Here is a 72089-nt window from a genome sequence, read left to right on the forward strand (position 1 = left end):
GCTACCCGTATGTTTTAACTTAAAGACCATTTTACAATCTCCTGAAATGTTTATTTTAATAACATACAGACAGATTAACAATAGGACATCGCTTTGTATAGATTACTACTGATTTACTTGGTGGTAGGGCTTTGTGGAGGGTACCACGCACTCATCAGAAATTCTACCGCTAAACAGCAATACTTAATTGTCGTGTTTGGAGGATGGGTGAGCCAATGTTATACTATAAGCATAAGGAAAATAGCATCTTAGTTCCCAAGGTTGGTGGCGCATTGGCGATGTAAGGAATGGTTAATATTTCTTACAGCGCCAATGTCTATGGGCGTTGGTGAACACTTGCCATTAGGTGACCAATCAGCTCGTCCGTCACCCTTATCATAAAAAAGACATTAACAATTTAATAGCCAGTTATGTATGTACATCACTTACATCATTACCTCGCGATCTAACTTATCGTTCGGTACTCAAAGTTCTGACTTTTGAAATCATTTGTTAATCAGGGTATTTGCAGATGTGAATATCGATAACAAAAATGTTGGCATTTCAAAAATAGAACTCATATTACAAATAAAATAATGACGTATATATAATGACGAAATTTTTTGACAGTTACAATATTCAAATTTAGAATAATTTAATGGATATTGAAGAGATGAAAGCGTACAACAGTACAAGAGCATATTGACAAGGCCGTTGAAAATCCATCGAGCAACAATTACAAAACTTTTTACAGAATATTTCCTAAAAATATATTTTTTTAATTTCATTGTACCCCCTCCTTATAGTGTTAACCAAATGTGGACCGTTTTTCATCGATATTTATCACGATAAGTTAGTGTTGCTACAAACGATATTTGCGAGTCAAAACATCGATAGCCGTCCCGAGACGCGGGATGGCGGGAACCCGAAATGAAAACATACGTTTAATTATTTCGTACCGACTGATATCAGGTTATAGAAGACGAATTGTTAAATAAATATATATTTTATTAAATGTATTATTCACAAATTTAGTCTAACTTATTTATTTATACTAAGTAAACCATTTTCAATCTGATTAAATTTTAATTATATTTATTTATTTAATAATAGTTATTAGTCACGTGGACAATAACAAGTCATATTAAAAATTGTGGCTTTAAAAATTAAGCCAAATATAGAAATTACATTTTCATATATTTCATAAATATTTGGATCAGAAGCACTTAAATAAAGAGACATAATTATAAAAAAAAAAAAAAACATTTGCCCTCAGTATTCTAGATATAATCGAATTAATTTTCCTTGCAAAAATAAACTATTTTTTTTAACGACAATAGTTCGTTAATTTTAATTAAACTAACGATTGAGATTAAAAAATACAAGGAAATCTAACTAGGATAAGATAAATGTGATCTAATACATTAGTTAAGGCCTAGGTCTCAATACTAGTATTAAATATAGCTTCCATTTGCATAAACCGTTCACACTCCATGGCAGGTTAAGCTAGCGTAAAGGTCAGGTAACCCCTTTAATAGCATTTGAATAATCATCTTGATTTTTACAGTTGCGTTAAATCTAAACTAACTGTGAATTGTTGACAGGCCTTTGTTGAGAATGAGAATAATAATTTCCTTTATATATACTTTATAACATAACAGCTGAACCTGTGGCTTTATGCGCGCGAAATTTATATTTTAAAACTTTACTTTACAGATTTTAATAACTCGAGGGGTGAATTAAAAAAAATAGCCTACGTCCTTCCCCAAGACTCAAACTATCTCAAATAAAACTTCATCTTAATTTGTTCAGCGGTTTAAGCGTAAAGAGGTAACAGACAGAGTTATTTTCACCTTTATATTAGGTATTCAGTATATGTAGATTCCTATATATGTGGTACAAGTTAATCTTATCATACTAGCCGCCCGCGTTTGTTCGGGTGCGATTTATTAATAAATAAATGAAAAATGTGTTAAGCAAGATATATTGATATTGATTGATTGTCTTGCTGTCAGTCAGTAAGTGTATTAATATAACAACCTTTATTTATTTATTTAAACAAGTATGTCATAAATGAGAAATATGAATCATATAAAATCAAAACTTAAAATCACATTAAAAATATTCTTTATTCAAGTAGTCCTCAAAAAGCAGTTTTGAATCGTCATGATACAGTGCTGAATTGAATATAGCTACCACTGGTACGGAAACTAGATTCTACCGAAAAGAAACGGTAAGAAACTCAGTACTCAGTATCCACTATTCTAATTACATAGTATGGCAGTAAAGTAAAATTATTTCTTTATATACTCTGCATAGAAATCAATAAATACTAACTCCTTGGTTAGATTTTATAAAATTGGTTTGTATCATTTGGTATAATTTGTTCGCAACTTATATATTTAAATGTTGGTAATGTTATCTGCCAAGGTCATTTTATTGTTACAGCCAGATCACGCCGTTTCACAACTATTTTTTTGATTGTATGTAATTTGGAAGGTATGACTTCTAAAGTATCTCTTCGAATGAATTTCTTAAATATTTACTGAATAAGGATTAATAAATAATTAGAGTAAATCGCTTACCATATTATACAAGGATATTTTTTAGTAATTCATAAAACGCGGTCATGATTTGTACAGAAACTATTTTTAATTCTATTTGGATATTGTTAAGACCTTAACATAAATAATTCTTAAAGTAACGCTGTCTGTCTATCTGTTGCTCTTCACGACCAAACCACCGAACCGAAATTAATAAAATTTTGTATGAAGCAAGCTTGAACTTTTTATACCAAACACTTGACGACTAACCCCTAAAACGCAAGCGAGGCCGCGAGCGACAACTGGTGTAAGATAAATACGAAATAAGTTAAAAGAAGCTACCACATAAATAAGATAAAAGCCTAGTTTTAATTTCCAATGTTTTGGTAATTAAATTTATTATTTTGAAGGTGGAAGATGCGACTTTGAAGTAAATAGACATTCAAAAAATATATAACTCAGATTATTCAAATTAATTAGATGGGAACTAAATATGAACGAGTAATTTAAAATTTAATTTAATAATTCTAAACTAACCTAACCAATATAATAATCGCTCATTTCTTATTAATCCGCGTCTACGTCATCTCTCTAAAAATAATAATCGTCACACCATTATTTATAGCTGCTTACAGTTAATTTAAGTACCATCATTCAATTAAAATAATCCAGTCTTGAAACTTTTCCAATACAATTGTTGCCGAAATAATTAATTGCTATCTAGTTATTTTTTAGATGCAAACAATTTTAAGTTATTAGCCACCTGAAAAATAATAAGCATTATTAAAAATGAAACCAGACATAGTAATTTCATTCTCAGTATATGTGACAGAAGTAAATATTTGGATCTGAAACAGATAACTATATTAAAAAAAAAAAAACGATATCCTATTTTCAAGCCAATGAAGTTCCCTTGCAAAAAAAAAACGCCGCGATCGATTTCAAAATACGATACCGTATATTCCAACCCATTATGGAGTCTCGGTGTGACTCGTTTCGTCTGATTTAACGACTCGAGAATTTGTAGCAGTGCGTTATTTTGATTGAATGCGCATATTTCGTGATTTTAGATAAAATGGAACATTTATGCCCTTTGTTATTTCTTGAATATATATTCGTTCGTATACGACTATTTTCATTTATATGTCGTCGATTACGAATATTTAGTAATTCAGTTGATTTTGTTGTATCTGTGGGGTGTGAACACCGTGACGTATTGAGTCACGTGGTCGGAATCGTTTGAAGGGACAACTGTCACATTTTTAATCCTTTCGAGAGCTCAAATGGTTAAATCCTGGAATTCTTTTTGGATTTCATCAAAATCGGTTAAAGGTAAGTATTATTCGGCGTTACAACCTGTAATTCCGAGGCGACCTTGGTTTTCACTTCACAGGCACGCTGACCGTTGGGTCACATCCACTATCTGTCGGTTACGCCTCGGCCATTCTTGCACACCTACCCACCTAGTAAAGATAAGAGTTCGAGATCACTCGCTGTGTGAATGTGGCCTAGACGAAGGTTCCGCTACCCACATCCTGTTCCTTTGTCCTAAACTTCTTCATCCCATTTACGACGTTCTCCCTCCTAAAGTTCCTCGTCCAATAAATGTTGAATGATTGTTGACGTTTGTGTTTAGTCCATTTTGTTCTTTTTTGTGTAAATATATTAAATGTAATAAAATTAAGTTGTGAATAGTCCAATTGAGTGATATAATTTATTATATATAGTTTAGAATACTAACAATTATTTGTAATTTATCCTATTATTAACCCTTAATGTTTGTGTTGTTCTAGGTTACGGATTAACAAGGAAATTACTACTACTATACTTGGCTTTAAAATTTAATTGAGTTTGTTATCTCAACCATACCGATCAATCTCATTCGTGTCTTCTCCATCCTACGTGACATTGGCGAAATAATCTGTGCCCTGTCGGCACAACTAAAAGCCATTAAATTAAGAATTGAATTGAATTGAATTAATCCTTTCGAGAGCGATGAGTCGGAAGCTAAATTTTATTATAGAGAGCGATACAGTTCGGGCCTTCCAAACGGGACCGCTGGTTCACGCAACTCGGATAGTTATAATATACCTACTTTATAATTCGCGATTGCTGTTTACCTACATAAAGTACAAGAATTGTCATATTGTATCGTTGTGGTTAATTGGCTGAGACCTACGCCATGAACCCTGTACCAGAAGCTCATACCGATGACGGACGTGCCGCTGATCTATCGCAGTCGCCAACATATATATAAATACTTTATTGACCAAGAGGCTACGTAAGATAGACTAGTTGAAACAGAGCAGGTTTAACAAAATCAGCAATGGATAGGTCACATCGTTGGAAGAGGATGAAAGTCAGTTAAAAGAAATGCAGGAAACTCGCGAACTGATTTAGACAGATCAAAACGCCATGTCCACTGTAGTCATAATCTTTGAAAGCATTGAATTCAGATTTTAGTAAAACATTTTTTTTATATCCTAACTATGCTACGTCCACGCTTAGTATTTATAAAAATTGTTTTGAGTCATAATTTAATTGTAAAAGTATTATTGTTATCATTGGTCAACGACTTACATATTTAAATTTGGCCAATTTTATCTAAGGTCGACATTTTGTTGTTACAGCCAGATCTGCTGGTTTCTTATACGTTTGGTCAGACCGCCATGTCTGACCAAACATTGTAGTCATCATCTTTGAAAGCAGATGGATTGAATTCAGGTTTTAATAAAACATCATCTGAAAATAAATACTTGAGACCCGCTTTGAGTATTTGGTAGAGCATATACCATTAAACGCATACCGTTGCCGCAGATGAGCGGAACTCTCCTTTCTCCTTTACCCCTTAAAGACAGGATAATGTTTGAAAATTATTTTACCACTCTGCTCAAATGTGGTTGCTGGATATGGCAGAATTTCATTCGATACAAACAACAAATTAAAAAAATTGCATCCGTAGTTCCACGGATTTGAATCTTCGGTTAAGACTCACTGACTATTACATCAATGCGATACTCTAAAAATTCACTTCGTGTGTCGCTTCTGAAATAATAACAATCGACTTATGATGATACGTCATTTTGATACGTGTATCCTATAAATTGTATAATTATTATAGTCACTGTCGCATATCACGCTCGTGTTTCAGTGAGTTCGGAAATTCTGACAGAATAGTTCACCAGTTCGAAAGCTATTCGATTGTTTGATAATACTTGTGGAAATTATTCGTAAGTCCAGGAGTATGAAAATATTATTGCAATACTGTATTATATTAGTATATATGTATATATTATTAGTATTTAGTATACTAGCAGACCCAACCAGGCGTTGCTCTGGTTACGTTAAACGTTAATTATATTGTATGATATACTGTTTAGCTAAAACCTTCTCTGGAACATGTTGAATACAGTGGTACAAATTCAATGTCAAATATTTTAGCGTTTTTTTACGTAATGCGTCTTAGGTACTATGTCGGTCAAGACGTTATAGTAAATCCATATTAAAATCTACTTCATTAAAGTAGGCTTTTACTTAAAAGGTTACTTACTTTTGAACTTGCGGTTGTAGTTACTACCAGTTCGAAATTTGAAATTAGCCAACTGACTAAAATCCCACGTACTTTCAGTTTATTAGTTAAGGTAGGCCAGACTACGTAAGTTGGGGTTGACTATCATGAGATGTAGTGGACACGAATCCCTAATCCGGTCGCAGAAATCTAAAATCTTTAGAAGATTCCCTCTGCGTAACAAAAGGCCTAACTATTAAGGACTCAATGTATATTTTAATATAAATATTCTTTACAAATAATAACGACCAAAATATAAATCAAAATATACTTTATTTAAGTGGGCTTTTACAAACACTTTTGAATCGTCATTTTACAGAACTATATTGAGTAAAGCTATCAACGGTTCGGGAGGATATTCTACCGAGTAGAACCGGCAAGAAACTCAGTGCTTATTCTTATCCAACATTTGTGATACATTTTGTTAGTTAAATACAATTATATATATAATATATCATATATATTAGGTCAACGCTTTTTTGTCATCTTTATAATCGTGTGTTCAATAATATGTTTTTTAACAAATGATTTGAATTTATGAATCGGCAAAGTTATAAATATTTGCGGAATGCGGAGACTTCCTCTTCATTCGTCATAGCTGCCAACCTCAAACATAAATACATAAAATATCAAAGAAATTGCTGAAAAGACTGTTGTGTCGCAATTATTTAAATACGAAGACCAAAAAAAACAATATTTTCACGCTCGTCTAAAAGGACGGCTATCAGACATAACCAGGAAGATGTTAGACGAAGGACCAATTGCTTTACGAACGGCACCAGAACCAGGAAACTTACCAACCACTTAAACGAGATAGTTGGCATTGAGTCCTCGTACATAATAACTTATGTTTATGTTTATGTACATAATAACAATAAATATATAAAAATCTCTTACAAAATCATTTTTTTAATATATGTATAAGAATGATTCTATAGCTACGTTTAGGCTGTATAAACAACACCAATGCCTTTCTAAAAATAAAAATTAAACTCGTAATATTAATTGCCAATCAAAATACAAACCTAATTGGGAACGTTATATCCTTAACCGTGCTTAATAAAAACATTATGAACCCAAATTAAACTCATAGCCTCTATTTATCACCATTATTAAATCACTACCAATTACATGAGAAACATAACTGTTATCAATCGAAAAACTTACTTATTTTTTTCACAATACAGTCTAATTTCGTTTAAAGGCATTTAACTGCGAAATTCAGTCGCAAAATATAACCAACAATCTATTTTAGACTCTATTATTAGCTATTTACAGTTGAAACTCCAGTGCGTTCGTCTGATCTAATTTCCCAGCGTCAAACGGGTAGGAAAGTGGGGTATATCTGTCCTTGTCTGACACATTAATTTATATATAGCTCGTTCTCGCTCTATCCGAAGGCTCTATTGATTTTCCCGCAGATAAGAGACGCTGAAATTTACATAGCACAATTTGCTATGATGTTATCTGAAGGAACGTTTTGATGTTTATTTTATGTTATATGTTATTAATTCTCATTAAACAAGCGAGCAATATATGTAATAGATAAATAATTCGAATTATAATAAAATGTTGTAATGATAATTTGTAAAATTAATTCTTATTTATAGTATGTAACTTTTTTTAAAACAAACTTTTTTATGTATACAAAATAATATATATATTTTTTTTTACACTATGTGTTGGAGGACGAGCAAATGGGCCACCTGATGGTAAGCTCCTTATCCTTGGCGGTAAAATATATGTAGACGGGTGATGGTAAGTAAAATATACGATGAGTAGGTGGTACCAAAAGAGACGGGCATGCACAAAGCCCTATAACCTACCACCTACAGTATACTCTACTGCAAATGCATCTATCATTGTTGAAGCAATCGCAATTATGATATGTACAATATATATATACTTGTCACAGCCCTATCACATTTCAGGCCTAGTCGATGATAGTCAAGTCAAAAGATCTCATAGAAATCTTTTTAAGGGAGAGGGAGATCCCCAGAACACCGGAACACTGCTTGCACCAAAGTTCTTGTGCTGAAGACATGGCTGGATAAAAATTCATATAGTAATTGCCAGTAAAAGCAACTTGTTACCTATAAAAAAATATACTTATATTACCATATATACTTAAATACAAAATATACTTATATACTATATTTTACTGGCAATGTAAGATACAAAATATTTCTTAAAACGTCTGTGACCACCAAACCACGACATCAAATATGTCATGTCCTAAAACTCTGAAGAATATCAAAATCAGATTTTCATCTTTAAAAATTACTAGGTTTCTAAATAATGACCAGGAATTTTATTAATTCGCAAATTGTAATTTGACTAAGAACTAATTCAGTTATTCTATTGGTTAGGTTAGAACACAAATATATAACTAATTTATCTTTAATATTCAGTATAATTACAATTTAAAATGTTTATTGAACGTTTTAGAAATGTACTTTCGTAAAACCATTAGTTTGCAGACTAAGATGTTAGTTTTACATACGTTTTTATTAAACTACAGAGCATCAATTATTATTCGAACCGCTCAAACCGGAACAAGTATTACTGTTGTTTGGCGGGAAAATAAATGTTAGATTAGCCGGAATATATCTAAATATATTATAGATATATATTCCAGTCTGTATTTATTAAAAAATAACTCAGAAATTACAATTCTATGACATTACATATTAATTAAAAACATTATATAATCTATGCTTTAGTTATATATTATCTGTGTAATACTAAAGATAAATCTACCAAGCATCTGGCTGGTAATGACAAAGTTAAAGTTTAATTGCAGGGGCGCCCCACAGACCCCACCCTATCATTGCACGCACACCATGAAAGCGGGAACGTGATTGGTCGGTTTATTGCGCACGTGTTAAACGATTTTAGCCATGCAGATGGGTTTGTACAGGCTGTTGTTTTTTCGTTTCGTTCGTTTATTTTGTATAGAATATTTGAAATGGCTTCGAATACAAAATTAAATTAAACTTTTTGTATTTAAAATTTGTTCAGCTTAATTTGTATTTACATAACTAATATTGGCAATGCTGTGACGTGAAGATATTAGTGAAATGCTCTTATTAATACTAAATAAGAATATGTTTTTATTAAAGTAAAGAGGTACAATGGCTCACTCACTCTTCAATCCGGAGCGCAACAATTCTAAATAGTTTAGTTGTACAATATTTTATGAGCGAATGACCCAGATAGGCTTGCACTAAACCCTAACACCAAATGTCGTTTTTAAAATATAATCACCAAGCTTAATAAAATAAAACAATATTATTACGGTGTAATATTTAAATAAATATCACATTAAAATTTATATTTACTTAAACGAAAAAAGTCAATATTTGGATTCTATATCATAATACGTACCTAATTATATTTCAAACACCATGTATAGTGTTCGCAATATTCGCGTAGTAATGGCTCGTTTACTGATCTAGGCACGTTCTCTGCGACAGGGGATTTGAATTCGATGCCGCGTGACACTCTATCGAAGTTAAATTTCATATAATTTCATAATTAGAGTTGTATTAACCAAAGACATTTCACTTATAATATAATTTACATAAGTGTGTGTATGTTTGAGTGTGGTAAACTAATTTAAACGAAGAACGAGTTCTTTATTTAACACACTTAACAGGAACATGACAGTTGTCATCCGCGGCATTGCTTTGGGGGTTGGTCGTCTGGTTTTAGGGCTAAAAAAGTAGCCTATGTCCTTCTTTGAGGTTCAGTTTGCTACGCACTAAATTTCATCAAATTCGATTCAGTGGGTTGGCCATAAAACAGCAACAGACGGACAAAGAACAGAACAGAACAAAACTTTCGTATTTGAAATAATGATAAAGATAAGAACTATGACTTGAATAGATTTCTTTCAAAACAACCAAATAGGTAAAACTACGTGTAATTTAGAAAAATGTCCATGGGCGGTGGTAGTCACTTTCAATCAGGTGAGCCTCCTGCTAGTTTGCCACCTATGACATAAAAAAAAATACTCAGGTTCTGAGTTCAAACATCCACGTCAGGTCGATACAAAAGTAATTGGGTTTTTCTGTCAAAACATTTTCAGTAACAGTCCGGAGTTAGACAGTTGGAAGTATACACTCCCGAGTCTCGGTGCGCACGTAAAGCCGTTGGTCCTGAGCTTCAACTCTTTCCGGTCATGTCGGAGTTGCTGTCCCATCGGATTATGAGAGGGAATCAAACTAGTAGTAACTTGGCGGTAGGGCTTTCTGCAAGCCCGTTTGGGCAGGTACCATCCACTCATCAGATATTCTACCGCCAAACAGCAATACTTAGTATTGTTATGTTCCGGTTTGAAGATTGAGTGAGCCAGTGTACAGGCACTAGAGACATAACGTCTTAGTTCCCAAGGTTTGTGCCGCATTGGTGTAATGCAGGGAATGGTTACTATTTCTTACAGCGTCAGCGCTTTAGCTGTACCCGATCAGGACGAGACTAGGGTTTGAATACAATTTCATAAAAAGTGATGACGTTTCATGATGTAATTCCAACGAATAGCGTAACCATCGCCATTCTCAATCAAAAGTTGTTGTAGTACTCTAGTGTGTGAGCTTAGGCGCCGGACCATCGGCTTTACTTGCATTCAGAAGCACGAGGGTTTTAACACTTTCAAACTTAGGGTGACCATCAAGTGACGAGTTGAAGTGATCACATGATCATGTGTAATCACCTGGCTACATCACATGATCACATGATCACTGTAATCTTCTGGCTACATAGCCATAGCCAGATGGCTACATAGCCAGAAGATTACAGTTAAGGTAATCAAACCTTTCGTCTCCAAACTGTATTTTCGTATAATATCTTCAACAAACAGTATTTCTGTTGTATTTGGTTATATAAAAGGATCTCGTTTACAATTTATTGTAACGAACAATTTTGCCGAGACCCGATAAATCTAAGGGATACATTTCGTGTAAGTTTAATTCACTTTGATCTGGAAATTTCTTTGAATATCAAATAGATATGTTTATATGGTGGTAGGGCTTCGTTCAAATTTCCATCCATTTGTAGGTACCACCCGTTTATCAGATATTCTACCATCAAGCAAAACTTTGGTGTTGGTCATTATGGGGATGGATTAGATATAACAGTGCTAATGTCTATGAGCGACTGTTACCACTTACCATCAAGTGGCCCATTTGCCAGTGTACGTACTATTTTAAATATAAGTAAATTTAAATAGCGTCTAAATAGCCCAGTAGATAAAAGAAATATATCTTAATCAAATATCAAGCACCACTTAGCATTCATATGCTTATGTATATATTAATACGTGTTCATAATTATGTATTTATTTATATTGATATAATCTTTGCTTATAAACATTATGACAATTTGATATTTATGTTATGTCGAGCATTGCGTGATACGAATAATAATCGTTAATAAAACCGCATAATATAATAATATTAATTGAGAAGTATAATTATTTTTTAATTTTCTTCAACAAATTAAAAAGATTGTCGTAATTAAAATTCATATCAACATTTATTTTCATTGGCCGAGTTTAGAAATTAAAAAAAAAACAAAACATTTGTAAACTATAACCAAGGAACGATCTCTGTAGAGCAATACGAAGCATATTCCCGCCAATTCCATTCAATATGGCCGCCCGTAAAACTAAAATGTACTAGAGAAAGGAAAACCATAAAAATTCGTTACAATAAAACTACAATATAAAATTGTGTATTTTTAAAAAAGATTGAAAATAGAATTGATCCTTTTTATAGAATATTTGGATATCTTTGTTTCAGCTTCCTTAAATTTAAATGTTAATAAAATTTATCTTATGTTCTTTTTGACTGAATAAAGCCGTATTTTTTTTTACTATATAATATAATATATATTTGTACCTTGTACACTAAATATAAAAATACAAACTTTTTTGCGCAAAGAAATAATTATACAGCCTAAACAGAATTATGTAAGTAATTTTTTTTCTAGTAAATTTAAAAATACATATAAATATATTAAATACATTGTTTCGATCACATCCATATGGAAAATGTTTTAATCAATCAATAGTTCTGTTTTGTCTAAAAACATAATAAAAATGAAAACAAAAAATTCATACCATGTATTCCGTTGTGCCTAAAACCAATAAATAAACTAAACAAACACAATTCGGACCGCTACGACACTATAATCCGTTCGGAAACAATATACACGTGATATTTTCAGGCTCTTCAGCGAATCGCTCCCAACGGATCAATTCCAAACGAAAGATTTTGTTGAAAAAAAAAAAACAAATTTAGCGGCGACCATTTTTGAGACACTACGATTATATACGGGCTATGCAGAATGGTTTGCGCGACGTGCAGCTATTTTTCTATGGTATTTTACGTTTTACTTTATATTTATTGTTTTATCTTATTTTTTAATGTTTTTAACGTTTTGAAGTATATTTCACCTGTGACTTCAGATAAAAACATAGTATTTTTTATTAATGCGTCGAAAGTGCTTTCATGATAATAATTGACGTATTACGAATAAAATTATAAACACACATTATGAAACTTAAAGTTTTCTCTATAAACATTAAACTTCAGAGGTAAAATTTATAATATATTTAAAAAAAAAAAACAAACTAATTTTATATAGTTAACGAAAAATATACGTAATGATTCACTTTCCATTATCAATTGATTAATTTATTTATTTAAATAGTGACTGCTGGGAAAACTCCTCTTTTCTTAAGGAGAAGATTTGTAGCTGTAGTACACCATGTTGCTTAAATACGGATCATATATGTTTCCTCACGATGTTTTCCTATTTTAATATATTATTTATATATAAAAGATAGATAAATAATTATAAACATAACGAGTTATAATTAAATCTGTATATAGTTGGAATTCAAGGTAAAACTAATCTCAAATATTTTATCGTATATTATGATATGTTCCTGCGTTCATCCTTCTGAGCCAGATTATATAAGTAAGATCAAAACCAAAAGGAAAAGCTTAATAAATTACAATTACGATCATAGGTTAAATTTCGCGCAGTCCAAACTATAAGTACAACCTAACGTGTAATAGTTGCGTGAAAAACATAAATGGCGTCGGCCATTTTCTGCTTCTGTGTAAAAAAAGGTTAGGCAGATTGTTTTAGCAAATTGTACCGGAGTATCGTTCCGTGAGATTGAAATTTGTTTCGATACAGTTTGCCTTTATTTTATTTGATCGGTTTTGCGAACTTTGTGATAGAGCATGAATATTTTAATTCTATTTTCAAATGTACACACTTTTTTTTAATTTATTTTACTGTAGCAAAAATCTCTTGATATAATTGTAAAATAAATGATATACGGAATGTATGCCTGAATCTGGTTATTTTTTTAATAGTATGCATAGTCTCTTACAAACACGTTTGAGTCGTAATTATACTTAATAATTAAATTTACTTCTACCGCAAGTGTCGATGTTATAAATTCTACTACTTACTCAATTTACAATACTCTTTTCCATAATATTATACATTAACAGATATCCTGGGTGAAAATTAAATAAAACAAGAGTAATTATTAATTAATGTTATTAATATAATTATTAAAAGTAATAGCATTTAATTTTTATTAATCCAGAAGTATGTTACTGTTACAAAATACACATTATTATTATCTTATATAAAAAAAAAACGAAATTGCCGCTAAATGTGACAGATGACACATTTCACGCTTAAGTGGGTGGTCGTTCAGAAATCTCATAATCCAACCTGTTTAGATAACTAATGAGTTCCCCCTAACTTTATCTTAACTCGAGAATTATGTCTTTTACAAATCCAACGTTGCAAAAAGTAGAGATTAAAGGTATTTAGGGCTGTAATGTGATAGCCATACGTTACGGGTTTTTTTACGTTATTTTTAGAAACGGAGTGTGTCAGCTTTAGGTCGTTTCTATAAGCCGATGATGAATCAGTTTATCGGAAGGAGATTTATTTTAACTGTTATTTAGACTTTTAATTTATTGATTTTAAAAAAAATGCACTGGTAATTTTTTTTAAATTACATTTTAATAAAATAATTTGTAAAAAAAAGTTTTTTAAATAACAGATAAATCACAATACCTTTTATTTTGCGTTATTTGCATGAATTGTTAGTCGTTTTTAAGTTCGTTATAAATTATTCGTATGATTTTTATTCCATGTTGATAATTAAAAAAAATATATTTTACTATCCTCTAAACGAAAACTCTGCGTCACATGTGACATCTGTCTTTATATATCTTCATTTTAAAATTAAAGCAAAAAAACATTCCTCATTAATTTGTCACGAAACAGATAAAGCTCACATCAGCATCCTATTAAGAACGTCTCGTTTTAGGTGAAATCTAATTCCGGGAAGTTTTTTTTTTTAACTTGACAGTATGATAACGATGTACTCTAATTGTTTTAATGACAGAGAACAAACAAGATGGCGCTGATTAATTGTGCGGGAAACGTATAAAAAGCATCGAATGTTGTCAAATACATTTTTTGTTCTATTTACAATATGAGATTTAACTTAGATGCAAGAAATCTATTCTATTTTTCACGTTACGTCACGTCGTTTTTCCTTAACTTATTTTCGTCATTATTTAAATTAACGGTTTAATTTTGTTTGTAAATTTATCGTTTACAGCTACGTATAAATTGAATTCATTTATTCAGTCTTATAATGTAACAGAACCGTGTCTGTTCATGACATTTCTAAAAACATAAATAAGATGTTTAATTGCAATATATGAATCAATATTATTTTATAACAATAGAGAAGATAGATATAACTATTTATAAATTATAAATAAAATAATCAAATATCAGCAATACGCCTTAAGAGAGATCAATAAAAATACATGCTATTTATCATATTATTTATTTTTTACAATGAAAACATTTACACATAATGAAAGTGACACTTCATGTCAAAATGTTACACAGAAATGACACATAGATTTCGCACTTCATATTGGCAAAATAATCTGTGCCATATCGGCACAAATAAAAGCTACGAAAAAAAAAGACATTTAGATCGTGTACCCTTAAAAGTTAATCCAAAAAAATACTTTTATTTACGTTCTGAAATTAAAAAATCATTTTATTAAAATTCCTTAAGTAAATTTATATTCCAAATATAAAAATATAATTTCCTCATCCTAGCTATTATTCAAAATGATTTATTCAATGCTCTTAATGTTAAGATGTTTATACTCAATCCGTACTCCTCAGTACATGAAAATAACCACTCTTACCCGTTTATTGAACAAATCAACGTATCAGAACTGATATATGATTATAAAAAACCAATAAACGCATCCTAAATATAAATGCATTAGTTTATTAGTCACTCAAAGACACTTGTGTTGAAAAATGTTTAAACTAAATTAGAATTATATATATATATATGTGTAAATAAAAATAATTCTGACAGCGCAGTGGTTAAAATACGCTAAACCTGCGGGTTCCAAGCCAGGTGAGCACCACTGAATTTTCAAGTGATCAATTTGTATTTATAATGTTAATATCTTGCTGGGCAGTGAAGGAAAACGTCGTGAAAGAAACCGAACTCTGTTGACCGACCTGCATTGGAGCAGCAATGTGGAATCAATTCCAAATCTTCTGCTGAAAAAGTTCCTTTGCTTTTTTCCTCCAGCAATAGAAAGCTTTCAGGCCGTACCTTTACTTTATGATATCAATTGTAAATAAAGAAATAATTTTAATAAGTAATTAATTATTTCTTTAAAATATAACTTATAAACTTCTGAAATTAATTTCTGTTCTGTTGAATATATTTGTGTGTCTTTAATGAACGCAAAACCGAAGAATAACTTAGCTACTGTATTAATACAAATATTGTTTATGTACGGAATTATAACTAATAAACACTTCGCAGCACCGTACATGTGATAGAATTTCTTAATTGACTCTCTTTCCCTTTCTACGTCATAAATGAAATGAAAATGTGCTTAATTGTGACGCGTCCTTCAAATTTTACTCCAAAATCTACTCCAACTATCGATTTCGATCAAACCAAAGTTTTCCTGTTAAAATAATTAAATCTATTAATTATTATTTTACTTATTCACTTTCGTTCAGAACGATCTCATCTGTCACCGCTTACGATAAGTGCACGCGAACCGTTCAGAAACATTTTAGCGTAACCTCTATCGCTCGACTATCGACATCTTCAAATATTAATAGTTGTCATAATTTACGTGATGGCGCGAAACGATAGCGTTGACAGCTTTATATCCCGCCATATTGGAGTGCATTTAGTAATACTGGATAAACATTTATCGGTTAAGTTGATTTTATGATGAGAGGTGTTTATTATTGTTGCTAAGAGCTTTCTCGGTAACCACTGTGATTTGTGAATAATTCATTTTGCGTTTGTAAGTCATATTTTTGTGATGCTTTAGTACATTCGAAATACTTATATGAACTGGTGTCATTGACTTATGTCGTATTTACTCAAACTGCTTCACAATGAGTTTTCGAAATGCATTGATTAAAATAAATAACTAATAATTGAGCGTGATTATAAAGCGGTATTGTTTTGCTTACTTATGTATTATTATATAATTAAATACTTATTTAGCGTGTAGTTTTTACTTTGCATAGAAAATTGCTAGCGATTCAGAATATGACAGTCGAGAAGACCCCCCAGAAGGTTACTTAAAAATCTTTTTCTGGAGGGAATATCGCCAGAACACTGCATGCACTCTGGCGCTTGGTGCGCCTGTTAAAGTTTTATTAGGTGTAGGAAATAAAATAAGTAAGCAGTTTAAAAGTGATCAATAATGTATCGATTAAAGTTTTTTTTTTATGGTAAACGTAGGACGAGAAAATGGTCCACCTGATGGTAAGTGGTCAGCAACGCTCATAGACACTGGCTCGTAAGAAATATCAACCATTCTGTCATCGCCAATGCGCCACCAATTTTGAGAACTAAGATCCCTTCACACTGCTGCTTGGCGGTAGAGTATCTGATGAGTGGGTGGTACCTACCCAGACGGGCTAGCACAAAGCCCTACTACCAAGTAAAGTAAAAGTATTATGTGATTAGTAGTTTAAGTTCATATTATGTACCCTCCTACCATACTAAATTAGGGAAATATATATATTTTTTATTTTTGCTCATTTGAATTTTTTTTTTGTCTTTGCCTGAGTTACAAGACATCCCGATTTTGTCGAGACGGGGGACTATTCCCCCTCTAAGCCCAAAATGAAATGTCACGCGCGAAATAGTCCCTGTCCTATTTTTTGTGGTTATACATGCGGTAGTGTAAAATAAACCTTTAAAATACATGTTTTATATAAATAAGTTATCAATAAGTAAGTAAAACCGTCGTATTTTTATTTAAATAATACATATAACTATCATTATATCACAATGAAATAATAAGTAAAAATAAACTAACTGACGATTTGTTTATTGTCCCATATCGACGCGTAAAACCTCCTTTTTGCACACAAGGTTAAATATTGCTGGAAAATAACCTATCATATCTGGTCTTTACCTAAAAGTTAATTACAATTTCGCGAACAGTTTTTAGAACAACATTATTATATTTTCTTTTAAGAAATGTGGCATACATAACTTAACTGCCACAGAACATAAACATCAGGTAAGAACTATATGACAACTTGAATATTTGTATGTATAGTTAAAGCGAAAATTAAATTAACTTAAGAAAGGACTTATGCACCTTAGTATAAAATATTAACATGGAACGAATTTGTAAGTAAATATAAATTGTTTACATTATTTATTCAATGACTAAAAACCAAAGTCTATATCTACTTTTTAATATCATGACGTCGGAACTATTTTGATGATTATTACTATAAGTAGATATTAGAAACGGGATATTTACCATGTTTTTTATTTTTATTTCGTAGAGCTCGATATTTCGAAATTATCTACGAATGTCTTGTTCACAAGACTGTGAACAAGAGTCTGTGAAAAAATAAAAATAATGGTAAATATGCTTTCAAATACTTAAAGTAATAAAAATAACCATGTCAATTTAAAATCTTATATTTTGTTTTTTTTTATTCATGGCATAGATTCTACAGGGAATACATCTCATCGTCCATGTTACACTTAAATTTAGCCTACGAGTAGCTGACAGGCAGCTGCAGCTGAACCTTATATTAACGAATTATAATATATATTATTAGAGAGAAAACAATTGTTTTATAAATAAAAATTTTAGTTTAAATAGTTTCTGTTTTTATAATTTTTAAATCATTACAATAATAACGATGAAAAACATTGGAACATGTTATAATTTCATACTCAGTGCGACATCTATTATGAAAAGCAATTATATTAATTGTGTCCGGAACTAACGCCATCTCGTAACAAACTCAAATACTAAGTTATGATGACGTGTTCAATTTATTTTAATAGTAATAAAATCATTTCAACTTTTTAGATTACTTACATAAGAAAAATATTTTAATTTAATTGTATACATGCATAAAACAATAATAAAGTTTTTTTTTATAACATAGCACGTTAAATTCCGAAAAATATATCAATACATATATCTACAATATATATTTTGTATACATCTTTTTAATTATTGTATAAAATAAATGGGATTAATTTATATTTTCACAGGGTATTGTGATCCGTTATAATTTAATTTATATTAATTTCATAATTTTTTTAAGTCGAGTGTTGCAATTGTCGAAAAGGAACGAATTTTCCGCAGTGCTGCCAATTTCACGACGTCAAAAATCAGAAATAACTTGTCTCAAATCCACCATTTTCCCTTTGTAACTAACCGGTGTTCAAAACACGTGCGTACGATCAAGTTACATGGAATACAAGTGTGATCGCGTCTGAAATCAACACATAAACAATACTAAAAAGTGCTCCGTGTTTTTATCGACAGGTGTCGCGTGTTAAAATAGCAGAATGAACACCGAGAAACTCAAAAAATTGCAGTCACAAGTCCGCATAGGCGGCAAGGGAACTCCGAGGCGTAAGAAGAAGGTCGTCCATGCGACCGCCGCCACAGATGACAAGAAACTGCAATCATCTCTTAAGAAATTATCAGTAAACACTATCCCCGGCATTGAGGAAGTGAATATGATAAAAGATGACGGCACAGTAATACATTTTAACAACCCGAAAGCTCAGGCATCGCTTGCAGCGAACACTTTCGCTATTACCGGTCATGGAGAGAATAAGCAAATAGCTGAGATGCTCCCCGGTATTCTGAGTCAACTGGGACCTGAAGGGTTAAATCAGTTAAAGAAAATCGCGTCGAGTGTGGCGCCGCCGAAACCTCTCGACGAGGACGACGAAGTACCTAACCTCGTTGGTAATTTTGATGAAGCGTCAAAGCAGGAAGCTAAGGAGGTAGTCACTGAGGATAAGGAAAAGGAAAAAGAAAAGGAAAAGAAACCAGAAACAGAAACCAAAGCCTCGGACAAAAAAGTTGATTAAATAGACCCCATGAAAAAGATCTAGTTTTTAATTTTGCTCACCTGATGAAGTGAACTTAAGTGGGTTTCCAAAGGCATTGAGGTGTGTCTCAAAGAAATATTGGTTTTGTATTTTATGTTGTGTTCCTAAATAGTTGCGTTCCAATTTTGAAATGTTCAGTTATTGGTGATGGTGCCTAGCGGAAGGGACACTATTTTTTTTAGCTCATGACTTTGGAAATTCTCTGTACAGCCAACTCGATAAATGCTTTTTATGCCATGCACTAACATTTATATTGTAAAATGAAAATAATGGACTTCCCTTAAATAGAAATAGTTCAAAGTACCTATTAAGATATTGGCAATATAGATACTGCATAGTATTAAAGAATTATTACATATAATTTTTCTTTTCACAGCACAGGAAATAAAAATATAATTATATGTATAGTGAAGAAAGGTGTCTAGTACACTTATTAATATTTTATAAAGAAGGATTTTTCTAAAGTTGTTAATTCAAACTGGTATAAAGTATATGCTTTCTCATTTCAAACTTAGTTTTAAACAAAGTGAACTTAGTCACAGACAGCTCTTTAGGATAATAGAGCTAACATTGTATAAAAAAAAACCATTAAAATTAAAAATGTAAAAGATCGGGTTCACAGTTGTGTAAGAACATGACATAAACTTTGATCAAAGAAAATAATTGTTTTATTTTTTTATATTAAGTTCAATGATTCATAATCCATCATAATTTTTAATCTATTACAATCTTAAAAGTTCAATTGGTCGTTGTTCTTATCACTGGGCAAAGTCCTCTCCTTTTTAGCTTGGAGCATATTCTGCCATGCTGTTACAGTGTAAGTTGGTGGATGCACATGGCATTTCATATAACACATGCAGGTGACTACGACTAAGGAATATTCCTTACTAAGCAAGGTATGAATTACAACAATATTAGAGAATGAAGCACTCATTCTTCAGCAAGTAGTTATTGTCCAGGTTTGAACTTGTAATCTTTGGGTTAATTCACAGGTTCTACTCATTGAACCATGATGACTGTTAATGCCTTCACTGAAAACTAATCTGCTAAATATATATTTTATGATGAGCTATTTTTAAATATATTTTTTCAAAATTATTAAAGATGATTCCAATTTATGTAGTTGCCTTTAAATAATCATTTAAGTTAGACGAAAATGCCTTATATTTCATATGCTGAAATAGTATAGATTTATAAATATATAGCTATAATTAAAGATCAACAACCCCTTGACACAAAACCTAAAAAAATATTTTAATTAATCTTAACAATTCGATAAATAATTTAACATCTTAATAAGTAAATAAATAACATTATTTGCACGTTCAACGAGAGTAACAATTGCAGGTTATAATATAATTACACCATGCGTAGCGTGTTTTGTACCGGCATTTTAGTCTTAGGTTATTTTAGTAAAAAGGTTGAACGCACATCTATAATAAGGTTCTCGATCGATAAGGTTCTTAAATGATAAGGATATTTTTAACGTTCTATCAACGTAGGTATGAGTATTATTAAATTTGATAAAATGCAAATAAACTCGCCTTTGCTTAATTATCAGATGCATTTTTGTATTTAATTTAGAAAACATAAATTAAAATGATTATTAAATAAAAATGTTACAGATACGTTCCGAATACAATAAAAAAAATATCTACTAAATAATAAAAATATTAATTTTATCAAACGCCTTTTGTGCGGTGTGTTGGTTTCCGTTTTGCGGTTATTAAAATTCGAGAATATAGTTTTACGCGAGGAAGATGTATAAGTATTTTATGTAATATTTTTTTATAACTTATCTACATATTATATTCCTTGCTTACATAATTTATAAAAAATATAGCAAAGTATATACAGTAAGTATAAAATATCATTAAATCAACTTTGTTCAAAACAATAAATTTGAAATATTATTTTAACAAAATACAAAATAATTCACCGAAAGCATTTTTATAATAACTATGTTTTTATCATGAATAAAATAATATAACTTCAACTTCATTATGAAAAATACTATGAGATCATTTAATGTTCACAAGTAATAAATATCGTAGACAGTAAACATAAATGTATTTTTTTATTTTAAGTTTTTTATCTATTTATTTAATTTATATTAATATTTATCATATTCCATTAAAAATATTTTAAAAAAGTGGCAACCTTTGAAATGTATTTTTTTCCCACTTGAATCCAGGGCTTTTGAATACATTTTAAAAAAAGCATTAATATTTATATAATTTAAGTTTTGACAATTGTTATTTGTCAATAACAAAACTGAAAACATTAATTACAATATTACCAAAAACATTAATCAAGAAAGTTTATTACATATCACTTGATAAATTTATTTTTAATGTAAACAGAAGTATTAGGCGACAAAAATGATTGCGAGACCTTGGACGGATGATTTACCGAAATGTCGGAATACTTGCGTAGCGTCCTATTTCTCCCCATTAGATGGAAATCCAAGTTCAAATGACGATTATTTTTGTTTTTATTGTCACACAGAAGATAATTCGTAAGTTTTTTGTTAGTAATTTAAATGTCTATAAATTCGTACTTTTGATAATGATTAGCGTAATTTACTATAAAATCGTTCTAGTGTAAATTAAAAGATTTCGCTACGATAACATTACCTCTTCACATTTTGTGTTTTAAATATAATGGGTAATGGTTATTTAACTCTGTGAAATGATATAAATTACTTAAAACATTTCCAGATGCCTATATGGAGTGTTTGAGCCCCACAATGGATTGGATGCAGCGAGGTTTATCATGCAGCGAATGGCTGCTGAGATTTTATTTGCTCCACCGTCGAGTAGCAATACTGATGAAGAAATTAGAGAAAAATTAAGGTTATTTTCATGTTATATTAATAAAATTAATTATATTCCAACTATGGCGAAATTTGGCAGTCTGCACTGTATTGATTAAGTTGTTGCACCATGTGTAGCATTTATTAGTACTGTTAAATAAACTAGCCACTAGACCAATGAGACAGTTATATTTTCATGATTATGATTAGTGGTGAGGTCATCTAACACATACAGGTCTCCTCCACATTGTATTGTTACACCACCAAGATAAAGTTGAATTATAAACACAATAAGCTTCAATTATTAACATGAATACTCAGTAGTTTTCAGGGATTTTAATCGATGAACTGCAGTTTAAAACTTCACATGTTCACTCTACTAGCCTAATTTGACTTTTGTTATAATTAATATTACTAAAAACAAATGTATGTTATTAATACTCCAAATATTTGTAATAGGAATGCTTTTGTGTCCGTGGAGAACGCGTACATAGAGAACTATGATGGCATGATCGCTGAACGAACGAGCTTACAATACAGGCTTCAGATATTAAAAGGGCACACGCAATCAACACAGGTGATTTATTTATTACTAGTTGTTGCCTATGGCTTTGCTCGTGTTTTAGGGCTTGATCACATTTTTCGATATTCTTTATTCAAGTAGGCTAATAAAAGCATGTTTGAATGACCAACTTTCAAGTATCCAAGTTACAATGTTAAAGGTATAGTAGATTCTACTGAGAAGAATCAGCATGAAACTCAGTAGTCTATTCCACCATTTTAATTACAAAATATGTTGGTTAAGTACAATTAAATTTACATATATCCTGCCTGGAAATTAACATATACAAAACTAGGCTCTTTTTTTCATTAATGTACTCTTATGCTTAATTTAGGTCGTAAATGTATTATCCCTTCTAATATTGTAAATGCGAAAGTAACTTTGTCTGTTACCTCCAACGCTTAAATCACTGAATCAATTACTATATACAACTACATATGTATACATATATATGAAATTTTGTATTTAGTATGAGTCTCAGGAGGTACATAGGTTTTTATTACGAAAATCATCTCTTAAGGGTGTGAAATGGGAGTGAAAGTTTATATGGGGAATTATTTTAAGTTTATTTAACTTTTCGTTAACTTAAATAATGTTTGCGCAAGGTTCATCAATATTGGCTAATAAAGTTTTATAAGTTAATTGTCATAATAAATAAATCAAATAAGATGCTACAGTCCACTGTATTATGAAGATGGCAGGTTTTAAGTACTCATTTTGCATTTCAGATGTCTGATAACATACTTTTTCGTTTAAAAGAAATTGACCAACACCTCTCCGGAGGGGCCACTGTTGTTATAGCCCTCGTACACAACAATAAGTTGTATGTTGCTAATGTTGGTGAGACCCGAGCGTTGTTATGCAGGACCGATGATAACTCAGTGTTGAGAGTTGTACAGCTGACCGTTGATCACAGTTTGAACAATGAGGATGAATTATTGAGGCTTTCACAGCTGGGTTTAGATGTGAATAAACTTAGAAACGGTGAGTGGGTTTAAGTGGCTTAAAATGTCCAAAAATATTTAAATGATATTCAATTGACATAAACAAAATAAAAAACCTTCTGCCAAATACTATGACAATATATTTTTTAATCTAATCTAAATTTCAAACATAAATATCCCCAGATCCGAAGAACAATGCTAAATCAATTTTGGTGATAAGTTTATTCAAAAGTTCATAGGTTTGCTGTGTTACCTTTACTTGAAAAGAGGTGGTTAAAAAGTATTTTCGTTTCCAGCATTTGGACAAATAAATTTGCATTAAATATCTAAGTCAAAAACAAACTTTATAACGTCTAATTCCTCGATAGATATTAGATAGTTATCTTCTCTGTAAAGCATTATCCCTATAAACTAAATGCAAACGGCCACGATAAAAACCTTTGTAAAGCCATCATTATAGTTGTTAAGTCCTCAACCAAAGCCATATATATCACAAATTAAGAGATATCTTATACTAACAACGAACAATGTATAATAATAATATAAGATCAAATATTAAACATCTTATATAATTTCCAGCACAATACCTAGGCAATCAGACTGGAACAAGATGCCTAGGTAACTACCTAGTGAAAGGGCTGTACAAAGCCTTCCCAACTATAAGCGCTGCTTCTTCAGAACCAGTGGTAGCAGCTCCTGAGATACATGGACCTATTGCTTTAGACGAATCTTGCAGGTAACTTAAAATCAATCAAACACATAAAGAGGGGTGTTGTCAGACTCCCGGTTGGAACTAAGTTGCTTTATCTACGAATGTCTTGTTCACAAGACACGAGACACATTGTGTGTCGAAATATCGAGCTCCAACGAATAAAAATAAAAACATGTTAAATATCCCGTTTTAAATACTTGTAAGAAATAATATTATTATTAATCATTCCCTGTGAATATAAATATTGATAAAAAATTAGTTTAAATAATATTATTTAAAATTGCATAGAGTAGAAAGAGACAGAGAGAAAAGGAAAGAGAGGGCAAGATCGTGGAACCTTAACGCTTTTTCCTTACGTGACGATTTCTGCCATTTCGCTCTGTGAGCCGCGTAAAAGAACTTCGTTCCACAAAAATTGTAAATTTTGATATTAATCTATTATTATCTATGTACTTTAGAAGTCACGCCTGTCATTGTAGTAAACCAATTAAGTAAATTATTTTGACGTATTGAGTTGCCCCTTAAACAAGGGCCCCTATTTATATGTTTTAGATTGTAATGTTGTGTTTAAAATATTCCAGATTCCTCGTCCTAGTCAGTGCTGGTGTTTACAAACGCATACAAGAAGTTCGGGGTAACAGCGAACAGACGAATAAACAACTGTCCCAAATTATAGTAGAGAACTTCCGGAAGCAATCAGAATTCAAAAGAGTCAGTCAATCCGTTCTAGAAGAAATTGAAGAAGAATTCTTATCTTACTGTTTAAAGAATAGCTTAACGCCTAAACCGAATACCCATGTTACTTTATTGATACGTAATTTCAATTTCCTCCCCCCCATCCCCCAAAATGATGCAATAAATACGGTTCAGAAACAAAACGCATCTGTCAGATTCAATCCGATCGTTCAATCTAAATCAAATACGTTTTTGAACGAAATGGATTCTGAACCGTACTCGCCTGGATCGAATGATTTCGATAAAAACGATTCGAATATCGATACGAATCGATCAATCGAATCGTCATCCGATATATATCCTATTAGACCATATGATAAGGACAGACGAATTAAAGGTTATGTAGACTTTTCTTGTTATTATGAAAATGTCGAAAAGGCCAGGAAAAATGGTACTTTGCCTAGTTTTATTAAATAGATTAAAAAGAAAAAGTTATAACGTTGCCTTATTAAAAATAATGTTGCTGGATATTTTAGTAAGTTGCTTCAGTACATATATTATACTAGTTGCCCGTTTTATAGAGAATAAAAAAGTTTTTTGGTAAAAAAAAGGACTAGTCTGATCGCTGCTGACCTACTAATACCGGGTTCAATCTAAAACACCCTGGAACCACTTAAACATATGCAAAAAAAAAACATCACTATCCAGCCGCTGAAAATGATTATCACCGCCCGTGAACATGGACTCCAGGGGATTTGCAGGTGCGTTGCCGGCCTTTAAGAAATGTGTACGCTCTTTTCTTAGGGGTTATAAAGTCATATCTGTTCTTAAAAACCGACGGTAAATAAATAAATACTATAAAGATATAAAAAAAATCTATTCTTTGGTACAGATTTCATTGTGTATACTGGGATTGGGATGTACGATGTACTGGACACATTCGAAATTATTTTTAATAAACATTTTTCAAAGTAGAACACAATTCAGCTGTACTAAAACTGAAAATATCTTGATTATATTTTTTAATATTATCTTTGTATTTTTAATTTATTATATCTAGTCAAATATAACTAACGCGCCAAAAGACGCTATTGCTTTGATTTTGAAGCATTTATGTAATTAAATTCTTTGCTTAATAATTTGCTTTTAGTTGTGTCTACTTACTACAGACTATTTTGCCAATGTCGCGTAGGATAGACAGAGTTGGATTCAAAGGTCTCTGGGGTCACAAACAGGGCACGAGACTTACACATTTTTTCAGTCAAATTTAATAAACAAAATTATTTAGATATATTATACATACAATTGTACGTGCGTTTTACTATATCTACCTAAATGTAACTCATAATTTTAGAAATCTGATTAGTAGTTAGGGTATGTTGTCAAAATTATGAAAAAAAGTTATAAACAGCTTTTTATATTACTACGTGACTTTGACATAACATTTCCCGCTCAAATAAGAAACTAAAAAAATATATTATGTGCAATATTCAGTATTTGTTAAGTTTAATATTTATTAAATAAATATATTGTGTAATTACACTTGTATTCTTTTTTTTTTAATATTATTTTAATTGTCAATTTAAAAGTTTGATGAGTTATTTAATGAAGCGGACAGACTCGCGAAACAGATCTGCACAAAGGTTTACCAACATTAAAGATCTAGAAGTGAAAAACAAAATAAATAAAAACAAAGATATTTAAACTAAATTTATTAAGACATGAATATTAATGACAATATATGTGTGTTTTTTCGGAAATTAAACAATTACACCGGCTTGTAATCCAATTTGCTTTCAAGTTTTTTGTTATCGGCCACCTTTCGTACAGCCTTCATGAGGTCCTCCTGCAATTCAAATGAAAAATTTACAAAAATATTTCGTACGTGAGAATTTTTTAAAAAGATAACCATAAAGTCTAAATATGTACTCTATTCGTATTTATTGATTTTGGTTTGAAATATAATATTGACAGGGCTTTGAGAAAGTCTATCTGGGTAGGTATTCATCACATAGCATACCGCTAAACAGGAATACTATTGACGTGTTTTAGTTTCAAAAGTGAGTGAGTCAGTGTGACTACAGGCACAAGGGACATACCATCTCTGTTTATACTGTATGTAATATTTTTTACAGCACCATTGTCTATGTCCGTTTACGTACTAATAGAATTAAAAAATGACCTGTATAATGTATTCCCTCTCGGCGCGAATGGCGAAGAGGCCGGCCTCCGTGCACACGTTGCGCAGGTCGGCTCCGTTGAAGGTGTCTGAGAGTTTCACGACGGCCTCGTAGTCCATCTCCCCGTGCTTCGCGATGGGCGCCGCGTGGATCTTCAGAATCTCCAGCCTGGAATTGTATTCAAATATTTCAATAACGAATAACAAGCGAAGCGTTTTTCGATGCGTTATGCGTGTTATATCTTGTTGTTGTAATATTATTTGATATTACACTGGATTTAAGAATTAAATCCTTAAATAAATTTAAAGCATATATAGTATGTACAAAAATATCGCTATGGTGAGTTTGGATGCAACGCAAACTTCAGGTGTAGCGGCTGTTGTTATGTTGGAATTCTTGTTCAAATTCTTAGAAATCCCAGCAGATTTTGCGACCGGAGGTTAGTAAAAGTTATCCTGCTGGGTAGTCAACAAGCATTAACTCCATGCTTTTTTATCATCTATATAATCTTGTATCGAATAATATGCCCTCTTTACCAATGATTTGAATCTATGAAACGGCAAAGTTAAAACTGTCTGCGGAATTTTATTATAGAAACGGATACCTTGCCCCAAGAAGGATTTATTGACTTTGCGGAGTCGGAAACTTAGCGTTATAAGCTTAGTATATAATGGGTTTTTCTGTCGAGAAATTGATTACAATAATAGATCCTTTGTCTTTTCCTGTCTTCGACTTGTTTTGTGGGGATCAGCGTATCAACTCTGTCAACAAGACGAAATTTCTAGGCATAATACTCGATAAGAAACTGAACGGAATTTGTCTCTCTGGGCATATTGTCAAAAAATGTGAAAAGGCCATTAACGTCCTTAGAGCAGTCTCAGGAGTCTGGTGGGGAGCTCACCCCTATTCTCTTAAACTACCGTACAATGCAATAGTTCGTAGTCATTTAGACTATGGACTGTTTGTCTTAGAACCACTAAATAAATCCGTATCTGAAAAACTTAATAAAATTCAATACAAATGCCTCAGAATAATTATTGGAGTAATGAAAACTACTCCTACTAACGCTGCAGAAGTCGAATGTGTTGATCCTCCACTTCAACTGAGAAGACAATTTTTATGCGACCGTTTTGTGGTAAAATCTTTACAGTTATCCTCTCATCCCCTCTGGTCCCGTTTAAGCGAATTGTCCCAACTCTGCGTTCGCTCCAAAAGTCCATCCTTATTATTAGACAGTTTTTTTAAATTTACGAAACTCCCACATCCTAACTTAAGGTTCCACTCAAATCCTCTTTTTTCCACTCCATTTAGAGCACTAGTCTTTAATCCATTATTACAGATCTTGGTCTTATTAAAGGGGCCCCTGATGCAAACTCCAAATTTCAAAGATTTTATCATCAAAATTGGTCAAATCATTTACTTATATTTACTGATGCCTCTAAACTATCCCCTGAAAGCTGTGTCGGCTCAGCCTGTTGGATCCCCAAATTCAAAATTGTCCTTCAATTTAAGTCCCCTCCTGAAACGTCCATCTTTTCCGTTAAAGCGATTGCGATTTTGGAAGCCATCCTTTTTGCCCCATGACCTTAGACATACGGTAATTCTGACGGACTCTTTGAGTTGTCTGTTGGCAATTTAGGAAAATCCGTTTCGTAGTAGGCGAAAGTTTTTTATCATCATTAAGATCAGGGAGGCATTGTTTTCCTGTCACCAAAAAGGGGCTGAAATATCACTCGTCTGGGGACCAGGCCATTCTTTATAATTCATTATAACCGGCAATGATGCCTGCGGCACTCATTCGCTAGAGCTGCTATAACAACCGGCTCCCTAGATCACTTTAAAAATTCAACTCAAGACTTGTGTGCTCTAGCGAAAACTCATCTGGATAAATCCTGGAACTCTGTTTGGAAAGTTTCATCAAAATCTAAAGGTAGATTCTACGCATCTCTACAACCAGATATTCCAAGGCGACCTTGGTTTTCTCTTCACAGGCAAGCTAATCGTTGGATCACCACAACTATCTGCCGACTACGCCTTGGACCTGCATGTATCCCATAGATCTTTGTAAAATTAGAGTCAGAGATCACTCTGTGTGAATGTGGCCTAGACGAAGGTTCCTTATCCCATACACTGTTTTCTTGTCCCAAACTCCTCCATCCCGTATGCGACGTTCTCCCTCCAAAAGTCCCTCGCCCTATTAATGTTGAATGTTTGTGTTCAGTCCACTTTGTAAATTTTTATGTAAATATACTGTGCATAATAACATTAAGTTGTAAATATTTTTGTGATTGTTCTTATATGTTGTCTTAATAATAATTTATGTTTTTCTAATTATTTATTATTGTGTTGTTTTAGGTTATGGGTTAACAGAGTCTACTAATATTATGCCTTCAAAATTGAATTAAGCCTGTAATCTCGACCGTACCGTTCAATCTCCATCGTGTCTTCTCCATCGCACGTGACATTGGCGAAATAATCTGTGCCCTCTTGGCACAAATAAAAGCCAGAATAAATTAAAAAAAAAAAAACAAAATAGATCCTTTGTAGTTTACTATTCTCAGGTGAATGGATGCATTAACAGTCAGGAGAACAATTAAATATTTTTATATCTCACCGAGCCTGTTCATTCGGCAGAGGAATCTCAATCTTCCTGTCCAGTCTTCCGGGACGCAGGAGGGCGGGGTCGAGGGTATCTGGGCGGTTTGTGGCCATGATGATCTTGACCTGACCGAGGGAGTCGAAGCCGTCCATCTGGTTTAGAAGCTCCATCAGTGTACGCTGGATCTCACGGTCAGCGCTTGTGCCCTCAGAGAAACGTCTACCACCTGGATTTGATATAGAAGTATGAAATTAGTTTTACCTATAAAGGTTGTTTAAAGGGTGATTAGTACAAAATGCTGTTTTTTTCGAATTTCATCACTGATGGTACTCAGATTGGGGCATTTCCTTTTCCGAATCATCAATAAGTAAGTTTAATGCTTCTCCATTGAATAAAGGAATTTGATTTTATTTGAGAATTCAGACTTTAGTTTAGACTAATGTTGTGGATTATTAGGTGTTTAGACACCTGCTAAATAATGTTTGTAAGTGAAATAATATTTTAATATGTAATAACCTAATAAAATAACAAATTTCATATTCACACAATGATGTTTTTAGCAAATTTGTTTAATTATTTTGATATTTAAAATGAAACTTTCTATCATTATATATTGTTTATACCTACTTCTTGCTGTATATTATAGCACTGTCTTGTGAATATGAAAATATATAGAAATATTGGTGTCATTAGTGGGTTCGTCTGTCTATGAAATTTGTATAAATATTATAAAGTTTTTACTGACCGATAGCATCAATCTCGTCCATGAATATGATACAGGGCTGGTGGTCGCGAGCGTAGTTGAACATCTCTCGGATGAGCCGAGCTGACTCACCGATGTACTTGTCCACAATGGCCGATGAAACTACCTACAAATTAATATTTATGGAGTAATTTTCAGTAGTTCTTATTCATGTGAATCATAAAATAAATGAACATGTGATTAAATTGGGTTGATTTCACTTGTGCTGAACACAGGTAAAGGAAATCATTGTTAGTAAGCCTGCATGTGTCATGTCAATTCCCAAAAATGACAGATCTCATTTTTGGTAATAACACCTGTTGGATCGACATTGGTGCTGTAAGAAATATCAACCATTCCTTACATTGTATTCCACCACAAATCTTCAGAACAAGTTGTTAAGTCCCTTGTGCATGTGACATTTTAACTACAGATTAAAATGTCTCTACCTAGTGGAATAGACTCCAAAATTTCCTCCTCAAAATAGAGGAGTCAGGCCCAGCAGTGGGTTATCAGCAGACTGATACTTTACTATGGATAAATGGGGCATACCTTTAAGAAATTAGCATCCAGCTGTGATGCAACCGCTCTTGCCAGCAAGGTTTTACCGGTACCAGGCGGTCCATATAGCAAACATCCCTTTGGTGGTGTAATACCAACTCGGACGAATAATTCTGGATTCATCAGAGGCAGCTCTATTACCTGAAATTGAAAGTGTAAATGAAAACATCATGTTCTGAAAGATTTTGGTTACAAACGGACATTAGAGATACTAGTTAATTTTACAAGAAATATACATTAACATGTGCATGTAAACAGATGATCTATCCCCCACACTCTCTTAGTCTGATGGGATATTCCTGGAGCCAAAGAGAGCAGTGGTGCTATTACGTTCATAGCAAATATGACTCTTTCTCTCTCTAGCAACTGTTGCTATCGAATATATGTTGCGGATTATTGTCAAATTAAATTTAATCAAATAAATAAATCAGTATTATGGACCTATGCAGTAGCATAATACTCCAATATAGTGATTTATCTACTGCAACATTTATCAATCCGCAACAAAATTTTTGATAGTAACAGTTCCCATGCTATGACCGTAATTGCACCACAGGAGTAGGACTGATTGGAATCACTGAGAACTTACAAATGTGTAATCTAAGGCTGATTAGTTAACCATAGACTGACAAATCAGTTCTGCAACCTGCAGCCTGTAGTCATATGAGACCTAGACTAGGATATAACTGATGAAGTAAATAACATGATAATATAGACAATTTCATCCGGATGAAACAAGAATTGCACTTTCTTCCAGATCACCGCACACCCTACCGGGTCCAATCTACACCATTCGGGGATCCACTCAGATACAAACGAAAACTTTCATCGAAATACATACATACCTTCAGAAGATTTATATATTTATAAAAAGATATACCTCCATAATCGTTTTTATTGTATAGCTTAATCAATTTATGACCTAAAACTAGTAATAATACTAGTAATAAAGTCCGTTTTACCAGGAAAAAATAAAAAATCATATTTCTATAAGATGACTGCAGTCTCAGTGCACATTTTATTCATTGGCCTTTTCCAGCATTCTAAATTGATTCCTATCATGTGCAACCTTCCTTTAATTTGAGATAGCCTAAATATTATGCAACAAATAACAACTAGAGTAATCAGTTCTTTAGGAATAAGTGACTTACTTCTCTCAGCTGTCTGATCTGTTCCTGCAGTCCACCGATAGCAGAGTATGTGACGTCACCCGGATCTTCGTGGCTCATGTTGTACACAAGGGGATCAACCTGAAAGTACACAGATACAGAAAATTATGAATACTGTAATAAATTTTTATTTTAATAAATAAATAATTATTTAAGGGTATTTTGATGGTGAGTGGTAACCTTTAACTACAATGGCATGATAAGAAATGTTAATACCACTTCTTACAGCATCAATTGCAACCATTGGATCAGAGATGTTACTTATTTATATAATTACATTGATTTAAAAAAATATACATTAATAAAGTAGGATCCTAAAACCATTTGATATTAATTTCACAAATAAATCTTGAAATATTAACAGCTTTAAATGTCTCATTGTTCCGTCCATGAAGGAGAGGGTTTTGAACTATAGCAGCGTGCTGTTCCAATGCTGGTTACTGATACTCAAGCATCAAATTTCAATCCAATAATTGTAGGTGACCTCACTATGTATTGTTTCATCACCAAGCACAAACTAAGCCCATGAAAATTTTATGGTTCTTATCCTTGGTTGTAAAAAAGGACCAACCATTGTACTGAAATACTATTCTAATGCAAAATACATTGGCTAATATTAACCTCTCGTGGTAAATGCCTCATGATTGTCAGTGTGGTCATATCCAAAGCAACTCTGGTGCCACCTTTTAGCTTATTCTTGTCCAATTGACGACGGCAGCCCACTACATACCGTGGACCATTTGTAGCCTTTACAATGACTGGAAGATAATAAAATTAGATACATATATTAATTTGGAATAGTTTCAAATAAAATTGTTCATAAGCAAATATTCTAGAGGTCATTGTAAAAAGTATTTCTTTCATGGAGCACCTTGATCTCGTTTTCTACACAACTTTTTTAAAAAATAGTTTAGAAATCATTGTTTATAGTCAATCTTGCACCAGAAAACTGATTACATAAAATGCACTATTCATTAATAATAATAATATATCAATGGATCATATAAATCAATTTTAAAGTAGAGAAATGTGTACTTTTAAGATATTTATGGTCATTTAAACTCGTGTTCTAAATTGAAACAAGGTATTTATAGCATGTTTGCAAGCAGAGTAGTACCTTCCCATTATCACTATTAATATATACATTTAGATATACATACATGCTTTTAACCCAATGTCATGAATCTTTCTATCTCTCTAATTTATTATTTCAGATTTAAAAATAAACGAAAAAAATGTTTTTTTCTATATTATGAATACTGTTCCATCTATAAAATTATTATTCTATTCATGTCGTTAGTTGCGCTATATAGAAGAAAATATTGTATTTTGATTTAGAAATAAGAGTAGTACTCACATTTTTCTTCTGTTAATTGTTTGAGAACTTCACCAACAATCTGTCCGACACTTTGTAAAGCTTTTAGGTCGTTCTCACTTTTGTCGTATTGTTTCGTTAAATCTTTCAATTGTTCACGCACTAAAAAAAAACCATAATCAAATCGTAAATAATTATAAAATTAGAAATAGTGATCTATTTTGTTATGAGGAATAGGTGATGAGTCGGCAAAATTGACTTTCCATTTTTACTTACTGTCTTTTAATCTTGATTCGACTTCTTTGTGTTCCATTAACTTCTTCCGATAATCTTGAAAAGCCTTTTCTCTCATTGAATCCGTTGCCATTATGTTTATTTAATAAGGTTTATGTGTAATTGATCCAACTTTAACGCCAGTAATGATTATTGTAAATTGTTTGACTTTGACAACTACATCCAGAACATATGACAGGAGTTTACGGACAGATTAAAAAAAAAGTTACGACTCTGTAGTCATTTTGACCCGCAGCTTGAGCTTAAGCTATGTAAAAATATTGACGATTGATGTGTTCTATTTATTAAAAAAAATATTTTCACAAAGTAACAAATTAAAAGCGATTTTGATTCAGACTTTGTTAGTTCTAATGATAATAGTGTTGCTAGATTAATAATCTTCCAATAGTCATTAAACATAAGTTGAGTACCATTATAAATAAAACAGTAGAAAGACTGTCTTGTAAACATTGTGTTATATAAATTTACGGATATTTTATCCTGGCCCTTGCTTGAATAGCCTTTGTGTTATTATTATTTAATAAAAATAAATCATATTGAAAAGTTTTCACAAAATTCAATATGACGTTCTCCCTCCTAAAGTTCCTCGCCATATTAATGTTGAATGTTTGTTAAATGTTAATGTTTATGTTCAGTGCACTTTGTAAATTTTTATGTAAATACATTGAGCGTAATAAAATTAAGTTGTAATTTTTTTTGTGATTGTTCTTATATGTTGTCTTAATAATATTTTATGATTATCTGATTATTTATTATTGTGTTGTTTTAGGTTATGGGTTAACAAAGAGTAATAACTATTATGCCTTTAAAATTAAATTAAGCCGGTAAACTCGACGGTACCGTTCAATTTAATACATGATATTTGCTACTACTGTACTTATTTTACTTTTATGACCCATTACACGCGAGGATATGTAATAAATAAAATACGATCTTACATAACGTGGACTTTTCTATTTTGAAAGGCTAAAAGTACAAGATGGACTATATAAATTGACCTTGACGAATTGATGTGAAAATATATCGTTGATTGTAAACATTGCAGTGTTAATAAATGTAATATCAAAGATGGCTACCATCGTGGCAAAGCCATATTTTCTTTATATTTAAACGTAAGTTATTATATGTAAACGTCCTACTAGTTGGTCTTACTCTTCTAATAACTAGAATGTTTCCAAATGTGTTTTGGTGGTGTTGTTTTAGTAGATGTACATTAGACTGAATTTCATGCAACATATTTGTAAATATATATATTTTTTACTTTTTTATGTTGTTAATGCTTTGGCTGTGCAACACAGCTGTGTACCACAAAACATCAATAGTATTGGTGTATTCATATTGGAAGGGCGAGTGAGTCAGCGTAACTACAGGCTCAAGGGATATTCTTAATTCCCATGGTTTCTGGCGCATTGGTGATGTAAGGAATGGTTAAGATTTCTGACGGCACCAATATCTATGGGCTGTACTGACCACTTTAGGAATTTTGGTCATTTCTACTATCTACTGTCCCCCCATTTAAGCAGGAGTGGATTTCAATACAAACTTCGTGGACTCGGGCCTAAGGCAGAAAAACTTAAGGGACGACCAAATTTGGTGAATTATTTTAGTCGAGTCCGCCTAAGATTCCAAGACGTCAGGTCAGGATCTAACCGAGCAATTACGCAAAAAGTCGAACGTCGTTATTAACCGACTTCCAAAAGGAGGAGGTTATCATTTCGTCTGTATTTTTTTTTTACAACCTTTCTGTACAACCTTTTTTTAGTATTACATGTAAGTTAGTTTATGTGAATTTATTTTGAATATTTTTATCGTGTGTGCGTATCCTTGATTGTTGATTAATAAAAAAGGGAAAATTTAAAACATAATTATACACACTGAAGATCACAGAACCGTCTGGAATCCTTCCACCATCAGGTATTCTATATTTATTCATCAGTTATATTTAATATTTAATCAGCATTTCGTTAAACAAGCGAAGGATATGCATTACTATGCCGTTATTTATAGATCAAAACTTTGAAATTATTTGTTGTAAGTCGAAGAAAGGGTTGTTGCCATGTATAATAAAAAAAAAAAAACTTATGATTGTTTTTCGAACATCTATCTATCAATCTAAAATTCAACACAACTAATATAATTATTATTAGTGTTTGTCTCTGCAAAATTTAATAAGATCTTAATAAACATTTATGATTAATTTGATATATGTAGTTTGAAACTGACAAAAAACTTAAGAACTAAATAAGGATACGCTGCGGGCGTAAATAAATAAATAACAAAACAAATACTAAGTACAACAGCTTTTCTCGTGTAACATGACTTAACTTTTTTTCTTGTTATTCGATTCATCCTATTCGGATAGACAAGGGTCAATGCCGAAACAGCTTGATGATTCGACTACTATTATTGATAGGTATATAAATTGTGAATTGGTATATAAATATATATATATGTATATATTTAATTAAAATAAAATAGGAAATATTTTGAAGTGAATATTCTTTAGAATAGTTGTCATTTGAATCCCGATGAAATGAAAATACTTCACGACAGAGAAACAAAAAAAGTTGCTGTTTGAATTGTACACTCTATTTTTTTTTTATAAACGTCTTGTGTGTAATTTAAAATTTTTCTAATTCCTATACATACAAATATATATTTAAATAATTATTTCCAAACTGTTAAAAAACATTTTTACTTTAACTAATTATAAAATAATTTAATTTTATTAGATGAAAAAAATACTTTCTCGATTCCACGAAAAAACTTTTAAGTAAAAAGTATCTCAGTATCAATACTGCGGGAAGGCGGGAAAAGTTTTATCGTAAAAAAATTTAGATCACAACTTTTCTTTATAAATCCTTATTGTGGATGATAACGCTCGGTGTGGAAGATTTTCCATCTTGTCTTTTGTTCGAGTTATATCTTATTTAAAGTTTGGGTATTCTTCAAATGTACACAAAAAGTATTTAGGGCCGTTTGTATTTTACTTTAGCAAATACATCAAGGAAATAAAAGTAAAATCTGTTGATAAAAATATATTTCTCAGTTTCGACGTGACTATTTGCTGACATAATCAACTTGGGTGAGAAAAGTTTTTTTTTTTTAAATTATAAACGTATTACTTTTTCTTTCTAAAATAGGTAGGCAAACGTGCAAATGGGTCACTATTCTTTAGCCTTTTACATTTTAACGACAAAATTAAATAACAGTAGTAAATTACTTTACATAAAAAAATACTAATTTATCATAACTAATTAAACGACTAAATTTTTATTAAATTATTGCCTACGCAGTTATTGTATGTCCAAAATTCCAAATCACACAAAAATCGCGCCAAAAAATTCCTGAGCTCTTTGACAGGCGATCGTACGCTTTTACACATGTCTATTACAATTTAAAAGTTCTGTAATGTAATAGAACAAGAACTCATTGCGTTAAATAAAAAAACTCCATTCTTTATAATGATAATGTAAAAAAGTTTTCATTCTCGTTTATATGATTATATATTAATCTGAATATCTAATTATAGTTATTGCCTGTAATTTTGCAGCTAAATCTGTCATCTAGTTGCGGTTAGGTCGTAGATTGTATGTTATTTAAAAATGATACGTGCTAAAAAGTTTTAATATAATTCATTTTTTTTTTCAATCACAATTGCGTTCTATTTTTTGTCATTCAGAATTGCGTTCCAAATTTAAATCATGACTATCAGTTGTTTTCTTGTTTGAATCGGTGTACCGGCACTAAAGATATAACATCTAAGATCACGTGATATTTCTGTCAGTCTGGCTGAATTAAATGTATTAATAATAATTATAAATACTTTGTTACAATGTATTAGTGTGTTAATACGTTTATATGTACACAGGCCGTTATGGGTCACACTTCAGTCTGGCTCAAGTCGCAACATGACACGAGCATGTTCCGATCCCATAACTTTTTCCCCTACCTAAACTCGCTTAACAGGACAACTTTTCACTTCAAATTATGATTTTAACAGATTTTTTTTTAAACTAAGTACATCAGGGAATACACGTTAAAATACATTAAGAGACAAATATTTAAAACTGAATTTATTTGCTTTTTGACGACAATAGATAACCATAACGATATTTCGTGTTCTATGTGAAAAAAAAAAATTAAAAATGTATGTGTTATCTATGTAAATTTCCCACTGCTGGGCTAAGGCCTCCTCTCCCTTTGAGGAGAAGGTTTGGAGCATATTACACCACGTTGCTCCAATGCGGGTTGATGGAATACACATGTGGCAGAATTACGTTGAAATTAGACACATGCAGGTTTCCTCACGATGTTTTCCTTCACCGCCGAGCACGAGATGAATTATAAACACAAATTAAACACATGAAAATTCAGTGGTGCCTGCCTGGGTTTGAACCCGAAATCATCGGTTACTACGGTTCTAACCACTGGGCCATCTCGGCTCATAATGTGTGTTAAATAATATGCTTTACTTATTCAAGCCATGCCATTTCTACAAAACATTAAAATCTAAGATTAGTCGAAATTTTGTTAAACGTGCCGCGTGCGACTCATTAGCGAGACATGATATTATATAAAATTATCGATATTTGAACACGTTTTGATAATAACCGTTCAAATTGAATTGTCTATTAATCAATTTTATACGTATTTATAATCCGTGAACAACAGTTCATTGACCTCGAACTGATATTGAATACAATTTCGTTGTATGTATTTGACTTAAATTTCAGTATAATCGATGTAGTTTATTTTAATATTTATTTATAGCAAACAATAATTATTATTAATTATTTAGTATTTATTTAAGTTAATTAGACCCATTAGACTAAAACAAATTGTAATTATTTAGACGCAAATCCGATGCACGTTGATTAACAGTCCTGTTGTTACGGCGACGAAAGCGCTGCGCGTATGCTAAACCGACTTTTCTGTACCTACCGTCATTCAGGGCCGTATTTGGTACGGAGGCCCTGGGCAACAGAGGAGTCTAGGCCCCTATTATTTTACAAATTAATTGGAACAATTTCATTGCTATCAGTAAAGTTTGTAAATAACTCATTTACTCTTACAAAACAGTAATTAGAAATATTATTATAATTTAGATTAAATGACTGAGAAATTTATGAGTGTTCTTAATGTCTAGAAGTTTAACACATTATTATTGGAGTTATGTGTCATTTTTAACCGCTAGGCTGTAAGCAAGTCGTTTGAGTGCCCATGCATCAGGTCTATCTAGTGCATGTGAGAGGCTCGGCTAGTGTAACTTCAAGCGCAGATTCTTGCAATGGCAATTCAAATATGGAAAGTACTGTTTTAAATTTAAAAAAAAAAACGTACTAAAATTTGATGGAAGATCACATACGAATTTTGTTGTGTTCCGGTTAGAAGGGTGAGTGAGCCAGTGTAATCACAGGCACAAGGGACATAACATCTTAGTTCCCAATGTTGGTGGCGCATAGGTGATGTAAGGAATGGTTAATATTTCTTACAGCGCCTTTGTCTATGGGCGGTGGTGACCACTTACCACCAGGTGGCCCATATGCTCGTCCGCCAATCAATGCCATAAAAAAAAAAAATTTTTGATTCGTGAATCGTAGTTAATATCACTTGTAGACGTTACTACAAAAACTGAATGTCAAAAAGCCTTAACGAATTCATTAATTTAACTGGTAAGAATAAATTCATTTATATCTATAGCTTCGTTACAGTCGAGCAAAAGTAAAAAACGAAGCTGCCACGGTACGTCGATTCGAATCGAGCTAGTAATAATTGCGAAGTTTTCGCCGACGTAAATCCTAGCTCCGGTTAACGGGAACACTTCCTATGGGATACGGTGACAGATGAAATACGTCTAGGTATTTTTAACTTGGATTCATTGGAAAGTTTGAAGGCGATACGCCATTCAATATTATCGGAGACAGTGTATTTGAAATTTTATTTCTAGAATTTGTTTTTTTATAATGGACCGGAGATTTATGTCATATTACAAAATAAGTGTTAGAGCTATGATCTTGGCTACATGGCAAGGAGCTTTACCGATGATTTCGTCAAACAGTAATAGTTTGTATTGGTGTGCTAATGTAACAACAAGACAAGATTGCTTCGTTGGTCTAGTGCAGTCCCGTGCTACTCACAACAAGCGCCCTGTTGCAAGGAGAGTACTTCTGCCTCACCAATGGACCAAGATTTGACCATCATCGGCGACGTGTCCCAACACGGGCATTTTGCGTCTGGGTAGGTACCACCCACTCATCAGATATTCTACCGCCAAACAACAGTACTCAGTGTGAGTGAGCCAGTGTAACTATAGGCACAAGGGACATAACATCTCAGAATCGGTCAGGAAAACATCATATATTTCACATTCGACAGCACACTGACGATGTACGAAACGTGTTTTATTCCTAGTAAACTGATAGCATTAATTTGCCATCATGTGGACAGACCAATTTATTTTAGTGGAAATGTTTATGTCATCTTGCGCTCTCCTGATCAATGATCATATTTGTCAATAGACAATGTAATTTAAAATGGCATCAGTCGTACGTGACATTTCTAGCGTGCAGCTATCCTTGTAACTGTTATCTTTAAGTGACAATTCCAGTGAGCTATCCTTGTAACTAAGCTTATTATGAGAAGCGATTTATAAAGTATATTTATCCCATTTCCAGTTGAAATACTTGAACATTGAAGTAGTAGTGCAAAAACCTACATTAAAACTACAAGTCGACTTATTGCCTCCACTGGTGTCAGGGGACTGGATCATTTTACATATCATATACATTTTGTCCAGAGGATCGGATTACCCTAGATGTCCGAAAATCCACAAAACAGCGCGATTTTTAAGACATTTTCTGTCTCGCACAACCACTCTGTGGAATCAGCTTTCTCCAGCGGTTTTTCTGAACCGATAGGACTTGGAAACCTTCAAGAAAAGAGCGTACTCAATTCTTACAGGCCGGCAACGCACCTTCAAGCACCCACGTGTTACAGATGTCCATGGGCGGTGGTAGTCACTTTTCATCAGACGAGCCTACTGCTAATTTAACACCTATAACATAAAAAATAATTGCGTATTTCACATGGGAAACGCTGTTAGCATTCTTGCCACCATTCCACGCGGTCATGATTTGTACTGTAACTGTTTTAAAATTTTATTTTTGTATCATTATGCTAATAATTCTTATGTAATGCTGTTAAAATTATATAATAATTAAAATGTATTACTTCTCTAAAGATCGTCGAATTGTCGTCTCATATTTAAAATTCCTGAAAAGAAAGAAAATTGAAAAAAGTATGATAAGAATAAAAAATAACGTTGAGCATTATTAAATAAATAAAAATAATAATGAAAACATTAAAATGTAAAATATTAATAACTAACTTTGTATCCCGTATGACTAGTCGTAGATTTGCATTTGCATACCTAAATAAACTTAGTAAGTGAGCCAATATGTTAGCTCACTCGTTGTTGCAATATATGTATATATGTATATGTCAACTTAAATCGTAACTGCAACTCGTGTTTTTACTACGAAATAGGATTTATTTGAAAATTACTTTTCAATTTGTTTACAAGAAGAGAAGATTGAGGTACGCGTGCCAAAGAATTGCTTGTTCGGCTTATTTTCGGGCTCTTTGTTTACAGTGCTATTCTGTAGGAAATCACGTCGTTTTTCACTCGTGGGATATTTAAAATCGACGAACGGTGATACTCTATTTTGAAATTTAAACGTAATAATTATTATAGTTAAAAAAAAACAAATTATGAGCTCGCTCTGTGGTTCAAGTTTGTTCTTTAGGTGACATGAGATCATTCTGTGTAACTCACTCGAGTGAGAATTCAACATCCTCGGATTGGTTCACCATTTATTTAATTTGTCACTTTTTTATTGTGACTCTGAGTGATCGAGCAAAATTGAAGACGCCAACTGGGATTATATTAACAAAATGTCGCTTTATCGAAATCGTTGCCGTTCAACCGTTTTCCTATTTTACACAACGATCGAGTAGCGGCAAGGACGAAATTGGGTCGATATATAATTGGGATCATATTGTAACCGATATAAATAACTAGAATTGGTCCTCAGTTACAATTCGTCCCGTAAACGGAAAGGTCCTATTGCTCAGTTATAGAATCTATATATGTATATCAAAGCGAAATATCTCCCACTGATTAATTACGAAATCTCAGAAAATATCACACCTACAAACCTTAAATTTTGCAGGTAGGTTCCTTATAGGGTGTAGATATCGGCGGATTTTACGAAACCCCTTGGTTTTGGTGTTCGGAAGTTTGTGTAAAGCCGCTGGTTCAGCTAGTAGTTCTATATGAGCGATCGATAATAAAACGTGAATTAAATTTTGTAATAGCGTTTGGTGATAATGAGCTAAATTATCTGAGTAGTTGTTAAAGAATTTTTAATCCGAAATCAATCCGCTCGGGAACCTTCGATAATCAACTAATCTTATACCTTTTTTATCAATCAGGATATTGAGTACGTTGAAGTTTTAAAAACTAGTGTTTGCGTAATAAAAATTCGCTCTTGTGATTTTTTTTTAAATTTTATTATCAACTCTCGGTAGCAAACGAAAGAGTAAACTGACGTTGGAGTGGAAATCTCTTGAGGATCCTTCGAACAATTCTATGCAAAGATTTATTCATGGATTCTTTTTATTATTATTATTATTTATTGGCGCGCCTGGGGGGTAAAACTGGCTCGTACGCCGTGACGAGAAACACATGACGTTCTCTAATACCTTCAATCGTCATTTCCTCTGATCTATATTCTTTATTAATAAAATAATGAAGTTTATATTTTTAATGTTTAGATGGCAAACGAGCAGGAGGCTCTCCTGATGGAAAGTGACTATCACCGCCCATGGACAACACCGAGGGCAGGGGCGTTGCTGGTTTTTAATCGCTGATGTTACCCTCCTGGGGTAATATAACCAAATTCTTCACAACCACCGTGTTTTGGGGGGAGGGGAATCGGACATCCGAGACTCTCATATACCGGACGAAACGCGGCAGCTTAGCTACCACTTTACGCCGATTTTAGGTGGTACTTCTCCGGGCATATCAGCCCATTCGGATCTAACTCGAAGGTATGCAGCGTGGCAATACCACTATAAATTTATTTGTTTGTTTGTTACGCTTACGATTACGAAGATATTTTGCATTCAAATTGTCAGATGTATAAAAAGATACAAGAGTATATAACAACTGCTTCCCTCCCCCTCCAACGTGGGCGAAGCAAAGAGTGGAAAGTAGGAAACTAATATTATATACTTAATTGCTATGTTTTATTTATAGGAATCAGTAAACAGTAAAGTTTTTTAATTACTATTCATAATGAAGTTTAATGGCCAGTTAACTCGAGGGTAGTTTAAGTAAAGCACTTAAGTCACGGAATTAACGTACGGACTGAATATTGCATTGAAAATGCGTGAAGGAAATTTCGTCTTCAGAAGTAAGGGTTCAAATGCAGATTCAGATACACACGAGCACCTTTTTATGAACTTAATTTGTGTTTATAATTTCTTGTGCTCGGCGCTGAAAGAAAACGTCGTTCTGCCAAATGCGTATCCACCTTTTTGGAGCTGAATAGTAAAACGTGCTCCAAGTTATTTCAAGAAGAAAGTCGGTTAAAGGCTATTATTATAATTTTTACACGGCTGCCCAATAACGAAGGTAATTTTTTCAGGGTTCGTGTATGTACTCGTATGTATGTAGGTGAGTTTTTTCGTTCCACTATTGCTTTTAATTGTCTGAACAGATTTGGATGTATGGTGTTGTTAGAACCCTTACATAACCTCAAGTGACATTGGCTATAAATTATTTAATATATATAATCACAGGCACAAGGGACATCTTAGTTCCCAAGGTTGGTGGCGCATAGGTGATGTAAGGAATGATTAATATTTCTTGCAGCGACTTTGTCTATGGGCGGTGGTGACCACTTACCATCAGGTGGCCCATATGCTCGTCCGCCAGCCAATGCCATAAAAAAAAAAATTATATATACAAGGCGTGTCTTTTAATATTTAAATTAAGAACTTGTTATTTTATTTAAATATTACCTTAGAATTTCTATTAAGTTTAAGATTATTGAGACAGTTTAAAAATATATTAAGCTTTATATGCCCCGCAAGCTCTTTAAAACTCACTTGATATATTACCAAGTGTAAGACTCGCGTTTTATGATCGAAGTTTAATCTCAACAGTTGAAACTATCTCCAGAGACGTGTATTCAGCTTTAAATATATTATTAGTTTAATAAAACGGTTCGTTTAGTACATTTTTTCTCGGGCTGACTTCAAACGATAAAATCAGGGATTTACTACGATGACCTATTTCGAATAATGTACTCAAATATTATAATACAATTAGTGTATATTATTGTAGTATATATTTAAAGGCAAAGATTATTTTTCTTTATGTATTTTTTTCAATATGCGTTATAATATTTAATTAGTCATTGTTTTGATATCAACTCGATTGCATCATAATTTACACTACTGTGTCTCACGCGAAACTTCGCGTTTATTTAAAAGATTTTTTTATGAATTTCGAAACTTATGACAGGTTTTCTTTTGATTTCATTTCAAATTGCAAGAAACTCATTTATATTAGGCGCCAAAATGATGCAACCTCTTTTAAATGAAATTTTCAATATCAAATAGTACACATTAGTTCAGTTAGATTTGGAGTTTGTCCAAATCAATTTACTTTAATTTTGTTTAGGTTTTTTTTTTCTTAAGCAGCCGTAGTACCGCTCTCAAACAAGACAGTATCTTCTTTCCGCTCTCTAAAATTAATTATTTGATAAAGTGTAACAATTTAATAAATTGAAATCAAGAATCCTCTTTAATTTTCTGCACATCTTCGGCTGGAGCTCTTCAAAATGAGACCATAACTTTTTTTTTGCGTGCAGCTTTGTCCCATAATCACTGGGACAAAAATCGGCTTACGCTAATAATATATAAGATTAAATTAAATTTGATTAATAATTTGAAAATACCATCAATTAAAATTTCTCTCTTCGTATATTCAAATACAAGCACAACCGTTGGAAGATGTTCTACGACATGGCAATGTTACTTATACTAAAACCTCTTCCGAGACGTGTTGCGACTTTTGGTGTAAGTTATTAATATAATTATTTTGTACAGCTAGGTATAATAAAAGTAATGTCTATTTAACTTTGAATACAGACTCAATTTAAATATAGAATTGAGTGATAAGCTATTTGGATACGTCATGTCGTGTTATGTTTAAAGTTTATATCCTGACTTTTTACTTCCAATCGCGGAAAGTTAAGTTACCATGGAGCTATAAATTAGACGGTAAGAAATACGACTGCTACGTCACTAAAAAGAAAACCAAATAGAGTTGAACTAGCGTGGAGTGTTCCGTATGATGTTTATGCTGTACGAGGAAGGATGGCAGACCTAATAAGGTCGATCGAGTTATACGAATAATTATTGGTAGTCATACAGTTATCTTAAACTGTTAAGTAATAATAAAACTCAGAACTTTTTTTTTTTTTTTTTTTTAAATAAAACACACACACACGTACCGACATACATGCTCACTCACGTATTATTTTTGTAATTTTACAACTCAGTTATCCAAAGAATATATTTTTTTAACAATAAAGTTTCTTTTTTTTTATTACCCTGAAACTATTTCAAATTTATAGAGCGCATATATCCGCCCAAGTAAAACATATTTGGTGAGAGTTGATGGTGAATTTGACGGAGCATTCATCCGGGAACCCTCTCATCCGATTTTACCGTAATTTTTCCGCAACTTTGACGGAAAGATAAAAGTCTTTTGGATAAAACTCGACGTAAACCGAATTACTTAAATTGTAAACGCGAGTCAAAGTGATTTATGTTTATGTTAAGGACTTTTTTAGACTACGTCACTTCCTTGATTTGAAGTCATAAATAAAGAGGAAAGGTCAGTCGTCAGTGAACAAAATTAAAAAAGAACACCATAGTGCATTTCTATGAATTTAATCAAGATATTATCAATTCAATAATTTTACTGGAACTTGTGAGTCGAGCGTTGGCATATTAGGAATTCTACCAAGACTAACTGGTAAGAAGCCAAGAGCTCATACATTCTTTAAAGAAAAACTAGAGGTATAGTAGGACTCCCTGTTGGAACGAAGTCGTTTTGCTATATATTACATTATATTAAATAATATACTTATTTAAACGCCAATGACAAAATCGTTATTAAAAATCCCGTGTGATTTAAAACAATAACAAAAAATAACTTAAAATAATATTATATAAAACCGTATACAATAGAAAGATACAGAGGGAAAGAGAGGGAAATATTGCCTTAATTCTCTTATTCGTCTAATTCTATTCTTCAATTCGACCGCAGGGTCGTTGATTTGTGGACAAACTTGTGGCAAATATCATTCGATTAATTTTTCATGTTCTCCCTCACCGTTGAGTCAGACATAAATTATAAACAAAAATGCAAATGAAAAATGGGATTTTCTGGATTTGTGTCTACGATCTTCGATTCAAACTGACACGTTACATCCACTGAAGTCTTTACTAATATATAATATATAATCGGGGGTCTCAAAACAATGTAATAAAAAGTAAATCAATTGTATACAAATTAATTTATTTCAACTATAATCGTGATTTTCGACGTCGTCGTTCTCAAAACAGTTTATAAATCTCGGACAAATAATCGGAAGGCATGATACAAAAAATGTCATTAATACTGGGCAACATATGACGCACAGAGGACAAAAACACATTTCATCATTCTTATTTCAAACTGAGCTCCATTTTAAATCAAACATCTTAATATTGCCTGCTTGGTATTATCCGCAGAAACGGTGCTCAGATTTAATTCTCATCTGCTTTCTCATCATTAACGATACGATCCATACAATAATCAAAGCACGGTATACATGACACAAATGGACTGACTAGTAAGGGAAGAATGTAGACCATCAGACACATTGGGTGAATTAGTTATATGACGCTGCTGCTCGGAGAAATGTTAGCTCAAAGCGAATAGGAATATTGCATGAATTATAGAGCTTAGTGTTAATCTTTTATCAATTTTAAGCACCATATGATTGTGAATTATTTTTATTAATAAATAATATTTATTTAATTATTTACACTGAATATTTTTTGGTAATTTTTTTATGATAGTTTTATTTTAATGACAAATGTACAATGTCTGTTATGACAATAGTTTTAGTAACCAGAGACAATAACCCCTCATGGCATTTACGAAATAAATTCTAGAATTATAAATATTGTTAATGAAATATTAAATAAGTTAAATAATTAAAATTTTGTAAAAGTTTTGGACACATAAATAAATCCGTATTTAATTTTATCAAAAACCTACGCAATGATATAAAATTTCCAGACGTATAAAGCCAATGGTACACATTCGTTGACTCATTTCAAGAATGTCAAATGAGGTGAATTCCTCCGTTTTTTTTTTAATTTAAGGAAAATACTTTGTATTAAAGGTTTCTCAAGCAATCAGTTATACTGACATTAGATATTATTAAGTTTTTCAAGGTACGTAAAAAAATAAAAAAAAATAATAAAAAAAAGTAAAAAAATATTCATTTTTTCTAACTTTTATTTATATTTCAATCAATAAAACTCACATATATATATATATATGTCATACGATATATTTTTAATTCTTCAATATTAGCTTTTACACTATCATTAAGGTTTACTCATATTGGTTTATTATCGCGTATCCTTTCGTCATCCGAGTCATAGTTAACGACAAAACATCGACAGAAACTCATACCTGAAAAAAGAAAAACACAGTCACAAAGTCAGTGAGAGCCGAGATGGCCCAGTGGTTAGAACGCGTGCATCTTAACCGATTACCACTTAATTTGAGTTTATAATTCATCTCGTGCTCGGCGATGAAGGAAAGCATCGTGAGGTAACCTGCATGTGTCCAATTTCACCGAAAATCTACCACATGTGTATCCACCAACCCGGATTGGTGCAGCGTGCTCGAATGTGCTCCAAACCTTCTCCTCAACGGGAGAGGAGGCCTTAGCCCGGCAGTGGGAAATTTACAGGCTGGTAATGTTGTATATTGTTGATGTTATGCAGTCACAATTAAAGTAATTTCAATATACATACGTATGTATTGCTTGGCTTCCACCATTCCTACAACAAAGTAATTTTCTTGATATAACTATGTATATCTGTGTGTAGTTACGTTTCTAACCTATTACGTATAATTCGTGCAAATGTAATCGTGTTTTACATTCAGAAATAATATGAATCATACGCAACATTTACCCGAATTCGTATTATAGTTGATGGAATACCGCGCGTTTAAACCGACTTCCTGTAACGTTACGCTCGCATTCGCGAAATTAGTCTCACGAAATGCCACAATGCCACGTACTTACACACAGCCTTAGATCTTACATATCAAAATATTTGATTCGAGTTGAAGCGCCCAAATAGAGTCCCGCTGAGTTCTTTTCGGGACTGAGGTATTTTCGAATCGGTAGATTTTTACAGCCAATGAGCAAGTGTAACGTGTTTTGAAGAAATATTTAAAATTTTATGTTGATTTTTTCTACGAACTTGTGAAAAATGGCCATTTGAGGAATTGGTAAGTGGTGTCCTCTGCCCATAGACATTGGCGTGGTAAGAAATATTGCAGCTTATGTATTAACGCCATCGCAGCAAAAAAAAAAACATTCCGCCGTTGCGCCAATATACATTAGGTTAGGTTTTATTTATCTATACATATAATAAAATTGGAGTGTCTGTTTGTAATATTAAAATAATTGCTTTTTACAAAATGCACATGTATGTATTTATACCATATATGTATACCAAAATAACTTTTTTTTTACAATTTTTTCTGCCTGTATGTTTGTTCCGGCTAAATAAAATTGGAGCGTCTGTTTCTTGGCTAATCTCTGGAACGGCTGGACCGATTTTGACGGGACTTCCACTGGCAGATAGCTGATGTAATAAGGAGTAACTTAGGCTACAACGATAACATTTTTGTTGAATTCGAACGAGCAAGAATTCGCGGTCAGCTAATTTATTATTTTAATATACAAAAATAAAACATAACCTATATTCGCAGAATTTCATCACTCAATACATACGTAACGAAATATTTACCATTCCTTAAATCGTCTATGAACCACCCACCTTGGAAGTAAGATATGATGTCCTCAGTGTACTTGTACTGGCTCAGTTATTTAAGCCGGACTACAACAATACTAATAATTGGCATTAAGGGACCATTCATTTACTACGTAAGACTATTTTTGCTAGCCTTTGACCCCCTCCCTCCCTTATTAATATTTATCACGTAAGAATCTATAGGTGAAAATGAATACACGTATGGTTAATTTTACTGTTTATTTTTCAAAGTAACAACTTTTTTAAATGTTATTTATTTGTAATTTCAAAGGTTCTAAAGGTACGCATCCGAGCGAACCTAAGCAATCGCGCGGTTTGCCGCGTTTTTTCAAATAATTTTAATTTTTTTGATCTTACGTAAGAACTATCGAAACTCCTTCCCACCCCTTGTAAGAAAACATAAGACATGGTCGACCCCCCTCCTCCTAAATCGTCTTACGTAATAAATGAATGGCCCCTAAGCAGTATAATACGACGTGAAAGTGTATTCTAATTAACGAGACGGATGGTGGTGACCTTATTCTGATAAGGTGACAAACGAGCAGGAGACACACCTGATCGAAAGTAAATATCGCCTATGAACAGCTGGAATACCTGTGAGCTTGCAGGTGCGTTGTTGGCCTTTGAGGAACGTAATTAGTTACCAGTCTGTTTTGACGACCTCCGCGGTCGAGTAGTGTGTACACCGGTTTTCATGGGTACGCTACTCCGAGGTCCTGGGTTCGATTCCCGGCCGAGTCGATGTAGAAAAAGTTCTTTACTTTTCTATGTTGTCTTGGGTCTGGGTGTTTGTGGTACCGTCGTTACTTCTGATTTTCCATAACACAAGTGCTTTAGCTACTTACATTGGGATCAGAGTAATGTATGTGATGTTGTCCTATATTTATTTATTTCTATTTATTATGTTAACCTATATCATCAAAAGAATACCATCTTACCTTTAATACAGAAGGGTAAGCAAGACAAGCAAGGGCTCATAATGGAAGGGTAGCAACACATCTGCGGTACACAAAAACAGAAACACATAAATTTTCGTTTTTTATTTAAACATTTAATGTAATGTTATGTTATTGATTAAATAAGGACATTTTTTGGACATTTCGCATCGCTTTGACGTACGTTCTTGTCATGTTTGATAGAAGTTTATAAAGTAGTAAATATGTTTACGTTATATTTCGTTATTTAAGGGTTGGTGTAGACGGGATTTATTTGTTTTGTCTATACTAATATTATAATGAGGTATAATTTGTTTCATTGTAAATATTAATTTTCTTTTTTTCTAAAATTTATTCAAATAGAAATAAATTATAGCCGAGATGGGCCAGTGGTTGGAACGTGTGCATCTGAACCGATGATTTCGGGTTCAAACCCAGGCAAGCACCGCTGAATTTTCATGTGCTTAATTTGTGTTTATAATTTATATCGTGCTCGGCGGTGAAGGAAAACATCGTGAGGAAACCTGCAAGTGTCTAATTTCAACGAAATTCTGCCACATGTCTATTCCACCAACCTGCATCGGCACAGCAGCTCCAAAACCTTCTCCTCAAAGGGAGAGGAGGTCTTAGCCCAACCGTGGGAAATTTACAGGCTGTTAATGTAAATAAATTATATTTATATCATATCCATTTCTTTATTAATAAATTGCATCCGTGTGAAGTAGGGGCCAGTTAGGATTGCCAGTTACAGATAAATATAAAATACTTGTGTGATAAGAGTGGTCAAGTTCAACGGCGACTAGTTAAATGCGCGGTAATTATTGCGGTGTTACCGACCAAAAGTGAAAAAGACTTTTTAAAAACAATAAACTATCTGAATTTATTATAACAAATAACAATCAACAATAGCGTGATAATACTTTAAGTGAATAATAATAAATAAATAAAATACAACTTAAACCAGAAAGACAGCAGAAAAAAGAACAAATAGTTTGTATTTGTTAAAGCTTGCAGTTAATTCAAAGGGGAGGTTCTTGCCTTGTGCGCGCTTGCTTGTAGGCGGACTGGCAAGTAGGCCACCTGACGGTAAGTGGCCAGAACTGCCCATAGACGTCGTATGAAATTTAACAATTTCTTTCATGACCACCTACTAAGTATTACTGTTTGGTGGTAGAATATGTTGGGCATGTGTCCAGGTGGGTTTGAACAAGGCCCTACCATCGAGTATTACTTGATAATGGCCGAAACAACATTTCCAAGTTTATAAAAAAAAATACACTTGAAGTACATTTGCTGATCAGTGTGTAAAAAACAACTGATTCTATTTTTAAATTGAGTTCAACCAATCAAATGTAATACACGTTAGTGTGCACTGTATACTGTGTGTAAAAGCCTTTAAACGTAACAGACGATACAGAAACATTAAATTCTACAACTTTAACGGACGGATGCGGATTCCAAACTTAAGTGGATACTGTCTTATAGGATGTGTCTAAGGGCTTGTCAAACAATAGGCGTTTGATAACGTCAGGTTTAATAAACGAATCGTTTTGCTTGCAACACAGGTGGAAAATAAATGCAAACGAATTGTAAACGAGGCGTAAAGTTCAAACTATGTTAGAATTACTCGTTACTTGTATATCAAGATCGATAAATAAATAATAAATAAATAAATATTAGACAACATCACATACATTACTCTGATCCCAATGTAAGTAGCTAAAGCACTTGTGTTATGGCAAATCAGAAGTAACGACGGTACCACAAACACCCAGACCCAAGACAACATAGAAAATTATTGAACTTTTTCTACATCGACTCGGTCGGGAATCGAACCCGAGACCTCGGGGTGGCGTACCCATGAAAACCGGTATACACACTACTCGACCACGGAGGTCGTCAACCGATCGATGACTGTTACCAAAAAGATTCGTTAAGTACGGCGCATTAAAAACAAATGCAACATAACGGAAAATGTATGTAGGACTCTGGACTATCTAAAATAATAATTATTGATTATAAAATTGGGTGAAGCCTTTCAAATTGAACGTTATTTACTCTTAAAATAAAGTCTAAAGAATGTTTTTGTATTTAGGCAAAATAAACACAACAAAATTTATCTTTTAAGGTTATCTGTACTAATAAAGAAGGATACGTTTTTAACAACTAACTGTCAAAACTCATTGAATGAGTGAATAAAATTAAACAAGGTATTTAAGTAGTTGCGCTTCGCAGTTTCTCCTGCTTTAAATTTTGACTATTGACGTGACAAGCGTCAATTTCAAGTATGTGTGAGAAAATTTTCGAAATTTAAATTCCTCCGCTGTTCTCTCGAACAAGCCCTTAATGCCCTTCGGTGATTACGAAGGCTGTATGACGGCACCTTCACAAATTGTATTCATTCCAACATACGTTCTGTTTCTGAAATCAGAACTGTTTCTCTGTTTGTGAAAATCTCGCTTTGTGAGGATTATTCCGGAATATATTCTAATTTTAAACTTTACGTTTGGATGTTTAAAAATCTCTCTCAAGAATACGGCATTGCAAACGTGCAGAATTAATATGTACTAAATGAATGTTACAAATTTATTAATCGAATTAACTAACCAAAAAAAGTTAGTTCAAAAACAGAATAAAACTTCTACTGACAAATAACCAAACTCAATACTATAGTCTATTAATAGTCTTTAGTTTTTTTCGACATATTTTCAAGTATCCAGTTTAGGACACTATATTTTTGTGTCTCTTATAACGATACTTTTATTTTTCTAGAAAATCGAATACTGCCAAATTTTTTCCGAAACGATACTTGGGAACCTCGAAGAAAAGTGCCGACTCATTCCTCAACGGCCGGAAATGCCAAATTATGTTGCAAATGTCCAAGGACGATGCTAGTCACTTTTCATCAGGTGAGCCAGCTGCCCATTTGCCTTCTATTTCAAAAAAAATAAGAGTAATAGTTTTATTTACCAAACTATGAGTACTGAATACCGAAAAATAATAGTTAAAGTCCGTCCTGTAGATTCGGAGCTAAAAGCCTACGTTAGACGCAGTCACACGAGAATTATTCTTAAACAGTCGGGTTTCCTATCGAAAATACAAAATCCTATAAAATAAGTCTCAGGATCTACCAGTACGATTTGAAATAGTATTTTAGGTTAGATAGCTGTGTTATGGAGCAAGGCTGTTAATGTCGTAGGATTATTGGAAAAATGGGATCATTGCAAAAATCTTAGAACTAACAAATTTTACCTCTTTATAATATTAGTATAGATAAACATTTAAAACGAGTGAAAATACGCGAAGCGAGTAGCTTCGTGATCATAAAGTTCTCAACAGTTTCCCCACAAGTAATAACACTTCGTCATTAATTTTCCACAAGTATGAGCCTAAACTGGAGGATGAGTGTCGAACTTTGCATGGAATATCAATAAATTTGGTATACGGCTGATAAGCATTATTATATACTTATAAAACTCATTGAAAAGTTAAAAGCATGTTACTTAAACTATTCAGAGCCCTATTTGTTAACGCTTAGCTTTAAATCTATACTGTTATAAATGTAAAAGTAACTCTGTCTGTCTATCTTTTTATCGGTCTCTCGCTTCCAAACCAATGAACCGAATTTGAACAAATTTGGTATGAGGCAAACTTGAACTCCAAGGAAGGACATGGGTAGTATGCACGGCTCGTACGATTTATACGCAAACATATATATATATACCCACACCCACACAAACATCAAACATACAACTAACACACACATTTACATACACACACACACACACAAACACACATTCATTCTCGTTGTCCTTCATTGTTTTGTATGTATAATTTGCTTAAGTTCTCATATGTATAATTTATCTTTAAGAAGTAAATAATGGAAGAGCACACTGGTTTGTGGTGGCACGGGCTTTTGCTTATCACAAGAACCAGGGAACTCATATCTGTAAATCATTTTTTATGAATAAAGCATATTATTATTATTGTAAAAATATGGTATGAAACCGCAGGTAACATCTAGTATGGAACATTGGTATAACTCTACCAGTGTAACTGCAGCATAATGTACATTATATTTTAAAATAAACGTAACACAATCGGACTGTTCTTTATGGCCTTACATTTTAAATATTCTTCATATAAACTAACCACACAGCTATTTCAATATTAAAACTACACGCCTGAGGGAAATTAACCGGTACATTGTTTTCTAGACCTCAAAGTATTATAACGGTTCCATTAATAAGATATGATTTTCTAGGAGTGGATATATTTTAAAACTCCGACGTTGGTTTAGGAGATAACTTTTAAATCCTTCTTGGGGCAAGGTATCCGTTTCTATACTAAAATATCGCAGACATTTTTAACTTTGCCGATTCATAAATTCAAATCATTTGTAAAAAATACATTGTTAAAGAAGGCATATTATTCAATACAAAATTATATAGATGATAAAAAAGCGTGGAGCTAATACTTGTTGACTTCCAGACAGGATTTATTATATGCATATAAATATAATTGTATTTAACTAACATGACTTTGTATTTTTAAATGTTGAAAAAAGTAACTACTTGCCGGTTCTTCTCGGTACAATCTGCATTCCGAACCGGTGGTAGCTTCTCTTAAACTCATATAGTTTGTTAAATGACGATTCTAAAGTGCTTGTAAAAGCCTACTTGAATAAAGTAATATATATTTTTTTATCATATACCGAAACTAACATTTTTACAATTTTTGTTTGTCTGTCTGTCTGTTTGTTCCGGCTAATCTCTGGAACGGCTGGACCGATTTTGACGGGACTTTCACTGGCAGATAGCTGATGTAATAATGAGTAACTTAGGCATTTTTTTTAAATTATGTATCAAATAATAATAAAGTTATTATTTTAAGTTTTCAAGTGTTAAATTCAAACGCGTGCTAATTTAGTATATAATATAACCTGTTTGACAAGTCTCTCTTGAGTTTGGCTGCCGTGGCCTAAATGAATTTTATTAATTAATGGGTTAGTATCGAGGGTCCAATTACAATAAGGAACACTTATTTTGATATTCCATATAGTTTGTTTCGACACGAATAAAGAATTAAATATATTTGAAGCGGCTTTCAAATGCAAATACCGCGAACTGAGTTCAAAATAAACTTCGACTTATGAATTTTGAGAGACCGCGGCGTCTGGCTAATAGCTCGGGAAATCAAATTTTAAATTCAATAATAACATTAGGCAATTAGTATTTAAGCTTTGAATTTCTTGAATATAGAAATAATAATATTTAAACCAATTGCGCGTATGCTAGTTAACTATTGTACTGTAAATATTTAAATCATAAAGATGCGTTTACAAGACTGCCTTGTTGGTATGATATAATGGTTAGTGCACTCAGCCACTGATTTAAAGGTCTTAGGGTCAAACTCTTGATCGGAGAGAAAATCTCAGTAAACGCTCCGAATAATTTAGTTGTTTTAATTGTCTCTTAACCTTTTATATATTTTTCATATCATTAATATTTATTATTTTATTATATTATATTGGTCTTAAAATGGGATGCCTGAGAGGCAATTGCATGTGGCGGAGATGAGAATGCTGAGAGGAATGTGTGGTGTTACGCGAATGGATAGAGTAAGGAATGAGTACATAAGAGGAAGTTTGAAAGTGGCACCGGTAACCGAGAAGCTATCTGGAAACCGGCTGTCTTGGTATGGGCATGTTATGCGGAGGAATGAGGACCATGTTGTGAGAAAGGTTTTGAGAATGGATGTGGATGGATATAGAGGGGACGACCCAAGAAACGATGGATGGATTGTGTGAAAGACGATATGGTTAGAAAGAATGGTACTTGTGAGATGACGTCCGACAGAGAAGTATGGAAGAAGAAGACGCGCTGCGCCGACCCCAAGTAAAATTGGGATAAGGGCAGGAGGATGATTATTATATTACATTATATAGATATATATTTACACTACCATTTTGTGTAAGTGTAATCTCACTGCAGCACTTGCCTGTAGGAGGGCACCATTAGTGATAAGGAATTGCAATTTTATATCTGTGTCCCATACATTTTTATTTATGAAATTGTCTATAACTGATTGTCGGAATAAAGTAGCTACTGAGTTTCTTGTCGGTTTTTCTCGGTAGAATTTACATTCAGAAACGGTGGTAGCTTTAAATTTAAATTAATTATATAAACTGATAATTCAGAGACGTTTGCAAGAGCCTCTTTGAGTGTAGTATATTTTGATTAGATTATTAAATCGTGCAAAAATATATAAAGAGGAACGATTGTGCTTGTTTTGTAAGAATAGATCGTTTAAATGTGCTTTTTATTTTTTTAGTTTTTTTTATTGGTTTTCTATCCCAGTGTGATTCTGTAAGAATTCACCTCGAGTAATATGCAATTTTGATGTGTGTATTTCATAAATTTTATAATTATTAAATTTCACATATCAAATACTGACATTTCACACTCGTGTTCTGCGGTGAGATCGATTTTCTTGTTACAGAATAGTCATACTAGTACGCTAAATTTAAAAAAAGAAAACACGAAGAACACTCACAGAAACCGCGGCTCGAAACTAGTTTTGTATAAAGTAATTTAAATTAGAATTTAAGCCCTTAGACTATCGAGTCTGTTAACAAAGATTTTTAATTAGAATTGAACACAATATAACGGTTAATATAATTAACCTTTGAAAATTCGTAACTCAATCAGCGACCGTCAACTTTATTACGAGATAAACATTTTCAAATAGCGTTTTCAATTAGGAGGCTGTGTAAGTTTGGCGGGACATCTCCCTGGCGGCGACGCTAACTTCTATGCGTGACACACGGACGGAAAGATTCAATTTTTTCCAACCGACTTCTACGGAAACAATCTAAGTCATGTTTATTAATAATCACCTTCAAATAGTTCTTTTTTTTTTCAATCATTCTACCATCAAAAAGTTTTTTTTTCTATAACTGTGTTCCGGTTTAATTGGGTTGGTGTAATTACAAGCACAAGGACATACTATCTTGTATCCACTTGTTGGTAATTCAATGACGATGTATAAAGGAGTTTATATTTTCTTAAAGTGACTAATTCGCTCGCCTAGCTACTTAGTTAAAAATAAAAAAAAGATAAAGGAAACTGGATATCAATTGGTAACATTGAGAGTTAAGTGTCGTGAAATCTTAGTATAACGTAACGTAACGTAAAAAGAGAAAAGTATATTCACAAAGGCAACGAGGGAAAGAGAAAAGTATATTGACAAAGGCAACGAGGGAAAGAGAAAAGTATATTGACAAAGGCAACGAGGGAAAGAGAAAAGTATATTGACAAAGGCAACGAGGGAAAGAGAAAAGTATATTGACAAAGGCAACGAGGGAAAGAGAAAAGTATATTGACAAAGGCAACGAGGGAAAGAGAAAAGTATATTGACAAAGGCAACGAGGGAAAGAGAAAAGTATATTGACAAAGGCAACGAGGGAAAGAGAAAAGTATATTGACAAAGGCAACGAGGGAAAGAGAAAAGAAGAGAGGATTATTAAGTACACACGATTTAAACACACATAGCAACTATGTACTGTTTATTTTTAGTTTAGTTAGTATATTTATTTGTGTACAATAAAAATGACAAAAAATAATCAAAAATGAAAGCCATTCCTCAATTAAATATCTTAAAATCGAATCAAATTCATCTTGAATTCCAAACAAGCAACCTAGAAATCATAGTATATGACGTCATCAGAAATCTAAAATGGCCGCCGAACAAATAGTCACTTAATATAGTTTTATTTAGTATTTCAATGACAAATGTTTTAAAACAATCTATTGTTATAAAATTATTTCAATCAGATTGTATTTGATTAGATTTTAAATGAGATTATAAATTGAAATGAACGAATTAAATATTAATGATATGAAATATTTACATATCTATTAAAGCTAACAACTAATTATTCTAATGGCCAAATAATTACTGACGTCGATTTGAATATATTTAGTAAAAGGTACAAAAATATATATATATTGTATTGGCACTTCTCTTATGTTTGGAATAGGTCCTTTGTACCTGTATTAATACTGGCTCACTGACCGTTTCTACGATTGAAAGGTGAGTCAGTCAGTGTACAGCTGTATAAAATGTTGTCGAATAACCGTTAGTGGGTAATACGCTAATACGTCCACATAAAAGTCGTTTATTTCTAAATGTAAATTGAGAATCTGTATTATAATTTCATATAACAAACATACTGGTTCTTTTAATACAATTACGACTTTAAAACGTTTGCAAATTGCAAGTCTATGTCTATCTATCTATCTATCTATCTGTATTTACCTATAATAATAAATCGGTTCAATTTTAATTGTTTCGCGTTTGCAGCCGTATGTGGGATCACTGACAGTGTCAAAACTGTATGCGTCTGTTTCTTGTAACTTTATAAGTTAGTTATTGATTATTCCTCGAGCTGATAGCGCATAAACAATACAATACCAGATACTAACTTAGTTAAGTTTAAATTGTGTGGAAAATTATATATACTAATGAATTATAATATTGCTGGGATACCGAATGAGACTTCACGAGAGTTGATGTTTATCGTAGGAAACATTAGGGATATTCTGTAACAAGAAACTCGAATCTCACCGCAGAACACGAATTTTAAACGTCAGAATGTGATATAATAATTGTATAATTTATAGGACATACATAGCAGAATGGCGGATGACTGTAAGTCAGTTGTCAACATTTCACAAAGTGAGATACGAAGTGAATACACACAGAATCGCACTGCTGTACACGTAATTAATGTATTTATTGTTATTTCCGAATACTAGATGGCGTTATGTCAAACTTTGACATTTCTACATCGCGATGGCAAGATGCGCTAATTGTTTTATATAGCACTATAGAAAGACACATAGTTGTCCCCACCGACTACGTTCTGAGCCGAAGTGCGATCTCATTGGAGACACCCTCAGGACGAACGTCACTCTCGAGCCCAAAAGGGTTCACCTTAAGACAGAGTTTTAACACTCGCCCCAACGTTCGGTGACGCTGTAAAGGCCAGTAGGGCCAACAGCACTACTCAATTAAGATACAAAAAAAAACATAGTTGTGATCAGAATAGACCTCAGATCTTAGATTTTCTAAAATCAATAAACGCAATCTGTAATTAAAATAGTGGATAGAAGTAACTACTGAGTATCATGCCGGTTCTTCTTGGTATAATATACTTCCCGAACCACTTTACATTAAATTAAATACCGCACACGACTATTTAGAAGTACTTTTATGAGCCTACTTAAATAAATAATATTTTAATTTCGATATCGATTTTTCATTAGTTTGTATTGACTGGAGTTCTCCGAAATAAATTGAAAATGGCGATAAAATATATAAATGATATTTAAATAGTAATTTATATAATAACTCCCTTTTTAAAAATAAAATAAAGATCGTCTTTGAATATTTTATAAACAAACCCTTATTAAAAATATTGTCTATTGGAATGTTTTCATTACGTACTAAGATTTTTTAATAAATATTAATTAAAATTACTAGGTTCCCATGAAATTCTAATATTCTTTTAACATATTATTAAAATGTTTTTGAAAGTGACACATTGAATAAATTAAGCCACCCCGTTTATCCTTCGGTTCGGAAAAATACTCAACATTCTTGCAATCATTCCATGCCTAATTTTGTTTAATTTCTGCAGTAATTATTTTAGAATTTTGATTAGTAGAGCTATATTGTAAGAATAAAGTCGAAACTCACCGCAAACGATTGTGAAATTCGGAGAGTTGTATGCTATATTAACTATAGTCGTTATAACAGTTAAAGGATTCGAAATAGCGTTTCACCGTAAGTCGGTTTGCAACATTTCACAAGTGAGATACGATGTGAGTCATAGAATAGAACTGCTATGTATAAATCGGTCAAGTTAGTTAATATTATATTCTCGTATAGATAAAAAAATACTTTTTAAAAGAAATCTATATTCATAATTTCATGAATCCACAATTATTATAAATCGTTAAAAAATATTTATTTTTTAGTCGACAACATATATCCGCAGAATCGTATGATCGAGATATATCGATATTAAATCCATAAAATTCAATGACATGACAGTTCAACGGGCGGCCATGTTTGTTGTGTATGGGTGCGTTCAGAAAATGTGTTCCAAATAAGAATTTCGTGTAGGGGTAAGGTAGATTCGATGGAAACTTACCCACAATATATTATAGATCAACGTTTAGGAAAAAGTTATATGTTATATGAAAAGTAAATGATAAACCGTATTTGTTTAGTTTCATTTATTTCACCCGAGCAAAGCCGGGTTTTCATCTAGTAGACTAATAATTGTCAGACGTTACAATAAGAAATAACAATAAAAAATTACATTAATTACTTTAAATGAATAATAATTAATAACAAAAACCAACTAAAATGGCATATTTTTTATGACTAAGAAATGGTATGTCCGAAGCACCCAAACTTCGCGCCAAATGTAAACTTAAGCCTCAGTGACAGATGATAGAGCGCTTTTTTTTTAAATGTATTACGCTCCAAGGTATTGATGCATTAGGCTGTATAATATTGTATTATTGACATAAGGTTGAGTATTAAAACAATTTGTAAAGATTAAAACTTGTATATTTGGTACTTCGTATATTCATTCATTTACAATTTCGAATCGATAATAATAATAATTGTATCGTATGAGACGATTACAATACAAAGAATAAAAACAAATTATAATAATTACCGAAATATTTGAAATAAATTTAATCAACGAACTACTAGACTCTGTTAACTATTATAATATAAATAATTATAGATTATAACTTTTATATTATTGAACAAGATTCTAATAATTATACATAATAATATTATATATATACTATTCATTATTCTAAAAACAAATTTATTATAATATCGAAACTGTCTATCTGGTTAATATTTAAATATGAATTGGCATATTTCTTTACATTTTTAAACTGTACAGATGTTTTATTTGAAACTTTATATAGATTAAGAAAAGATAATTATTAATTTTTATCATTAAAAAAATTATTGCGTTCAATTATAATTAGCTTGGAAAATATAACGAAATGATTATTTCCTTTCGATATATTTTCATAAATAATATTTATTTATTTATGTAAAATCGACGCAATTCGCAAGGGCTCATTGCGTAATTGCGGGATTTTAGATATATTTAAGATATACGTCTTACGTTACTCTGCTTTAAAATTTATAGCTAGTAAAATTATTTGGCAGCTTAAATAGCTAATTTTTATGTGAACATAATTTACATAAATTGGTGTTTTTAAATGTTTAAAATAAAAACGAATAAACGCTAAATTTACATATTTATGATCACACGCACTTTGGAAGACAGTATATGAAATACTTAAATTGATAAATGATAACAATACATTTTCGTTTATCCCTTCTATTGCTCAAATTATTTATAAATTATATTATTTATATTATATTAAATTAATTTTTATTAATATATTTATAACCTAATTAATGAGATTTCTAATACAAGAATCTAAAATACATTTATTTAGAATTAAGTCGTCGTTGTCGTTTAAAATTTATAATTATAATATTATCTACTAAGTTGTAATCAGTATTTACATTTTGTAGGAAAGAAATTTTTATAAACTATATTCAGTCGTAGGTACAGTTTATAAATATTTATAATAATTAACGTTAAATCTATTTATAATTATTTATATAATTTATGTAATTTTTACATAATGAGAGAAATATGAAATAAGCTTATGTACAGGATACGCTGAATTCTCTAAATACGCTCAAATTTAACGCGTATGTTTTACTAAGATATTAGAATATATTAAACTATTATCATAAGATTAGGTTTATATAGTTTTGGTGTTCTTTTTTTATAATACAATTACAACTATTCTATAGTTCAATGTTTAATATAATCTAAATAATAACAATATTTATACAAATTGAAATCGGGATGCGACCAGCGCTTTGAAAATACAAAAAAACTCACATTTATTTATTTTTTTATTTAAATAAATTTATTAAATCGATAAAATAAATTAATTGTGCAAGTGTTAAATTGTTAGTAATTCGATTTGAAAATCGATCAATGCATTACATATAATTTAACAAATTATGCGAAAATAAAAAATAAAAACGTGTGTTTTTTTTTTAATAATATATATTTTTTTCTTTTTTATTAAAATGTGCAATTTATTGAAGTGCTAGTAGGCACGGAGGCACAGTCATCATTTAATTAAATATTAATAATTCTATTCTAATAATTATCATTGAGATATTGTAAACATTTTATATAAATGTTACATAGTTGAAACAAATTAAACTATTTAGAACATTATATATATATGATTTCACTACTTTTTAAGATTATATTTGTTGTATTAATCTCCTTTGAATACTAAAGAAAATGTTTACAATACATTCAAAGATTCAAACACCACACCTTTACAACGATATTTTGATCATTATTTAATGAATATGATATAAATGAGTATTAATATAAAAATCTCTTCACAAGATACACATGATAAGGCTCGGTTATATGTTAAAATAAGGCAAAGTAACTACATACGTAATTTTTTTTTATTATACTCTGTGGTAATTCCCGCCTTTTTTATATTTTGTTTATTATTATTTGTCTACTCTGTGGATGTTAAAAATTGAAGTTTGTGGTTGTTTTTTTTAAAGTAATCCAAAGGCAAAAGCATTAACTGAATTGATGTAACAAGCTTAATCCAAGCTCGACGCCATACAGCCTGTCTATCGATGTGATGTGATCAAAATTGTGACCGTCACGTTTTTTGATATTTCATAGCAGATGTAAAATGTCAGAATTGATGGCTATGAAAAATGAAGAACAAAAAAAAAACACAAAATAATATTTCAGAGGTACAAATCTATTTACTTGTAAAGGATCTAATGATTAAATTCCAAAAAAAATAAAGGCTACATTATTCTTGAGTATTTTAAATTATAAATACTATTTCATACCCGGGGTGGTCGCTAGTGTAGAGTGAAATGAAAAAAAAAAACATTCAAAGGTTTTTTAGTAAAATAAATATATTTGTGTGAGTAACACACTCACATGGAGAAGGAACGAAGATTAGGGAGTAAGTCACGGACACGAGGAATTAAATACTTATTATAACGCTAAACAATACTAGTTAGCACTGCTGTATTCCGGTTTAGAGGGTGGATGAGTCAGTGTAATTAAAGGCACAAGGGACATAACATCTTAGTTCCCAACACGGGTGAGGGATTGGTGACTGAAATTGTTAATATTCCACTTCACCAATGCCCGTGAGCTGAGGTGCTGACCATCAAGGTGCCCATTTGCCAATCCTCCTACATATTATAAAGAAAAAAATATATATAACAACACCATTTAACTTTATAAGTAGAAGACATTTTGAACAAAACTATTGAAACTAATTTTGCTGAAAAATACTGACGACGAAATCGGCCCCATATTAATTAAATCCTCGATAATCATGGTTCCGAGTGTTATAAGACGTTATGGAACGTATTAGTCTAAGGTTACGTAGTCCGCTAGTTACCAAAATCAAAGTTTAATAGATAACGCATCTTTGTGTATTCCATGCTGTCTGGCCTTGATATTTGCGGTTGAATCAGTACTTTCATATTAATTTCCAATTTCTTATCAAATTATTTCGATAGAAACATGGATCTAAAATGATAATGGCGATTTTAAATTTCGAACAGGAACATTATTGATTTGGGTGTTAAAATCATCTAGTTTCGGTTATAAAGATATCGATAGACCTGACCGTGCTATATGGAGCTCTGCAACTTTTACTATCACCGATGAACACCGGAGTAGCTTTAAATATTAATAAATATCGAACAACATCACACACATTACTCTGATCCCAATGTAAGTAGCTAAAGCACTTGTGTTATGGAAAATCAGAAGTAACGACGGTACCACAAACACCCAGACCCAAGACAACATAGAAAACTAATGAACTTTTTCTACATCGACTCGAACACGGAGATCGTCAAGCTTTATTCAAGCCTATTTGATAGGAAAGATTTTGGCTAAGGCAATTGCACACATGGGCTACAAAACGAAACCAAATCCAGTTCGAGAGAATACGTAACGATTCAAAAGTACTTTTATGATTGAATACATTTGATTTTGATTGTTAAATTATTAATTATTTTAACAATCAAAATGAGTTCTTAATAGGTTTTGAAATGCATGTCGTAATTCATGTAAAATAATACGAAAAACTGAAAGTACGTATTGCGTCATGAATTGTCATCGACCAATTACATTTCAGAATAAAGTAAAATTAACATATCGACATAATATATAATTTTTTTAAAGTATTTATAATAAATATTGTGAGATGTATTATGTATTTGTGTGAAATTGGACTTATCTTTACACGACTGCACAAAAAATGCGTTTTCAGGGCTCATGCTTATATATTTTGTTATGGCATATGTAAATGGGCCACCTAATGCTAAGTGGTCACGAATGCCTCAAAACGGAACACAACAATGTTGCTGCTTGCCTGTAGATGAGTGGGTGGTACTCAGACGGGCTGGCACAAAACTCTTCCACCAAGTAAAACATATATGAGTTTATTTATTCCATCATAACGTTTATATGCTTGAACATACTTGGACGTGTGGGGACGTATGTTCCTGTGACGCTGACTATATATTTTTTATTTTTCAGATCGTTCTTTGGCAGGGCAGCTGGGTTTTATTTACCTTATGTATTTTTACTATTTCAGTAGAATAATGTCTAAAGGTATTTGATAATGAAGTTGAAATTGAAAATTATATAAAATGAAGTACGAATGCCTTTTTCCATATACATATGTGTGATCGATTCTTGTAAAGAAATATATTTAAGATGAACAATTATACAATATTAACTTAAATTAATTTATTGTTTGTACGTATAAAGCGTAGAGTATATTTATTCATCGAAAATTAAAATAAATAATTTTTCATTTTAACACAGATGAATATTTATATGTTAAGAGAGATTGATAGAAAAAGCTACATATTCATTTATTATGAATTATAATAAAATTATAAGGTAAGGGTATAAAATGTTTTTTTTTTTTTTTTCGTTAAATATTTTTTACAAGTATAGGAATAAGTTATTTAGACGATATAAGTAATCTATACATTTCAAATCCATTAGTGTTGCAGTTTTTTTTTCATTAATATAATTCCCACTAGACGACTCTACGATTAAAGAAAACTAGAATTTTATACAATTATTTTTTACATGCGAATAATTTGTATCCTCTATAGTACTGTTATCAACTAGACTAACCTTTGTGTAAATACGACACTCAACGCGGGTTTCGGTCTTGAGTTCACGAAGTTACCTTTAGATTAGCACAGTTAAAACTTTTGTAAAATTTATTTAATTACACAATATTTTAATCGAAAACAGATGAATTCAAAACGGCTACATTAATCGCTTACAAATTATATATTTATCTGATAATATTCACGAAGATAAAACGCCAATAAGATTATCCGAATACAAAAGTAACATTAGGCGACAACAGTATTCACAGAATAGGTCACGTATGAAAATCTATACAACATAATAATATTATTTACAAATGAACACATTATTCTTTAAAAAATATATTCGACTCGAATGATATTATAGTACAAAGTAAAAATTTCAAGCGTTTCAAGTTAATGGATAGTGATTTGATCAACGTACATTGTAAAGACCTGGCGCTGCTCGCTGTTGGGCCAGCATGATTCTGTTGGCGACACACCGGTAGCAGCACAGGTAGGCTAAACATCACTTGAACAGTATCCTTCTGAATGCTCGTCGGAAATCTTTGTTGAATATCGTATATATTACAGGATTTAAGACGGAGTTCATATAACCCAACCAGAATGCTATAGCGAAAGCACTCGAAGGTATGATGCATCCTCTGCACGCAGCCTTCAAGATGTAAAGGAAGAAGAATGGTAGCCAGCATGCTATAAAACTACCCATGATTAAACCTAATATTAGTGTCGCCCGCTTCTCTTTCTTTCTCGCCAACCTTCGCTTTTCCCTTTCCGGATCACGTGGCTTATGCTGCTTCGGTAAAGCTGGTTCCAGTTCGGCTTTTGTTGGTTGAGTTTTTTCTTGTTTCCGTGACGAGTCACTCTTTTTGCCGAAAATTGGCTGGCATATTCTTAACTTAAGAGGTTTGACTACAGCGCAACGGGACACGACGCCGGAGTCTGATGACGATGGTTCCAGTTCGGATACCATATCTGTGTCTATGGCTACGCTTGGCGCTCTGCATCTCTGCGATTGCAACTGAAGTTCTCCGTTTACGGAGAGCGTTGAACTTCTATAAGGGCACGCGGCTAAGGGGTTTCTTGTTACTTGCGCTGATGTTACCACCTGGAACAAGCGTAAATGATATAGCTGATCACGTCATAAAAATTACGAAAACTAAGTGTTTTTTTATGTCTTATTAAAAATGCTTTAGATAATCGTAATTAGAGTTACTTTTAATTTAATTTAATTTAATTTAATTAATTTGATGTATTTTTACTAATTTATTATTGTTAACATTATTTTATTTTAATTAAATGCTTATGTATTCAGATTTTATATTAGGTTAGAATTGTTATTTGGTGGTTGAATATCAGATGGTGTAATATGGAAACAAAAAATTCAAATGTAAGCCTGTAATATACCACTGCTGGGTATGTTAGGGCGTCTCTCCTCAGAGGAGACACTAATGCTACTCCAACGGTTTTTTGAATACTTTTTGCGCAAAATTTTGATCCGACACATGCAAGTTCTCTCAGGACGTTTTTTTCACCACCAAGCATGATACAAGTTAGAAAAATCACTCAAGGAAATTACTACTAAGACTTTACTATCCCGGTTTCAAGATGAAAACTTCGACTTGAATTATTAGCCCTTTATCAATTTATGTATTTATATAAATATAAGCATTTTTTACCAAAAAATTACTAAGCGGTTTTAGGAAAATATGTCTCTCTTATTTGGTATAACGTGTCTGCATTATTTTACGCATGTATTCCTTATTAATCGGATACAATAATCATGAATACGAAAACATTGAATTTCTAGCGAATACTTTATTAGGTTAGAGTAGTATATCTCTGACGTCATACGTCTTATATAACAGGCACATATTCACACGTATTTGAATAAAGAAAATAAATTCAAATTATATTCCCAGTGAAATAAATCTCCGAATACAAATTCCGAGCGAATTTTGCGGGTGCAGGTGGAAATACGTTGAATAAATGTATTTTTCAATTTTCTCAAGAATGGAGCATTAGTATAACTATCTAACCTAGTTATCTATCTATCTATCTATCTATCTATACCTCCTCATATCTGAATTTCATATAGAAATATATTACAAGTATTCTTGAGGGACGATTTCGCGGAAAAAGTGCGATTTAGATACCCCAGTTTTATTATTATAATACGTTATGCAATTTTGCTGTACGGAGTAGATTATTCGAAGACTATAAGTCTTCAAATGCTTTTTAGTGAAGAGATATTAAAGTGAATTATCAGTCGAGGTGACTTAGTACGGACACGGGAATGTTAGACGACGTATGACGCAAACAGACTTTTCATGTGCTTAATTTGTGTTTATAATTCAACTCGTGCTTGGCTGTGAAAAATACCATGAGAAAATCCTTAACCACACCTAGTGGAACAATAATCAGCGGAGAATAACCACCTAACCTTTTTCTCAAAAAAAATTCAGAATCCAGCTGTGGGATACTTCAGGACATCACAGGCTTTTTAGTTTCAATTCTTGGATTCACAGTCAATGTTAAAACATAACTTGTTAATAATTGAAATAACCAATAATAACTTATTTAATTGTATAATTTAATAAACTGTTAACCCATTAATCGGTTAACTTTAATCCCGGTAAGCAGTTTCATAGTGCGTTTACGTGATTAATTCCATTAAATGCATTCTCATTCTATAACGAAGGTGCATTAAAAATTTACAATTCTTCGAACGTTTATATTTACCTTTGTTCAAGAGTTTGTACTTGTTAAATAAATGAAAGGGAATCTGCTGCTAGGTAAGTAACCGGAAATGTACGCGTTTTTAACGTTATTTTAAATGGATAACAATTAATGTTTTTTTCTAGAAATTCTAGAAATAAAAACGGTGAGGTAAAAGAGCTTTTAATGTGAATGATAAAATGCATTATCTTAATGGACTTTGTGGGTAAAGGTTTTATAGGAAAAATTAAGGTGCTCAATTCTTTCGGTCTTACTCTCAAATAGTATTACCCGTCTACCTTTGTTGAAGATTATGAATTTGAAATTGAATTTTTGTAATATTTCAAGAGTTTAATTCGATATTATAGAAATTCAAAGTTTAATGTACGATATGAAAGTAAAAGAAAAATCGTTTTATGAGTAAATGTATATCTAATAATAACATTTTTAAATGAAAGATTTGTGTTCATTTTCTTTTGGTAATTGTAATCAAATGTTTGCTTTGTTTGCTAGAAGTGAATTTATTTCTTTTTTTTTTTTGACAAATTTTAATTTAACCTTTTCAGCATCCATTTATGCTATTACAAGTCGAGTTTTAGAATATTACGGAGTTTCATCAACCGTACTAATTAATTGTATATTGTATTTTTAGGCGGATGGACAAATGTGCCACCTGTTGCTAAGTGGTCACCACCGTCCATAGACATTGGCACTGTAAGAAATATGTAACTATTCTTTACATTTCCAATCGGGAGCTAAGATGTTATGCCCCTTTGCCAATAGTTACGCTGGTTTAAGCCGGAACACAACAATACTCATAATAATTGCTCTTTGAGTGAAAATGGACGAGAAGGGCCGAAGATCGGGCTCAGTGGCGCGCCTTGGCCGATCCCTACGTCCAGCAGTGGAATAACACAGGCTGATCACGATGATGAATGAAAATGAATTCAGACAGACTTGCCCTACTTGATAAGCCCTACCATAAAGTAAATATATCAAGAATTCACTTCGTCTCCTATCACGACTGAGTATGATCAATATTAGCAGTAGCAAGGATTTCTATCAGTGTCCTTGGGTTTGGTTTTCAGTTATTATTTTTACCTTTAACGTGTCTTTCCTCTCGTCCGGTTGTAGTGCTACGTCCCCCGCTTCACTAGTTGATATGTCGGAGGCGAAGTCACACGTAACGGTCGGTATTGGTACCTGTTGCGTTTCTATTGTTGATATTTGACTTTCCCTGAAATCAATATCGTTATGTGATTATTGATTCTAATCTACTTATGTTATATCTTTGAGCTTTAAGGATAGATGTTAAGGGGGTGGATTGTTTCGGCTTACATGGTCCTTCTTGTCTCAAGAGTTCAAGGTAGGCTATTCTGATGCAGTTCGTTTGTTGATGTAATAAAATGGCCTTGCTTTTAATGAGTTCTTTGGAATTAAATACGGTGATGGTAAATACCCAATAAATGACACTGTTTGCCAGTGGACGGGTTACTACATGAGTTGACAAATTAGTGCATGATACGAAATAAATGAACAGGAATATCAGAAAAAATAAGTTAAAGACGAGTCGCAGCAAAAATTAAACTGAACTGAGATGTTACGGCCCACGTGCCTGTAGTTACACTGGGTCATTCAGGGTGAGTCATCAAACCGGAACACGACAATGAGAATTGCTGTTTCGCACTAGAACATATGAGGAGTCGATGGTATCCGTCCACACGGGTACACAGAGCCCTACCAACAAGTAAGTCTCCACTGGGAATAGCCATCGCAATCAGCCGGGAGGACACGTTCAGGCTATATATGATGTAAATATGTAGTCCGGCATCTCACCTATTATTATTAGAATTGTTAGCGTCTATATCCGGTGGAATAGATATGGTTGATGTCGTCGGCATCGGCCGCGTGCCTTTCGGCGCGTTTGTGAAGCTCGTCTGTTGTTCGTTCTGAAACCAGGAATATTTATAAACACTTTATAAACACTTTATTGCACACAAAAGACAAAAGATACAGTGTACATAACATTACAAGAACATATAACAAAAAAGAGAAGCGTGCAAAGGCGGTCTTATTGCTTAAAGCAATCTCTTACAGACAACCCTTTAGAGTAAGAATTTGTCTGTGGGAAACGGGATGGTGCAAACAAGCATGTTTTATTCTTAAACAACTAAAAATTAAACTTTAAATAATATTTATATGCTGTATAATATTATATATTATACAGCATATAAACAGGAAAGAGAGGCTGAATCTGAAATGTATTTGAGACGGCTCGATAAAATATTTAATTGAAAATGAAAATACAGTTATAATTTATTTATTGTTTACAACACTTCGATTAGGTTAACCACTCGGAATTATTTAGGTATGTGACACGTGACCATTGGTGGGTGGTTGTGGATATTGACGAGAATTCGGGAATCGTATTGTTCGTAATGAAATAGATACGAAATAAAATTAACTTTACTATGTTACGATTAAACCCATAATTACAAGTATTGATCTTGTCGTTAATACATAGATTAAAATAGTTTTTAATAAAGAGCAGAATAATAAATAAATAATATATACAATTAAATAATTGTTTTCCCTCCAGTTGAGCCAAAAGGTAGAGATTGAATCTGTGACTTTGAAATTTAGTCAGTCTTGAATTTTTATATGTTTTACAAAATATATACTTACCGGTCTCGGCCTTGGGTTTTTTCGTATACCTCGTCTCGCCCTCGCCTTGGCAGCGTAGTATATTCGTATATACACGAACACCATTATGCAGGACGGTATGTAAAAGCTGCCCAGCGCCGAGTATACCACGTAGCCGATGTCATCGGAAACCTGAGAATAATATTTAGAGGTTAGAAAAATGTTATAGATTATCATTTCTTAAAAGTGTTAATTCTGGTCTAATTTATTTGTAAGATTTTATAAAGTTAGAATATATGAATATAAGTGCAAATATGCGAGCCGAGATGGCCCAGTGGTTAGAACGCGTGCATCTTAACCGATGATTTCGGGTTCAAACCCAGGCAGGCACCACTGAATTTTCATGTGCTTAATTTGTGTTTATAATTCATCTCGTGCTCGGCGGTGAAGGAAAACATCGTGAGGAAACCTGCATGTGTCTAATTTCAACGAAATTCTGCCACATGTGTATTCCGCCAACCCGCATTGGAGCAGCGTGGTGGAATATGCTCCATACCTTCTCCTCAACGGGAGAGGAGGCCTTAGCCCAGCAGTGGGAAATTTACAGGCTGATTATGTTTATGTATTATGTAAGTGTAAATACTTAATTTTTTTGCAAGGATTGGGCCACCTGACTCAAGTACTAGTCCATACTGATAACTTACTAGGTTTTGGTTCCTAAACATAGATTATGACTTTTTTATGTAACACAATAAACATTTTTTTTAATAAAAATAATTTATCGGTAGGTGTAGTGTTCACATGTAAGGTCGATTTACAAGTTACATTAAATTACAGTGTCACTACAGGCACAAGGGACGTAACATCTTAGTTCCCAAGGTTAGTGGCGCATTGGTGATGTAAGGAATGGTTAATATTTCTTACGACGCCATTGTCTATGGGCGGTGGTGACCACTTACCATCAGGTGGCCCATTTGCTAGTCCGCTTACTGATATCATAAAAAAAAAATAGATATTATATTTAAATATCAGCTCGATGTGCACACACGCCGTCTTCACCGCGCGCCGATTTTTATATATCT

The 72089-nt window shown here is 32.4% G+C and overlaps 4 protein-coding genes and 1 long non-coding RNA gene across 5 annotated transcripts in view; 2 read left to right on the forward strand and 3 right to left on the reverse strand.

Moving 5' to 3' along the window:
- Nucleotides 1-18830: 18830 nt before the first annotated feature.
- Nucleotides 18831-20260, forward strand: LOC113396008 (transcription factor BTF3 homolog 4-like). Its single transcript, XM_026633770.2, has 2 exons — nt 18831-18924; nt 19020-20260. The coding sequence occupies exon 2, from the start codon at nt 19043-19045 to the stop codon at nt 19574-19576; it is 534 nt and encodes a 177-aa protein (XP_026489555.1). The 5' UTR covers nt 18831-18924; nt 19020-19042; the 3' UTR covers nt 19577-20260.
- Nucleotides 20261-21875: 1615 nt separating this feature from the next.
- Nucleotides 21876-25795, forward strand: LOC113396007 (TGF-beta-activated kinase 1 and MAP3K7-binding protein 1-like). The gene is made up of 6 exons (XM_026633769.2): nt 21876-22115; nt 22318-22452; nt 22872-22989; nt 23703-23958; nt 24498-24654; nt 25212-25795. Exons 1-6 carry the CDS (start codon nt 21979-21981, stop codon nt 25780-25782), a joined length of 1374 nt encoding a protein of 457 aa, XP_026489554.1. The 5' UTR covers nt 21876-21978; the 3' UTR covers nt 25783-25795.
- A 1207-nt stretch (nt 25796-27002) lies between these two features.
- Nucleotides 27003-34343, reverse strand: LOC113396024 (26S proteasome regulatory subunit 10B). Its single transcript, XM_026633794.2, has 9 exons — nt 34148-34343; nt 33914-34033; nt 33178-33314; nt 32539-32637; nt 31379-31528; nt 30830-30953; nt 30100-30310; nt 27488-27653; nt 27003-27151 (listed from the first exon to the last, which is right to left on the reverse strand). The coding sequence occupies exons 1-9, from the start codon at nt 34236-34238 to the stop codon at nt 27074-27076; spliced, it is 1176 nt and encodes a 391-aa protein (XP_026489579.1). The 5' UTR covers nt 34239-34343; the 3' UTR covers nt 27003-27073.
- A 13520-nt stretch (nt 34344-47863) lies between these two features.
- On the reverse strand, nt 47864-50471 carry LOC113396044 (uncharacterized). The gene is made up of 2 exons (XR_003368715.2): nt 50314-50471; nt 47864-47996 (listed from the first exon to the last, which is right to left on the reverse strand). It is a non-coding gene; the product is annotated as an uncharacterized LOC113396044 (long non-coding RNA).
- A 15386-nt stretch (nt 50472-65857) lies between these two features.
- The window catches only part of LOC113396031 (alpha-2Db adrenergic receptor), a 467800-nt gene continuing 461568 nt past the window's right edge, over nt 65858-72089 (reverse strand). The window contains exons 4-7 of the mRNA XM_064218765.1: nt 71050-71199; nt 70201-70313; nt 69466-69601; nt 65858-66754 (exon numbers count right to left, since the gene is read on the reverse strand). Coding sequence (XP_064074835.1) covers nt 66155-66754; nt 69466-69601; nt 70201-70313; nt 71050-71199 — 999 coding nt within the window. The 3' untranslated portion in view covers nt 65858-66154. The remainder of the gene's footprint in view (nt 66755-69465; nt 69602-70200; nt 70314-71049; nt 71200-72089) is intronic.

This window comes from Vanessa tameamea, chromosome 24 (genome assembly GCF_037043105.1).
Source record: "Vanessa tameamea isolate UH-Manoa-2023 chromosome 24, ilVanTame1 primary haplotype, whole genome shotgun sequence".
NCBI classification, from domain to species: Eukaryota; Metazoa; Arthropoda; class Insecta; order Lepidoptera; family Nymphalidae; genus Vanessa; species Vanessa tameamea.

Excerpts from the sequence above, each read along its gene's own strand:
- LOC113396008 (XM_026633770.2), top strand. The coding sequence starts at position 19,043 with ATGAACACCGAGAAACTCAAAAAATTGCAGTCACAAGTCCGCATAGGC.
- LOC113396007 (XM_026633769.2), top strand. The coding sequence starts at position 21,979 with ATGATTGCGAGACCTTGGACGGATGATTTACCGAAATGTCGGAATACT. Across the intron at positions 23,959-24,497 it reads TGTGAATAAACTTAGAAACG|CACAATACCTAGGCAATCAG; the intron begins GTGAGTGGGTTT and ends TATAATTTCCAG. Across the intron at positions 24,655-25,211 it reads GCTTTAGACGAATCTTGCAG|ATTCCTCGTCCTAGTCAGTG; the intron begins GTAACTTAAAAT and ends AAAATATTCCAG.
- LOC113396024 (XM_026633794.2), bottom strand. The coding sequence starts at position 34,238 with ATGGCAACGGATTCAATGAGAGAAAAGGCTTTTCAAGATTATCGGAAG. Across the intron at positions 33,315-33,913 it reads ACAATTAACAGAAGAAAAAT|TCATTGTAAAGGCTACAAAT; the intron begins GTGAGTACTACT and ends ATTATCTTCCAG. Across the intron at positions 32,638-33,177 it reads TGAGGCATTTACCACGAGAG|GTTGATCCCCTTGTGTACAA; the intron begins GTTAATATTAGC and ends GTGTACTTTCAG.